The sequence below is a fragment of the Molossus molossus genome, unplaced genomic scaffold, assembly GCF_014108415.1.
Source record: "Molossus molossus isolate mMolMol1 unplaced genomic scaffold, mMolMol1.p scaffold_m16_p_2, whole genome shotgun sequence".
Lineage (NCBI taxonomy): Eukaryota > Metazoa > Chordata > Mammalia > Chiroptera > Molossidae > Molossus > Molossus molossus.
The window spans coordinates 89,508,913-89,580,081 of NW_023425355.1; the positions used below are offsets into that span (position 1 = coordinate 89,508,913).

The window sequence follows — 71,169 nt, forward strand, 5'->3', positions numbered from 1 at the left end:
ATACCTTCTAGCTCCATCCATGCTGTTGAAAATGGTAAGATTTCATTATTTTTTATGGCCGAGTACTATTTCGTTGCATGTGTGTACCCTAACCTTGCATTCACTCATTTACATGCCTATTGGCTTTGAATAGTCTCTTCCATAGAACCCCAGCATGAGAAAGTGAAGAAGACAGGACTACTCTGGAAGAAGAGAGGCTGGAATCTTTCCTGAAGCCCAGGTAGCCCCAATACACCTCCCTAAAACCAAGAAACACAATTTGAAACAGGATTTTAGTCCAATCTTCCATGTGAAGGTGGAGATCTGAGGCTTAGAGCAGAGGAAGTAACTTACCTAAGATGATGACCCTGTGTCAGATCTAGAAATCACTCTCAGGTGTACTGACCCTGGGCCTGGGTCCCTGCCAACTACTACAACTGCTTGCAAGGGAAGTGGGAAAAGGTAGCACACAGGCCATCAGACCTCAAGCTTCTTGATAATTTAAGTAGGGTACAAGGCTGGTTAAACAGCTGTAAGAGGCCAGTGGTGGGAAAGGCATTGGTGGAGGCAGGTAGTGGGGCAGGCAGAGAGACAAAAACAAGACAAGGGCAGACAGGCAGATAGGAAGGCAACACCTGCCTGTGTTGCACATGTGTTTTGTGAGGGGGATGGGTGTCCTCTAGATTTCAGCACAAACCTGAATGCAATTAACTGTGTTTGTTTGGTCCCCAGTGGACGCTCTGTGCTCACAATCACCTTTTGGGAAAATAATGATATGTTTTCTTTGGAGATGCTTAACTTGAAGGTAGGGAGAGCTTTTGCCCCTGTCCCTTTCTGTTAATAAAGCCACTCTTATTTTAATAAAGATTCAAGCCCTGCAGCAGACAGTTCACAGGAAAGGACGAGAGAAGATCAATACACATATAGAATATGGCTCAGGTTCATTCATAATTAGAGAAATATAAATTAAAGCAACAATGCAATAGCTATAATTTTTCACCCATCATAATGATGCTTTTTAGAAAATTTCATAATACAGTACCTTGATAAGGCTTTGAAGAACCCAGCACTTTTTTCTCTTTGGTGAGGTCCCATTTGGTGCAGCCTCTTCGGAGGGGACATTAATAATATCAATCAATATCGATCAAAATTATCAATACACATATCCTAGGATCTCACAATACCTTTTCTAGGCACCTGTTCTACAAAAACATGTACCCATGTGTGCAGAGGCATGGCCAGTAATGCTCACTGCAACATTGTTTGTAAAAGTGAAAAGCTGTAGACATCCAAAATGTCCATGAACAGGTCAATAAACAGGGGTGAAGCTGTGCAGTAAAATGCTGTGTTGTGTTTAAAAGATATGAGGTACATTTGTTCTGACATGGGAGATCTCCCAACGGACATAGTTCACTTAAACAAGTAAGTTGCAAAACAGCACGTATCTCAAATGTATGATCTCATTTGTGTAAAACACTGCAAACACACACACACACACACACACACACACACACACACACACACATCTAAACCAGATGTTCTCTAGATCCCACTCTCCCCTTCCCAGAAGCATCTGTCTAACATCTGAGGTGGGAAGAGCTTTGGGTATCCTAGCCCTCTCTGCTGGGAGCATTCCACTGGGGTCTAGGTCTCTGCAGCTCATCACTTACACTTGGCCATGGGTCATCCTCTTGGTCCCCATAAGTCTTGGCAAATCTCTCTGTACCCTGGATGCTGTAGCCCTTCAGGCCTCTGAGGCTGACATATTAGACAGTGGGGGATTTTCAGAGTGTTTGGAATGAGAGTTTTGGGCAATTTCAGAATAAATTATGATGAAAGGGAGTTTAGCATGCTACAGAAACATGTTAAGAGACAAATTCAAGCTTCTTCCTCTGTCTGCCCTTAAAGAAGCCACGTATCCTCTACACTAGTTCTCCTCTTATGACCATGCTCTTCTCCAACCCAAATCTCCCCCAGCAAAGAAGAGGCAAGAAAGAAAAAGCATGCAAAGTTTTTCTCTCACTGCCCAGCCATCCTTGGTGCCCAAGGTGAAATGTGGGGCGCATTGGGAGATTGGAAAGGAAGTCTCTCTACCCATTTTGCAATCAGAGGTGGGGAACGTCCTGCCCGCGGGCTATATAAGGCCCCCCAAATCAATACCAGATAACATCACATGTCTCGTCAAATTAGCCTGACCAAATTTAGCAGATTAATTTTTAAGTTTATAATTTTGTATGGCCTGCAAATGATGTTATAGATATCCAAACGGCCCTTGGCAGAAAAACCATTCCCCACCCTTGCTAGGCCGTGTGTTCCTTTGCCACCAGGGGGCAGTGCCTCTGCATGCACCTGGCCTAGTGCCCCAGTGCCCAGGAAGCCCCAACTGGTCAAGGCCAGTTGGCAGTCAGGGTAATCTGATCTGAGGTTAATAATGCAAAGTCCTGCCTGTGCTTGTCCTCACTATTTCAACTCTGCTGACTTGAGTGCTCTTCCAATTCAGCCACCCTATAGGGAGAGGATTGTTAACTTCATCATCCATTGGAGATACTGAGGCCCCAAGAAAGGAAAGACTTGCTGAAGCTCAAATATTGAGATCATGGTGAGAATGGGAAGAGCATAGGGTTGTCAGATAAAACACGGATACTCAGTTAAATGTGAATGTCAGATAAACCATGAATAATTTTAGTGTAAGTATGTCCCAAATGTTGCCTGGAGCATTTTACACTAAACAATTATATTTGTTTATTTGAGATTTAAAATCAGTTGACATCCTGTATTTTTATTTCCACAGTCTGGCAAGCCTGGTCCAGGAGAAACCCATGGTTACTGCTTCCCAAGCTCCTGAGTCCCACTGAGTACACTTCTCTGCCCCTAAAGTGCCTTCCAGAAAGCTCAGATTTCATGGCAGTTGCTCTGCTGGAGCTGAAAAGGGCTTCTTCAGGGGCCTCAGGAATGCAGGCAGGGCCTTTGTCAGCTCTGCTCCAGGACTTGTTTAGATAGGGTGGTGAGATCTTGGCTGCCTGTCCCCGTCCCTGGCCCCACCTGTCCAGCTCTGGGTCCAATCTCTCTGGAGTACAGATGAGAGGGGTGGGAGGGGGGATGGGAAGAGATTAATTAAATAATTTTTATGCATATATGCATAGCCCATGGACACAGACAATAGTGGGGTGAGGTGGGGGCTGGGTGGTGGGAGGAAGTGGGGGGAAATGGGGAACATCTGTAATACTGACAACAGTAAAACAAACAGATAGCCTCCTTTCCCCCAGGGGCTCTGGGGCTGTTCCTAAGAACTGAAAGATCCCAAGGGCTGACTCATACAATGTTTGGTGGTCTTATCAGCCAGGGTTCCTCAGAGAGAAGGAACCAATAAGATGGATGAATATATATGCATATATGTATGTGTATGTATATAGAGATTTATTTTAACAAATTGGCTCTTACCATTGTGGGGCTAAGCAAATCCAAAATTTGCATGGCAGGCTGGAATCTTGAGCAGGGGTTGCTGCTACAGTCTTGAGACAGGATTTCTTCTCTAGGTAACCTAAGTGTTTGCTCTTAAGGCCTTCCAACTGATTGGATAAGGCCCACTCACATTATCTAGGGTTAGTAGTCTTCTTTACTTAAAGTCCACTGATTGTAAATATTAACCACAGCTACAAAATACCTTCACAGCAACACCCAGATTAGTGTTTAATGGAATAACTGGGAACTGTAAGCTAGCCAAGTGGCCACATAAACTTCACAGTGGTCTAATCAGTAAGGAAGCTAAGGAAGAATTTGGATTTAGATCAGAGGGTGCAAGTCCTGGGAACCCTGGAGGCTCCAGTGTTGACAGGCAGGTCCCTCCTCTGCTGCCCTTCCCTCCTTTGGTTCTCACTCTTCCTGCACAGGTTGACTCAGGGCATCCAAAGACCATCTCCCCTGCCTAGGAACTCCAGAATGGGGGAGGCAGGATGTACTCTGCAAAGGATGCCTTCAGAGGATGCTTCTAACCACAGTTGGGCTTGCAGAAGCCATGACAGGCCTGGGGTCTAACCCTCCTTTGACCACTGACTGACTCTGGGATCTGGTACCAGTTCTTGCCTCTGTCTAGAAATTATGGAGGGTAGACCCTACCTGTACCCCAACAGGGTTAAATTAGGTGACCAGACAGCCAGGGAAGTTCTCACAGGCAAAAGTTCTGAGCCTTATCTCTTCTCCTATGTTGCTTACAGAGTAGCAGGGGAGAAGGCCACAAACCCAGCCAATAAGATACAGCAGGAACAGAAGGTGCTGGTCCAAGGTTTGAGTTAAAATGAGAGGCTGGCTCCACCCCCATGTCAGGATATATTTTCCATGAGTTTTGACCCCTCAAAGTGCTGATTTTCTGAGTGCTTCCTCTCTGCTTTGCTCCCTGTGCATCCTTGGCCATAGTTTACAAGTGAAAAACTAATTGTGATGGCAGGAGGTCCCCCTAGCATAAAGGAGGAGATAGAAATGTCCATGGCTGAAGACCTGGTTCCTGGAAACCATGGGAAAAGTCAAGAACACCTGGTGATAGCAGGTGAGGATCCTCTAAAATGTCCCAACCCTTGGGTGTCTGCATCTGTGCATATGTGATGGAAAAAGTGTGTGTGTGGCTGGGCAGACATTCTTATATGTGTGTATTTGCATTTGAGTGCATGTGTGGGTATGTGTGACTGTCTGTACCTTGGTGTGAATGTATTTATGGCTTAAGTGACAGAGAGCTGAGGTAAAGGAACTGATGTGAACATTTTGCAGTCCATGAGGGAGGAAGGTAGTATCAACATGTATGGTCCCTTTGCCTTTCCTTTGTCCAAACCACCACTGTGTCTATTGCAAAATATTCATAAGGCTTAATTTTATAAGATTAATCAGTCAGTTCTCTCTCTTAACCCTCTAATGCCTTCTCCTGCCCCTTAGAGTAAAATCTAAACTCTTTATTATGATCTAAACTTACCAAGATCTGATCAAGGTCACCTCCTTAACATATTTCATGCTGTGGCATGATGACCCACTTTACACTGAATTTATGCTTGTTTTTATAATGCCCTAAGACTGGTTCTTCCTCAAAGCCCGTGTGCTAGCTGTTTCCTCTGCCAGGAATGCTGCTCTCCTAGATTTTCCATGACTGCTTTTTTTCTTATTCAGGTCTCTGCCTCAATGTTGTTTTTGACTTTTCTAGAAGTATTCCCTTTCTTCTGTTATGTTGCCCTATTTTATCATTTTGGAAACTTATCTCTTGATTTGAATCTACAATGATAGCTTGTTTTCTGTTTTGCCCCTCTTACTCCCCTTGTATAAACACAGATAGCCAGTTTCTTGATTGCTATAATCTTGTCTCTTGATCATTGCTCTCTCCCCAGTAACTTAACATAGAGCATAGCCTTCAGTAAATACATGTTAATCTTTTGAACAGATGAACAAACTGAGATTAGCCAATGGATATCACTGAATGGGTTTTGAATGATTCCTAAGAAGTTTGGGGACCTAACCTCTTTCTGGTGTGTCCTATGCCCAGGAAGCCTTGATAAAGCCTTTATGGGTATTCCTGGGGCCTTTGTTCTTCTCCCCAGAAATAATAGAGCATGGACCCTGGTCCCTGGGTATCTCTCAGCGGCGACAGAAGTTGGATTCAAAGGCTGCTGGCTCTGCTGCAGGCCAACAAGTTTGGAATATGACTGCCACCCGGCCCAAGAAAGTGGTACTCTATGGGGCCCTTGGCACATGGTGGCTGGGTTGCAGTTGGTAGTACTGGCTATAGGAGTTCCAGCCTATGGTAGTTTGAGCAGGGCAAAATGTTGACTTAGGGGGAGGAGGAAGCAGGCAGAGGACAGGGACATCCAGCAAGAGGTCAGAGCCATCTTTTTGTTGGTTGGTAGTTCAACCTTGAGAGTCCAGAATGCCTGAAGCACATATTGCTTGGGGAATACATATATACTTCATTCTGCAAAACTGTAGTGTGTGTGAAATGACACTTTCTTTTATTAAAAATAAATAAGTATATATTGTTCTCTATATTCTAAATATATCTATATTCCTATATTATATATTATATATAGGTATATAAATATAAATATTTTACATACAAATGTATTTAAATAAAATATTATATGTCAGGGCTAGGACAATGGTAAGGCAAGTGAAGTGCCTATGCCTCCTGGCTGTTAGGAAATCCAGTCAGTGAAATCTGACCATTTTGTAGCCAATCCTTTAAGCTACATTCACCTTGGGTGAGGGAATATTGTAGAAAAAATAGTGTTCATATTGTTGAAAAGGATACTGGACAAAGGCAGCTTTTTTGAAGAGGAGAAGGACCTGTTTGTTCTAGGGAATCACTTGAGTCCAGTATTTCTGTAGTCAATTCTAACTACATTCACTGTGGGTGAGGACAAGTTTTAAAAAAATGGTTGTTACACTGTTGCAAAAGTTACTGGGGAAAGGCAACAAGGTTGGAGAGCAGGAAGACCTGACTTTTCTAGGGAATGGATTAAGATAAATGCTGAAATGATTCCATCCCCAATGAATAGAAAAAAAGCTCCCAGGTCAGAGACATCTGGGAATGAAAATAAGTCAGACATATTGAATTGGCATCCTGTGTCGAAAGGTCAAATCAATCTGCTCCAACAGGTCAGGCTCCATCCAGCAAACCAGTGATGCTCTTAAAATTGAGGGAGTGGTGGTAATAATATAAAGTCTGGATTAATGAAAATTACCTGTTAGGACCTGAGAGGTACACTTTAAAAAAATAGAGTCATTATATGGACCTTAGAAATAAATTTAGACATTTAAAATTAAGAAATTTATCAATAATATTTATTTATCCATTATTCTGGAGTTAAAAATATAACGGAACTGTTACTGCCTCTGACAGAAAGAACCACAACATGAAGTGACAAACAAAACAAAACAATAAAACTAATAATACTGTTCTGCTGATTTTTTGGGGAAAGTAATGTGCCTTTAAAAGTACATGAAAATAAAACTAACACTTTTAAAAGTAATTAACAGATGGAGGCTGGGACTTGCTGCAGTTCATAGATTTTCCTGCTCCCCGACAAATTTATATAAAGCTCTTATGTTTTACAATGTATATAATTCTAAATAGAAGGTTTCTAAAATTAAAATCCAAAAAGAATCAAGACAATTGTTTTTGAAGTTAGACCAATCTTATGATGGGTGATGAGAGTAAGTTCTCATTCAATTGCAGCTGTTGTTAAATTACTTATTACATTAATGGGCTAAAACAAACTATCTTACCATAAACAAACAAACAAGCAAACAAACAAACTGCAGCCACCAGTCACTCAGTTTGCCTTCAAATCTCTCAAAAACCTTTCTGTTCTTCTGATGTCAATCTTTAGGAAAATCAAGGAAGGGGATGGTGTGGAAATTGTTCTAGGAGACACTGTCAATCAATTTCCCCTTTATAGTCCTGGGGTATTCTTGACATCTGCTATCCTTTTAATTCTATTTCTTAACAAGAAGAGAAAAATAAAATAACGTGACTGTTAGGTACTGTTCACAAAAAATAGTCACACCAGTATCGGTGTACACTTTTGAGAAAGGCAAAGCTTGCATTATTGCAACAAATAGAGCATGGTGTCAGTTCCTATATAAAATCATTTATAAAGAAATTGTTCTGCCTTGCAGTTTAATGCTGTTCTTAAGAACAGAGGAGGCCTGCAGGTCTTTCTCATGTGACAGGCAAACCTGGGCTATTTTGGGTTTTTAAGAATGAGGCAAATAGAAGAGCCACCCCAGGACTCTGAATCAGGGTGAGGCCTGTCAGATGACAGGCTCTCCGTTAACAGGATGGGCAGGAGAGGAATTGGCTGTTATACTGGAGTATCCTCAAATGCCAGAATGAAGAGGTTTCTCCTTTGTGGCACTACCACCCTCGCTTTCCCATTGATTTAGTTGAGATTTGGGATTGGAGATAAATTCCTGACTGCCAGCCAGGTTGGGTAGGAGGGGCAGATAACTGTTCCATGTGTATACCTTCAGTTAATGCCCTGTTTTCTACCCTGGTCCTCTGGACAACTCCAGTGTCCCTGCAGCCTACAAGTTCGGGTCCTCTCTGGGCGCTGCCAGGTGGGGTTCCTCCTCAGCTGCTTCAGAGCTACACTGAGGCTTGCTTCACTCACCTTCGCCATCCTTATTAGTACTTTCTGAATTCTACAATATTGTTGAACTCTCATTCTCTGTTGCCTCTCTAATTATTCTCTTTCTTATGGGCTTATGCCATTTTACTCTTTTCTCCATCACTTTAACAGTGCCCTAAAGGGAACAATGTCAAGTATGAGAGGTATCACAGTGTAATGGTTAAGAGCACAACTTCTGGAACAAAATGTCTCAAGTTCAAATTATTGCTCTGCTACTTACCAGTTATGTGATGTGGGAAAGTTATTTGACCTCTCTGTGCCTCAGTTTTTCCATCTTTCAAAATGGGTGATAGTATTAAGTGTCTGAAAGGGTCATGATGAGAATCTAATGGCTTCATATTGGTAAGGGCTTAGAGGATGACATGGTCCCTGGCATGTCAAGTGTGTGTTAAACAAGGATCTTGTGAGATATTTCATCTTGCACTGGAAACCCATAGCCGAGGTTTGTACCTGGGTGGGTCATGTCATGTTCTGCTCCTTTAGCTCACACTAGTTCTTTAAGGCATGAGATACCTCTGGCCCCAGAGCTCTGGGCCAGAGACATCCACTCCAGAGAATCATTAGGAGATGGATAGAAATTAAAGACATGGGGATGGCTGGGCTCACCCAGAGAAAGAGAAGTAGGCTATGGTTTCCCAGTAACCAGGCTTCTATACTGAGTTCTGACACTTACCATGTGTCCATGGGAAGTGCAGTCAACTTTCCAGGAATCAATTTCCTTGGCTCTAAAATCGAGGTTTTTCTGTTCTTCTTCAGTGGTTGCTGATACTCAGCTGATGTCTACATGTGACAGTGCTGGTAGAGAACAGGGATCCTTATCACTGATTTTCCTTTGCTGCAGCCTAGATGGCCAGGAGATACTGAGGATCATGGCGTGGATAGGGTGGTGGCAGGCAGCCAATTTGTGAGGTTTCCAGACTCCCCAAATGGTCTGAAGCTTCAAGGCCCTGATTCTGGAAGCTCAGACACAATGTGACTCTTGGCGGGTATTCCCAGGCAAAGTGTGGGGCAAAGTATGGGACACCCACATTTCTCATCTGAGGCTGAGAAGGCTACTTTGACTGACCATTCCTTTACTTAGGGTACTCAGCTGCCGATATCTAGAATGTCAAGAGAACCAGGCCAAGGGGATATTCATACCCAGGAGTATTCTGGCAGCTTCCAAGGCATGAGATTCCATTATGAGAGGTAAGATGGATCCCAGAAACCCTGCAAGAGGAAAGGAGGAGCTTTTTGGGCAGGGACCAGGGTGGGCCAGAGGGTCTGGCAAGCAGACTGGCCGGGAAGGACTTGTGAACAGCTGGCCATGATTGTTGGAGACCTGTTGCCTCCTCACCACAGCCCCTGAGCCTCCTGGCTTTTTGCCCATTTGAGTCCTCTGAGTGCTCTGCAGCTGGGCTGGGCTGGGTCCAGCCCTCAGGTCCCAAGACATGCTTACCAAGAAAGGGAAGGACTAGAGGCTGACAGAATGACTGTTTAGAGAAGCCCCTGACCTTACCCGCTTGCCCTCATGGTCTTCCTGTGCTTTCTGCCAGGCATGGCCTGGGACAACCAGCAGCTCTGACCTACTGTTTTTTCTTATTTTCCAGCAACTCAGAGGCAGATATGATTGCAGAGATTGGCCTGGAAGAGCTAAATGGACTGGAGATGGAAGTCATGAGAAACCAGGTGAGTGTCTTCTGTGCTAAGGACTCACTTGCAGGGTGGAGGCAGAATCATGGTGGTTTGGGGGCAAGCGAGCCTCAACAGTGATAAATTCATCCCTCTTGATGTTGTATAGACCTTCCATTCATCTTACCCTCTAGCAACCAAAGTGAGGTCAGGCTCTCCTCTCCTCCCTCACAATCCCCATGGCTCCTGAATTCCATCTTGCTGCCAGCCTTAAGTCTACCTTAAGGGGAAGAGAAAAGGACAACAAAAGGGGAAACGTAAGAGGATGGTGGCATCTATGCAGAAATAGTGGCTGTGAGGTCTGAGATAGGGGTCTTCTTGGGTGGGTAGAGACTGCAGCAGCCACAGGCATGGATGTGAGCATGGAGGACTATTGGCCTAATGGCCCTCTCTGGCTCTTGAGTGTCACCCCATCTTGGATTCCTCACTCCAGTGCTGCTGTTTCCCCCATACCTGCCTTCTCCAGGATTAAAATGCTCTTCCCTCCTCACCCTGCACAGCTGGGAAAAACTGGCTTTATCCAGACAATTTGATGCATTCACAGGAGGGTGGAAAACAGCTGAGCCTACCAACACTGGCAGCCCAACCCACCCAGGCCCCTGGTCTCAGCTGCTTCTTACCCAGAGGCAGTTTGGCCTCCCAAAAGGCAGCAAAGCCCCTTCCAGTTCTAACTTCAACTAGTGGGCCTTGGGCTTCCCTAGAATAACCTTGCTTACCAGCTTGCTCTTGGTCTCTCTGTAGCTACGTGTGATCAATGATCGTCTGTGTACCCTGGAGGACCAGGAAGCCACCAGATGCCAGAGGGAAGTTATGTTCTTCACCATGCTGCTGTCGGTCTGCATTGCCAACCTGTGGCTGTGGGTGCGCCAGTGATGCGTCACCTACCATCCTACTGACAGAGCTCTCTCCTCCTTCCCCTTATTCCCTTCTTTCCCTGGGCCACACTTGCTCTACTTCCTTCTGTATCCCAGCAGCTCCCCATAGCAGCAGGGTCACTTTCCAAGTATGGTTGGATGTCCTGCTGAAGGAGGCCTTAGCTGCTGGGAGGTGCAGGAAGATCTAAATGAGCTGAGAAGTAGCCCTTTGGAGAGTGAAGAGAGGGGCATATGGTTCACACAGTAACATCAGTGGCAGGTGCTTCCTGCCTGTCCATCAGGACTCTACGGTGACCATCTTGTGCCTTCTGTTCCATCCTATGTGGCAGGGGCTTGGCTGTGTTTTTATGTTTTCTTCCATGTTGTGCACAGGGCTCTGCACAGAGAAAATGATCAATAAAAGTTCAGTGATAGTGGCAAACCCTGGAGGCTCAGTTTCTTGAATCCAGGACTCATGTGGGGCTCTAATTCCCCCTCCCTTCCCCCTGCCTCTGTTTTCAGACCAGGAAGGGGCCCCCTCAGGGGCAGGACTTGCAGGTCCTTCCTGTTGGGCTCAGGCCAGCAAATGCCTGTGGTGAAGTGCTTCTGCAGCAGCTTGTCCGGAACAAGTGTTGCAGAGACTCAATCAGAGCAAGTCTCCTGGAAGGGACCAGAAACCTTTTCATTTGCCCAGGAGAAAATTGAGTACCAGAGAGGGGAACATGGCCCCAGGATTGTTCAAAAAGACGAGGACAAGGCTGGGTTTAGGATGTGTTCTCCTGAGTCCCATCTACAAACTTGCTGGGATGAGTCCCAAAACATCTCTGGAGGATGGATGAGAGGCCACATGGAGGGGCTTTAAACTTCATTCATCCTTGGACTCAGCCCTGTTAAGCTCCCCTCATCCAGGGTGAATTGCTGAGTAGGTTAGTGGGACTAAGCCTGAGCAGGCAAGAGTGTCACTGCTTGGGGCTCAACCACAGGGCAGGTGTGCTGGGTTGTACAAGGCCTTTGGAAAAGCTGATATCCCTTTTCCTGGGACAAAGAAATACATATATGTCTCTTGGGGGCAGGAATCCAGAACATTCTCATTGTCTTTAGTGGCTAACCAGACCATCCCCAACTTACCAAATTTGTTATGAGTTTTCCATTATAAAGAAGAGAATGTGTTAGTCATGAGATGTAAAATAAACATGACTTTGTGAGAGAGAGAGAGAGAGAGAGAGAGAAAAGAGAGAGCACAGAAGAGAGAGAGGAGGTGTGAGGGAGGGAGAGAGAGGGAGAAGGAGAGACTTGAGTCTTCAAGTTTGCTCTATCCCTACCCCACCCTTCTCTGGTCTTCTGTAGCCCCCATAAAATGAGGGGGTTCCTCTACTCTTGACCCTGGGGGGCTTGCAATACTTCTAAGAACCAAGAGGTCTGGGTAGAACCTGGATCCTCCCTGCCCCATCTTAATGGGCCCTGGAGACCTTGAAATCACTGGAGAACTAAGAGGAAGACTGGGGTTCCTCCTTGCAGCCCATACCTCCACTCCCCACAGCCTCAGGACAGACCCGAGGTGTGGGGACTAATTAAAAAGAGCAGCCCACTGCTCAGGTTTAGTGAAGAGCAGCATACAGAGCTTCCTGCCACCAGCCCCAAATCCCCACTGCCTTTGTTGACATGGAAGGTAAGCGAAGCAGAGTGGAGTTGACTGGAGCTAGGGATGCCAGGAGGTCTGCCCTTGAGTGGCCCTTCTCAAGCTTCCCCATTCTTCTGTTTCAGCTGGGTCATGCAGGAAAGCTAAGAGGAAGAGAAGGTTATTGTGGGGTCGAGCATGGCCTGCCTTTGGGACACGGGTGTGCGTTTTTGTGTACATGAACATGTTTGCAGAAAAGTCTGGTTGAAAATATGTTGTGAAACAAAGATTCACTCTTGGGAGCAATTTAGCTGAGATGCAAACAAACAGTGTGATGGTCCCTTGGAGAAATGCCTCCTGGGCTGGGAGATCTAAGGTGGAGCCTTTGCCTGAGCCCTGGGTATTCCTTACTCACCATGATGTGTGACTGGCTGTTCCTAACCCTGCCTGTCTGCACCTTTTCCAGGGTCCTCCAGAAGGAAACCAGAACCAGAGTTGCTCCATGCTGGCCTTCACCACAGCTTGGAACACAGGCACTAGACCCCTCTACAAGGTTCTGTGAGGGGTCCTATTGTGGGGGTTGGCACCTCCTGCCAGACTCTATGGATATTATCTGTCTGTACTATCTGTCCCCTTGATGTTATTTCCCTGCCAAGCTCCCTTGACCTTGCCCAAGCTCTCTAGCATAAGGCCAACCCTCTCACAACAAGCCTAGAACTTTCCCATGAACAAGTAGAGGGGAGGCTGGGACTCATTTATAGTTGGGGAGTGTGGGAAGGGGTTCTTCTGCAGCATGTTTTTTATTGCTCCTCCGTAAAAATCCCCATGGGTTGCCCAGGCTTGGTATTAGAGGGGTATATAGTTAGCTCCCCACCCCCAATGGATCAGGAGTTGCTTAAAGGCAGGGCTACCTTCTATTGCTTTCTAAATCCATGGCACCCAGCAGAAGTAAATGGCTGATCAGAAGGACTCTGACCAGGGTCCCCAGAGAGCAGTTCTGGCCTGATTGTCTCCTGAATGGAGGGCTGGCTTTGCCTAGGTCATACAAGTCTGGCCTTTTGGGCATACCCTCTATAAAAAAGCCTTCTTCATAAAAGTCAATCAATTCTGACCACTTCTTCCTCTGGCATGTACTATGTGCCAGCATATTGCATTAAAAAATTAGATCATACAAATCCTACTTGATGATATCCTCTTGAAAAATGCAAACATTATAGGTGTAGCTAAAAACGCACTTTGCCCTCCAATGCCAAGCCATTCCAGAGCTAACTCCTGTGGCTGGCTTGATGTGCATCCTTGCAAACTCTTCCTGTCACATGCAGATATGTGCACCTGTATGTTCCCTGGACTTTGTGCACAGGATCTCATGTAAGTGCCTCACACAGTCCTCTGGGAGAGGGGACAGTCCCCTAAGTCATGTGTGCAGGTGGGAAAAGCTGTAAGCCTGTGGTTGTGCTACCCTGCCTGGCAGGCCCCAGATCCCTGCTAGCCCCAGTAGAAGCTGAAATTCAATATTCCAGGTTTTCTGTTTCAGGTTAGAAGAAGGTGGGCATGTGGGTGGGGTAGAGGAAGGTGCATAGAGGGGGGCTGTGTTGTACCTGGGAGCAGCCTAAGATCCTGGCTTCTTTAAAAGAAGCAAATGACTCACCATCCAAGGACTCTTGCCTACTTTCCTTTCCCCAGCCCAGCCCTTCTTGGAGGCCAAGCCCAGGGAGCCCTGGAGGGGAAGAAGTGGATTTCCCCTCAGCCTTGTCCCACTCCAGGTATCTCTTCCCTTTCTCAGCTTTCTCACTGGCTTGTCCTGGGCCAAGTAGGCTGGTCAGGACTGTTACTAAGCTGGAAGGCAGGTGCATGAGGGTAGTGAGCTGGTGGTTTTGAATTCCCAGATGCAAAGCCCTGAGTGATGCATGCTTCATGTAAGAGAGAGCTCCTCAGGGAGCTTGGGAGGGGCTGGCTTCTGGGTCTGGGCAGACAAGCAGCTTCTACAGCTGGGCAGCCCAGCATCCAGCACTCATCTGCTGACAGCCTAGGGTGTGAAGGCCCCACAGTGAGAGGGTCAGCCATCCAGCCAGCAGGCAGGACAGTTTCTCCAGTGGGCCGGTGTCACCCTAGGCCAGGGCATTCAGCTTGCCTCAGCCGTGGGCATGAACTCCTCTGGGCCACTGCCAGCCTCCGCTGCTGGCATTGGGCAAGGAGGGGCAGCTCTCTGACCAGGAGGCTGCCAGCTGCATGGGAGTTCAAAGAACCTGCTGGCTTAGGGACAGGAGTGCCAGGTGGTCTCTGCTGGATTCAGGTGCTAATGAGTCCCCAAGGGCTCATCTCTGATTGGAGGCTTCACAGACAGACCAACAGATGCTGACTGTAGCCAGGGATATCCTGCCTCTGAAGCCGTCTGATTGGTGAGGAAAGGGGCTGGCATTGGGCTGAGACAGGTACTAATCAAGGCTGACACCTCTTGGCCACAGGCCAATGGCGTCCATGGGTTTGGGGCTGGAGCTCATAAAAATGTGCAGGTTCTAGCACCAGGCCACGGACCCTCGCATGTCTGGTCTGCATAGATTGCTGAGGGAAAGTAGCTGTGTGGAGAACCTTTGTCCCCTGTCAAAGAAGCCAAATGAAATCCTGGGGGATCTAGGAGTATGGAAGCACTGAGTGTTATGCTAGGCTTGTCCCAAGGCAGCTGAGTCTTTGTTTACTCCTAAGAGGGCAGCAGAGAGGGTGGCTGGGGAAGGCTTGGAGTGGAGGGGTCGCCTGGCTAGGCAAGGTTTGGTGGGAAAGAAAAAAAACCCCGTGGGCTTCAACACTTGTGCCAGCCTCAATTGCCTGCCTGCCTAGGACATTTTCAGGCATCCCAGCCTCAGAGCATGGTGAGTGTTCCACTTGGAGTTCCATGACTCTCTGCATATGAGGAGTAATGGAGGTAGAGGTGAGGGGTTATGTGTGCTTCTCCCAGAATGCCTGCTTGAATTGTGGCCTTTATTTTCAGTCCTTTGAGCTGCACCCTGGCCTCCTAAAAGAGCCTTCAGGAAAAGAACCCACTCTGGGCCTCTTAGGCTTTGGGGGCTTGTCCCCTCTGCAATTAGCTTCTGGCTGAAAGAAGATTCCAGCACCAGGCAGCAAGTCTGGGACAGGGACAGGCTCTAAATTTTGGCTCTGCAGCTGAGCTTGCCCTTCATCTCCACTTGAGCCCAGACCATCAAGTATTGACTCTATCCATGTCCGTCAGAGGCCATAGGAGGCAGTCAGTGCTGGGGTAGCCTGTTTTCTAGGCCTCCTGCCAATGTCTGGGTCCTGCTCTTGGAAGATCATGGGCAAAACCCTTAGCATCATTTGTCAAATGGAGGCTTCCAGGGTGGTGGCTGCCTTCCCCAGAAGGAGAGACACTGAGTGCTTGGATTGGGCACATGTACTTCGAGTTGAGCCTCAACTGTGGCTGACAAGATGTGTACCTGATTGACCCTCAGGTTCCCCGGTGGCTGAACTTCTTGAATCCAGGAGTCATGTGGGGCTCTGATTCCCCCTCATACCCCCTCTTCCAGGACCAGCCCTGGCCACACCCCACTAGGCTCCAACACAAGATGGCCCCATAGGAGATGAGACTGCAAAGATGAGTCTAGGGAGATCTAGAAGGGGTCTGAATGCCTAAGTGGGAGTTTGGAATTTATCATGTAGATGACACCTCCATCTATTCAACAAGTACCTGACAGTATCCTCAGTCTTGGGACCCAGCAGGGAATAAGTCACACCTGGTCTCTGGATGTTACCATCTTGTGGGGGACAGACCATATGCAAGTAAATAATTGTCAGGACATAATAACTCTGTGATACAAATAAAGTAGGGAGAAGTGGACATGAAACAAGGTATGGATTTGGGAAATTACAAAGCAAGTTTAGGGAATGTACTCCTTCATTCACTTTCCAAATATGTACTGCTTGACACTGGGCTAGGCTCTGGGGATTAATGACTAAAGAAAACAGAAAAGTCTCTGCCTTGAGAAATTTTATTTCTAGGATGAGGGCATCTGTCCATTGGTATTCAAAGCAGGAGTGACAGACACACCCAGGTGTGGACTTACTGAACTCACCCTGGTAGTGTGGAAGGTAGAGAAGAGGAAGGGCTGGGGATCTGAAGGATAAGAGTCAATGAGTCAGCAGAAGAACCAACAAAATTTGAGGCTTGGGTGGAGGTATCAAGGATGACTCCTATGTTTCTAGATTGAGTACATGTGGGGAGAGATGTGTTTTTCTCAAGATAAGCCACTGGGAAAAAAGAAGCTGGGGCTGGGGTGAGAAGGTCATGTTAGTTTGAGACATTTTGAGTCCAGGGACCCAGTGACTGCCCCCAGAAAACAGAGATGGCCTCTGGGAACCTGTGGATGTGGAACATAGGAGTTTCTCAGTGAAGACACCAGGGGCTGGGATCCAGCCTGTCACCATAGGAGAAGCCTCCCTTGGGGTATGAACTGAATATGGCTGATGTCAGATATACTGCCCTGACCCTATCTTTGTAAAGAAATGAAGCCTCCCTTGGCAAAAACAGCCCAGCTATGACAAGTTTCTGATGTAATGGTGTCTGCACTGGAGGCTTCAGCCTTTGTCAAAGTAGTGACCAACCATGCTGGCCTGCCAGGCCTCTTAGGCAAAACCCTGCCTTCTCTGTGTCCCACTGGAGATTTAATTCACTCAACAAATAGTTTTCAAGCATCTATTTAATGAAGGTGCTAAGCTAGAGCTTGACATCAGGGTGGCTGATTACAGCCAAAGGTGAATTAACATCAAGGACCCACTGTCTGTCTAGTGAGTGCCAAGCACTCTCTTCCTCTCCAGCTTGGGGCTGCCTACCCCCAGTCCCTGAAACTCTCCTTAGCCATGGTTGGGTCCCCTCCAACTGTCTCCACAGGCTTGGGGCACAAGGGGGTCATTGCAGCTTCAGCTCCACACTCAAAAGTTAGTCCCAAGAGCGTGCTGAACTTGATGTAGTTCTGACCTAACTCTCTTTTTGTTATTGTCCAAGTCCCCGGGTCTGTTCATCTTCCAGGCTGGCCCTGTAGTTGAGTGTGCTTTTGAAGCTAGATTGCATGTGAATCTCTGTGATGGGGATAGCAATAGTATCAGCCTTGTCAGGTTGTGAGGATTAAATGAGTTAATTTAGCACATTATAGCTGCTCAGTGAATAAGAAATTTCCCCTCACCCCTAAGATCTAGCTTCTTCTTGGCTCTCCTAGCTGCTATCTGCCTACTTGCCTACATTCCTGATTTCTTGACTGCCTTCCCTACACCCTGCCACCCATGATGTGCATGACCCTTCCCTCGGCAGCATTCTCTGTCTGCTGCCCAGGACTTTTTCCATTACAATGGCCAGAATTGAATATCTGGGGAACTAGTTTCTGGATGAGACTTGGAGCCTGCCTCTTTAGGCTTAGTTATGGAAGAGTTCCCTTCCTAATTACAGTGGAAAAAGTTTGACTGATATTAACTTGAATCTGAGGCCAGGATGGCCTGGAGTACAAAAGAAGCTGAGCCACCTGGCCACCTGGAGCATTTCATGTTCCCTCTTGGAAGACCTCCTAGCAGCTCTGTATTCTGAGATTCCTCATAACTTCACTAAGATCTAACCTTTATGTATTCTTCTTTTCCTCCCTTTCTCCCTTCTTCCTACCCTCCCTCCTTTCCTTATTTTTTATTTATTTATTTTTTATCAATTTATTTTTGTTACAGTTGTTTCTCCTTTTCTTCCCCATTGACGCCCTCCTCCCCACCCCATCCCCAGCTTTGTTGTCCATGTCCATTGGTTATGCGTACATGCATATAAGTTCTGTGGTTTACCTCTCCCTCCCCACTCCCTTTTCTGAGGGTTGTCAGTCTGTACCCTACTTCCATGTCTCTGGGTCTACCCTGTTCCTCAAATTGTTATGTTCATTATATTCCACAAATAAGTGAGATTGTGTGATAGTTGTATTTCTGTGCTTGGCTTTTTTCGCTTAGGATAATACTCTCCAGGTTCCTCCATGTCGTCTTCTTTCTTCTTTCCACCAATATGTATAGAGTGATTTCCAGGAGCCAGCCTCAGTACTATATGAGGATGCATTATATAACAATGCAGATGCTTGCCCTCAAGCAGTGCATACTCTAGTGCAAGAGGTTTCTGGCAAGAAGGGTGGCATAATCTGGACTGAGGTTTTGCCCCAGGACTTTGTGAAAATTGGCAGGAAGCTGTGCATAGGCAGAATGAACATGGACATACTCTTCAGGGAAAAGTTTGAGTGCCAAGCCATCCTGAAGGCCAGAAGCCAAAGGCTTGAAGCCTCAGTCTGTCACAAATGTCTGTCTAAGGGCCAATGGTGATGATGACTTCAGTGTGATTGGGGATAAGGTGAGTTGTGCCTGTCCAAGGGCAGCTGGAATGTAATGTTCATTTGGAAGTTGTAAGAAAGGCCTGAAGCTCATCAGAAAGGTACCATTCTCATCCTCACCTTTGTTACTGGACATTTGATGCCGTCTTTACTTTTGTGACTGTATATAATGTGTTTTATTTCTCTGGCTACTTCTAAAAACATATTTTTTCTTCATTGATTTTAGAGAGAGAGGAAGGGAAGGGGAGAGAGAGAGATAGAAACATTGATGAGAGAGAACATTGATTGGCTGCCTCCTGCATGCCCCCAACTTGGGATTGGGCCCACAACCTGGGTATGTGCCCTGACCGGGGATTGAACTGGTGATCTCTTGGTAGTTGGGTTGATACTCAACCACTGAGCCACACCAGCAGGGCTCTCTGGCTACTTTTAAGATTTTCCTAGTATTGATGAATTTGTTAAACTTGATTATAATGTACCTTGGTGTAGTTTTCTTCACGTTTTTTTTGTGCTTGGGTATCATTGAGCTTCTTATATCTGTGAGTTTATAGTTGTACCAGATTTGGAAATTTGATAAAACTATAATTTTGGTCATTATTTATTTTCTTATTTTTTGTTTTAACCATCACCTGAGGGTATGCCTATTGATTTTAGAGACAGAGGGAGAAAGAGAAAGAGAGACAGGGAGGGAGTGAGAGAGAAACGTCTATCAGTGTCTTCCATACACACCCCAACTGTGGATCAAACCCACAACCTAGGTATGGGCCCTGAATGGAAATCAAACCCACAAAATTTTTACTTCAACCAACTGGTCTACCTGGACTAAGCATTGGCTATTATTTCTTCAAATATATCTTCTCTGCTCCCTCCTTTGGGGACTTCAACTATACCTATATTAAACCACTTGAAGTTACATCACAATTTGCTGATGTTTGCCCTTTCTCTTAAAAAAATTTTTTTTTCTTTATTGATTTTAGAGAGAGAGAAAGTAAGAGAGAGATAGAAACATTGATGAGAGAGAAAATCGATTGGCTGCCTCCTGCATGGCCCCCACTGGAGATTGGGCCCACAACCTGGGCATGTGCCCTGAGTGGTAATGGAACCTGTGACCTCCTGGTTCATGGGTTGATGCTCAACTACTGAGCCACACTGGCCGGGCTGCTCTTTCTTTTTTCTGAACCGCTTTTCTCTCTGTGCCCAATTTTGGGTAGTTTTATTGTGTTGTCTTGAAGTTCACTAATCTCATCCTCTGTAATATCTAATCTGCAATTAATTTCATGTAATGTATTGTCCATCTCAAAATACTTAGTTTTCATCTTTAGAAGATTGATTTGGTTTTTTTCATATATTCCATAATCTTTTTTTTTATATTCTATAATCTTACTTAATTTTTTGAATACATAGAATACAGTTATATTAAGTAATTTTATATTTATGTCAGTTCTGAGTTTATTTTAATTGATAGATTGTTTCTTCTTCATTATGAAGAAACTATGTATATATTTGGTAGTTTTTTGTTTGTTTGCTTTTGTTTTGGTTAATCTACACCTGAGGATATTTCTCCACTGATTTTTTAAAGAGAGTGGGAGGGAGGAAGAGAGAGAGAAACATCAATGCAAGAAAGACACATAGATCAGTTACCTCTTGTACGACGTGGACAGGAGCCAGGGATTGAACCTACAACCAAGCTATGTGCCTTTGACTAGGAATAGAACCTGTGACCCTTCGGTCCACTGGCTGTCGCCCTAACAGTTAAGCCAAACAGGCCCAGGGAGGCAAACTGGAGTTTGGAGGAGAGGCTGGGCTGGTGTTATACATTTTCAAGTCACCAGCATACAGATGTGTTTGAAGCCACACGACTGGATGATAAGATGAAGACATAAAAGATAAGGATTACATCCAAAGACTGAGTTCAGGACAAATAAAAATTTACAATTAGAAAAGAGGAAGGCCCTGGCCTGTTTGGTTCAGCAGTTAGAGCATCGGCCTGTGGTCCACAGAGATCTGGGTTCAATTCCCTCTAAGGGCATGTACCTCGGTTGCAGTTTGTACCTGGCCCTGGTTGGGTTGTACGGGTGGCAACCACTTGATGTGTCCCTTTCATGTCGATGTTTTTCTCTCTCTTTCTTTCCCTCTCTCCCTCCCACTCTATCTGAACAAAAAAATATGTCTTTGGGTGAGGATAAAAAAAAAAAACAAAAAGAAAAGAGGAGGGGGGCTCTTCAGAGGACACTGTGAAGAAGCTGCCAGAGAGGCAGGAGGAAAACCAGGAGAGGGAACCCATTGTTTCAAGAAGGAAAGAGTGGATAAACTTTGTCAAATGCTACTAAAAAAAAACAAAAAACAAAATAGAGGTGGACAAACAAGTGACTCTGAGGATGAATTGTGTTCCTGGTTGTTTTCTCTTTTATTTTGGGAGCAACACTGAGATCAGAGATTTCCAGATTAATCTCCCTAACCTCAGCACCCAGCACTGACCTGGTGTACAACAGATGCCTTGAGAATATGCATGGAATATGTATGGACTACATGAGTGAACAAAAGAGCACTGGGCAGCAGTGAACATTTGAAAGAGCCATAAACTGGAAGTTAGTAGCTCTTGTTTCTATTCTTGATTATATGACTAACTTTTCTTTTTTGTCCCTGACCTTAACATCTTTAAAGGAATTGTCCTCAGAATGTTCTCAAATAGGGCCCATGTCACTCCTTGCCTATAAAAACAATAGAAACAGAGAACGTTTTGCAACATCATATGCTCCAGTTTCCATCTTATCTCTCTCTTTTCTCACTCAGTCAGGACTCTAGAAAGACTTAGATATATTCTCTATCACTTGTTCTTTACCTCCTACTACTTTTTCTGAAACCCTGAAAAATATGCCTTCTTTTTCCAACACCCCTAAGGCTGCTCTGGATAAGGTCACCAGTGAGGCCTTTGTTGGTGAATGTAGGACTCCTCCAGCTCTCATCTCAGGGATAAAAAGGCAGCCCTGCTCTTCTTGACATGGGGGTCGAGTGTTGGCCCTGCAGATTCCTCCTTTCCTGAGACTCTCTTCCCTAAGGCCTGTCATCCTCAGTCTCCTCCACTTGGCCAGTTTTTTAAGCCATCTGTCACCTTTGTAGCTCCTCAGAACTCTCCCCTCAGCCTCCTCTTCTGTTCTTAGGCTATGGGGAGGTGGTGGTGGTGGTGGCTCATCTCCCTCTAAGAGTTTTAACTCCCAGAAAACCCTAATGGTGTTCATGTCTCCCCTCTAGTCTAGACCCCAGTGAGTGGTGGGTCTGTCAGAGTCTGCTGCAGCAGGCCTGGAGTGACAGTGAATGCTTGAGACCAGAACAGGGCCTTAGGCACAGAAGGCAGTAGTTGAACATATCTTTGACACTTTGAAGGGACAATTGACTAAGGACATAGACTGCTTGGATGTGATGATTGAAGAAAACAGGAAGTATGTTTGACATCCAGGTTTCTGGTTTGGTGACTGGATAGAGGGCAGGCCCCTATAGGAGATGGATAAATTGGAGGAGAAACCAATTTTTAGTTAAGGGTGTCAAGTTCAGTTTTAACTATGTTGGATTTGATATGCCTCAAATAAGAAACAGCTGGAGATATGGGTGGGCAGCTTGGGAGAGACGCCTCATTTGAAATATGATGGTAACTGAAGACTTGGGACTAGATGAGGTTTCTTGGAGACAGTGTGAGAACCACTGCCCTGTTTCCTGGCAAGTGATCTGAGGGAGCAGTTCTGATGCGTGGGGAGTATGTGCGGCAAAGTAGCTGCCTCTGGGCAGTCAGACTCAGGGAAGGGCTTGTTCCTGGCAGAGAAGGGTCAGGGCTCATGGGAGAGGAAACTGTCTTGGTGCCAGAACTTTAGAAAAAGCAAAACTGGTGTCATGGCCCATTAGCTACCTTCTGTGGGCTCAGGATCATTGCTATTGGGGATTATCAGTAAGGAGGGGAGGAATCCATGTGCTGGCAGGCAGGGCCTGTAATGCTCTCTGTCAGTGAGAGGCTATCCCAAGTTCTCTGCCAGGTGTTTGCAGCCTCTCTGGGCTGCCCTTGGCCTCCTTTGCCTTATTCCTGTAAGCACAGCTCACACTCCATCCCAGATCCAGCCTCCCCACATCAGTGTCCCCTCCATCCCTGCAATAGACTTGCCTTTCGCTGCCCCTCCTCTACTGCTGCCCTTCATTCACTGTGATATAGCCCTTCTTAATCTTCAGGATTCCAGGAAGCCAACCCTGAAATCCTGATGAGTATGAGTGGCCCCAGCTTGGTTTGTGTTGCTTAGAATTTTCTGTCTACATCATCTGCTGTCTCTAGGGTCCAAGCAGGTTCCTCTCCCTCAGGTGCACTTATTAGCATCCCAGTGCTGTAGTCCCACAGAGAGCACCAGGTGGGAATCTTTGAGGTTGTTTGTTATTACCACTCACTATAGAGGTTGACATGCCTGCTATTGTTACCATGACATGCCATGGTAACAACTCCAGAAGCTGGAACAAGCTGGGGGGAGGTGCTCCAGCAGTAGGGGCCACATGCAATCTGGCAGGTGAGCTGACCATTTCTGACCAAATCTTGTGGGGTATATCAATCAGCCTTAGCAGGGAAGAGCTGCTGCTCCTTGTTTCTTTTGCTGTAGCCTCCCTGACCCCATGGCAAACAATTTGGAACACAATCTTCTGTCTCTCTTCTGGATTTTTTCCCTCTCAAGCTGCTCCTTCTTAGTCTGTTTTGTAAACACCTCTGCCCTAGATAGACCCTTACTCTGTATTCTCTTCCTGCATGATCCCATCCAGTTGCTCTCCATTGCTCCCCACACTCAATCCTCTGAGTCCTGTTCATTCTCCTTCCTAAATAGTTCTTCACTCTGCTGTCTCAGGCTTCAGTGGCACCATCTTCTCCAGCTTTCTCTCTACCACCTCGTTTCCACTCTTGCTCCCTCTATAATCCAGTCTCCACCTAGCAGCCACAAGGATCATATTAGAATATAATGCTGTCTTTATCATGTTCCTGATCAGCCATTCCAAGACTCCCCATAGCCCAAAGTCCTGTCTTGGACAACTGCCTGTGGAGACTCTTAGAGCTCTCCCTTCCCTCTTCCTCACTCCCTTCCCCACCCATGAGGCTCCTCTCTGTTTCTTAGCTTGAGCAACATTGTTTGAGGATGCTGGAGTGAATGTGGTTTGAGCTGAAAGGAAGGAACCTTAGTTGAAAAAGTCAATGAGAGGTGGGACTCCTACCTGAAGAGCATGAGCTCTGAGTTGGTCTTGGATTAGGAGACCAGAGAGCTGGGGGTTGGGTAGCAGCTGCTTTGGGACAAGGACATATATTTCCTCCCATGGAACAGGAGTTTGGGGACAGTGGCTGCTTTGGAGGTGCTCAGCAGCCTAAACATGTGCCACACATCTGTAAAGCAGGGCACCAGAAGATGGCTTAAACAGTATTTTTTTGTTTTGTTTTGTATTCAATCTGATAGTTCACATGTCAAAGGTTTCACTGGAGTAAAAGAAAAAGAAACACTTTTTCCCCCATTTTAAAACTGGTTGCCTTTTAAATTACTTGTCAGAATGGGGAGAACAGTATCATCCTTTTGGTGCTTGGAGCCTGGCACTTACGCAATGCTGGGTGTTACATGCCCTGCACTGCAAAATAGTACCCAGAGGTGCTGGTGTTTGCCAGGTGGGCCCTGGTTCTCTTCTCACTCCTCACCTTCAGCTTTCCTGACTTATATGGGTGTCAGGGTCCTCTTTGACCTTCCTCTTTGCCCTGTCCCTGGCAGGTGGGGGTTTCAGTTCTACATGGAGGATGACAGAAAAATCTAATGGTGTGAAGAGCTCCCCAGCCAATAACCACAACAATCATGCACCTCCTGCCATTAAGGCCAATGGCAAAGATGACCTCAGGACAAGTAACAGGTGAGTCTGCTGATGCTGAGTCATTTCAGAGATGGCCCGGAGGCTGCTACTTCTTCCAAACTTTGCCTCATTGTCACCGAGCAAACAATCTTTGACTCAAGAACATCCTCGGAACCATAGGAGGAGACAGTGCTGATAGGAGACATGGTATGATCAGAGAACCCTTGGTCAACTGCTTCTTCTTCTGCAGGCCACAGTCTGCAGCTGAAGATGACACCTGCTCAGAACTGCAGAGGCTGGCAGAGATGGATGACCTCCAGCATGGGAGGGTTGGTTTCCGCAGGTGGGTTCCACCATGGCTCTGTTGCTACTTCCCCCTGCCCACAGGGACTGTCAGAGTGGATACCATGGCCTTCCTCCTTTTAGTCCCACTGGGCCTTTCCACCAAGATATCTGAGAAACACTGTCAGTACTATCCTAATTCAACTCTTTGCTCCTGAGGTGGCTCCTTTGAACAAGCTTGAAGTGGCCAGAGGAGGCTTCTCTTAAACATGCCTGTCTCAGGGTCAGAGTGGAGAGATCCTTTCTAGCAGAGGGGCTTACATAGAGTGCACTGAGGTCTTCAGGCTTGAGGTATAGGTTTCATAGGAAAATCAGGAAGCTTGGGACAACTTTCCTCCTGGCCTGTTCTCTCTCAGCACAACCTTCATCTTGTCTTGGAGACCTCCTCTTTGTTGTTCCCAATCAACTGATATGACACCTCCTACAGGAAGCCTTCCCTTTCCCCTCCAGCTGCATTCTGAATCATAACTGAGCCCCGGCTCCCTACCCTCAGCATTGAACTTGATCCCAGTTCTTAGCACTGGGAAATAATGACCTGGCCCATTTCCCATCTCCCTTATTAGACACTGAGTTCCTGGGCTCACAGTTTCCTCTGGCTCATGATCCCTCTCTCACCTCTAGGATTGCCCGCCTGGTGGGGGTCATTAGAGAGTGGGCCAACAAGAATTTTCGTGAGGAGGAACATAGACCTGACTCGTTCCTTGAGCGTTTTCGTGGTCCTGAGCTCCAGACCGTGACAACACAGCAAGGGGATGGCAATGACGACAAGGACGGCGAGAACAAGGGCACCAAGTATAGCTGTCCAGCCTGTGGGACTGGAAGGGCTCCCAAGCATGCTACCAGAGGGATTGGTGGGGTTTCTTATGCCACCACCATAGGAATACTGGGTTCTACACCAAGCCCTGTCATGGTAGGGAAAGGGGTGGGCAGAGGAGACCTGATATGGTTTTAACTCTAGAATATTTTCATTGTCCCAGCCAACAGCTTCTACAGCAGCAAGTAGCCCACTTGTCATAGGAGTCCCTAGTGGCTTTTCTCACCTAAGTTGCCCCGTGCCATCTGCCCATTTGAGTTTCATCAGATACACAGTACCAGGTTCTGGCTCCCTGAAAAATAGGGCCCTAAGTCAACCTACCCCTCACCCCGCACATCCTCATAGGAATTACTGTTTTGGCACTCCTGGCCTCTGGAAGTGGGGGTGTTGCCACATTGGAGGCCTGGTACCCAAACCTAGCCTCTGTCTGTCTACTCAGGAAGAAATTTGAACTATTTGTCTTGGACCCAGCTGGGGACTGGTACTACCGCTGGCTGTTTGTCATTGCCATGCCTGTTCTGTACAACTGGTGCCTGCTGGTGGCCAGGTGAGTAGGGAGAGTCTGGGAATGGGTGGCCATAGCAGTCCAGTCCACAGGCCCTGGGATTGGCAGCATACCAGTCCCAGTTGTGGACATAGAGCTTACCCCCAAGCCTCCTTCTGCCCTATTAAAACCCCCCTCTCAATTTAATATGCTACAAAAGTTTCATGTCTATCCCTTTATTCTTTTTCCTGGTGTCTGTAATCTGTTCCTACTTCTCTATCCCCATCAATACTGCCCTAGGTGAGGCTACCCTCCTCTCCCTGGCACAACTAAAACAGTCCCACACCCATTCTTTGCAGGCACTTTTGCCCCCTCCAACTCATCCTCCACACTTGCAACTAGTGTGCTTGGTAGAAACTGGGATTTGATTGCCATTCCCTCCTCACAAACTCTTCAATGGCCCTCTTTGACCACAGATTGAAGTTCAACCCTTAGCATGGCCTTCAAGGCCCTCTGGACCTGGACGTCTCTCTGGCTCTACCTTCTGGACATACCCACCCCTAGCACTCACTATTTTTAGATCACAACGTGGTGTTTCCTCAGAAGAAAATTTCCTTTCTCCATTTTTAACCTATGGAGATTCTTCTATTAGTCTCAGTTTCAAAGCCAATCTCTAGATTAGCTTTCCCAGACAACATGTCCACCCCACCAATCTCTTACCCCAGTCATTAATTCAGCAAGGATTTGACTGAACACCAGGCTGACTGACTCATCAGTTCCCCTGGTGGTCATCCCATGACCTGCACACATCGGGCACTCAATTTGGGGCCTCTAGGGGACTTTGGCTGGAATTGAGGGTAAAGCCCAGCCCTGTTTTCCTGTAGAGCCTGCTTCAGTGATCTACAGAAAAGCTACTACCTAGTGTGGCTGGTGCTGGACTACTTCTCAGATGTGGTCTATATCACAGACCTCTTCATCCGACTGCGCACAGGTAAGTGAGCAACTGAGATGTACAAGCAAGAGCATGACCCGTATGTCCAAAGGCCTGAGTTCAAAATTTCAAAAAGCCCTCTCAACACAGTGTTAGACCTAACTGCCTGGCTGGGACTTGGGTTGGTGCCTGCCCCTTCTTGAACCTCATGGTCCTCACATGCTTACTGAGATATAGACAAGGGGGTGCTCTCTTAGTGTTTTTCTGGCAATCCCTGCTACATGAATTTTCTATACTCTTCTTTGGGAAGGAGGGTTGAGTGAGCAGTTTTTCCCTTGAGTGTTAGCCCATCAGGAGGGAGAGGGCTGAAGGCAGAGGTAATATATTGACTCGCATCTCTACTAGGTTTCCTAGAGCAGGGGCTGCTGGTCAAAGATACCAAGAAGTTGCGGGACAACTATATCCACACTCTTCAGTTCAAGTTTGATATGGCTTCTATCATCCCCACGGATCTGGTCTATTTTGCTGTGGGCATACACAACCCTGAGCTGCGCTTCAATCGCTTGCTACATTTTGCCCGCATGTTTGAATTCTTTGACCGCACTGAGACACGCACCAGTTACCCCAACATCTTCCGCATCAGCAACCTGATTCTCTACATCTTGGTCATCATCCACTGGAATGCCTGCATCTACTATGCCATCTCCAAATCCATTGGCTTTGGAGTTGACACCTGGGTTTATCCCAACATCACTGACCCTGAGTATGGCTACCTGGCTAGGGAATATATCTATTGCCTTTACTGGTCTACACTGACCCTCACCACCATTGGGGAGACACCACCCCCTGTAAAGGATGAGGAGTACCTATTTGTCATCTTTGACTTTCTGATTGGTGTCCTCATCTTTGCCACCATCGTGGGAAATGTGGGCTCCATGATATCCAACATGAATGCCACTCGGGCTGAGTTCCAAGCCAAGATCGATGCAGTCAAACATTACATGCAGTTTCGCAAGGTCAGCAAGGAAATGGAAGCCAAGGTTATTAAGTGGTTTGACTACCTGTGGACCAATAAGAAAACTGTAGATGAGCGGGAAGTTCTCAAAAACTTGCCAGCCAAGCTGAGGGCTGAGATAGCCATCAATGTCCACCTGTCCACACTCAAGAAAGTGCGCATCTTCCAGGACTGTGAAGCTGGCTTGTTGGTGGAGCTGGTATTGAAGCTTCGTCCTCAGGTCTTCAGCCCTGGGGATTACATTTGCCGCAAGGGGGACATTGGCAAAGAGATGTACATAATCAAAGAGGGTAAATTGGCAGTGGTGGCTGATGATGGTGTCACTCAGTATGCCCTGCTCTCGTCTGGTAGTTGCTTTGGAGAGATCAGTATCCTTAACATTAAGGGTAGCAAAATGGGTAATCGACGCACAGCTAATATCCGCAGCCTAGGATACTCAGATCTCTTCTGCTTGTCCAAGGATGACCTTATGGAAGCTGTGACTGAGTACCCTGATGCCAAAAAGGTCTTGGAGGAGAGAGGCCGAGAGATCCTGATGAAGGAGGGGCTGCTAGATGAGAATGAGGTGGCAGCCAGCATGGATGTGGATGTGCAGGAGAAGCTAGAACAGCTGGAGACCAACATGGAAACCTTATACACTCGCTTTGGGCGCCTGTTGGCTGAGTACACAGAGGCCCAGCAGAAACTCAAGCAGCGCATCACGGTTCTGGAAACCAAGATGAAGCAGAACAATGAGGATGATTACCTTTTTGATGGAATGAACAGTCCTGAGCCAGATGTTGCTGAAAAGCCATAAGGGCTTGGGCCTAACTCCCTCTCCAACCTTGGTCTTGACTCCAGGAGCTAGAAGACGCATGTAGATCTTCAAATTTGAATTCATTACTCCCAATGTCACCTTGAATTCTCCCCAAAGCATCTTTGTCATCAGGTTTGTGGCTCAATCACCCAGGAGTCCTTCTCTAAGTCCAGATATCAGCCAAGCTTTTGCACAGTGCAGTCCACGTTGGCTTGCCTTCCAGGAGCTTCAGCCTATCCCAGTCTGAGGAAGAAAGAGGGGAGCAGCTGAACTGTTTTCAAGGGGTCTCTCCTGGGACTGGGAGCCTAGGAAATAATCTCTGAAGAAGCCCATCCACAGACAGAATAGTGTGCACTCTGATATTGTACTCCCCTATCTCTGGGCACTTTGCACTCAGCCACTTTCCACTTGGTTCTGCTCCTTGCTTTTTCTGATATGTTCTGAATATCCCCATTTACATGCACATGTATGTAATTCATATACTGGTTTCAGACATTTAACACAAGTACCCACTGTCTGTCTTCCAAGACAGGCACAGAATGTGGAGCGGGGCAGGGAGGAGGGTACTCACTCAGGGATGCCTCTCTCTGCCAGGCACTCCAACTCCTGCTCTGTTGATCTGTCTGTCTGCTGGCCAGAATTGTGATCTCTAGATTCTTCTCTGGACCAGAGAGATAATGATTCTTCTAGCTTCTGGTCCATTCCAGAGCAGAGGCAGAGGAGCAGTGTAACTGGCAGTCAGGCAGAATGCAATGCCACTGGGAGAAGTAGGTGGTCAGGAGCCCTGGCCATCATCGCTCTGTGCAGAACATTTCTGAAGAGACCCTGAAAGCTGGTGGTGGGTGAGAGATTCTTCAAGTTAATATCTTCAGTAGAGGCACTTATAAGTTAATACATTCCTTTGACTCATTTGTGGTTATTTCTCAGCTCTGCTATTCACATACTTTCCCTTCCTCTCTCAGTCCCTCTCTTTTCCCCATATTTATATTTCCCCCTTATCAAGGACTCACTCATCTGGAATGTCTTCTGCTGTCTTCCTCTGCCTGCCTAAGCCCTCCTGGTCCTTCAGGACTCAGTTTAGGAAGCATTTTCTCAGAGAAGGACCCCTTAACTGCACTTGCTCCCATTCTATGCAGTCAATCACCCCCTCTCTAGGCATTCACAGTGCCCACTGGCTCATATCACACTATGTGGCTGGTTTTGAAGGATCTGGTTTCCTCTGCAGACTGTGGACTCTGAGGGCAGGGCCAAGACATTTTCCCTCACTACTCTGTCTGCAATCTTGTCATAGAGGAGAAGATTTATTCATTGTGGCAGTAATCAAACACACCAAAGCTCCTGTTCTTCCATTTGCCAGCAGCCATGCCTTAGAAATACTGGCTATGTCTGGGAGGTTGGGGAGGATCTCCTGGAGGAGCAGATATTTGAGTGGATGATTAGGAACCTAAAGAAACCTAAAGGACAAGTGCAAATTACGGCAAGATCTAGGTGCAGTCTCAGATGCCTTTGTGCATACCAGTTCTCCCTTCCCAACCTTAATTGTGGTGAAATACACGTGACATTTACCATCTGGAATATTTTTAAGTGTGTAGTTTGGCAGTGTAAAGTACATTCACATTTATGTGAAATACCTTTCCAGAAATTTTTTTATCTTCCCAAACTAAAATTCTGTCCCCATTAAGTAACTCTCCCCCCTCCTCCCAGTCCCTGGCACCCATAATTATACTTTCTGTCTTTATGAATTTGACTAATTTAGATGCCTCATAAAAGTGGTATCATAAACTATTTATCCTTTTGTGGCTGGCTTATTTTACTTAGTGTAACCTTCTCAAAGTCCATCCATGTTGTAGTATGTGTCAGAATTTCCTTCCTTTTAAGGCTAAATAATATTCCACTGTATTAAACCATATTTTGTGTAGCCATTCATCCATCAATGGACATTTGGGTTATTTACATCTTTTGGCTACTGTGAATAATGCTGCTATGCACATAAGTGTACAAACATCTGTTTAGGTTTATGCTTTCAGTTATTTTGAGACTATACTCAGAAATGAAATTGCTGCATCATACACTAATTCTATTTTTAGTTTTTTGAGGAATCACCATATTACTTTTTCTAGCAACTGATCCATTTTACATTCACATCAACAAGTGTGCAGGTTTCCAGTTTCTTCACATCCTCGCCAACATGATTAGCGATGTTAAGCTTCTCTTCATATGCTTGTTCAGGTCATTTTTCTTTGGAAAGTGTCTATTTAATCTTTTGCTAATCTTTCAATTGGGTTGTTTGTGGTTTGTTTTTTTTTTAATTATTGTTGTTGTTAAGTTGTAGGTGTTCTGGATATTAACCCATATCAGTTATATGATTTACAATTTCCCCCCATTCCACAGATTGCCTCTTCAGTCTGTTAATTTTATCTTTTGATGCACAGTTTTACATTTTGATGTAGTTCAGTTGATCAATTTCACTTTTGTAGCCTGGGTTTTGGTGTCACAATTTATTTTTATAAGAATTCACTTTTCATCCAGTTGGTGTGGCTCAGTGGTTGAGCATTGACCCATGCATCAAGAGGTCGCTGGTTCTATTCCCGGCCAGAACACATGCCCAGATTGTGGGCTCAACCCCCAATGGGGGGGCATGCGGGAGGCGGCCAATCCATGTTCTCTCTCATCAGTGTTTCTATCTCTCTCTCCCCATCCCTTCCTATCTCTAAAATCAATCAAGGAATAAAAAACTTTTTAATTCATTTTTCTACCCATCTTTTATTTTATTTATTTATTTATTCATTTTCTGGCTTCTCCACTTGAAATTTCAGCAATTTGTTTATTTATTTTTAAAATTTAAAAAGATTTCTAAAAAAATTTTCATTCATTAATTTGTGTTTGGTACAGCTGTTTCTCATTTTTCCCCCATTGACACCATTCTCCCCTTCCCCTCAACCCCATCCCCACCTTTGTTGTCTATGTTCATTGGTCATGCATACATGCATGTAAGTTCTGTGATTTATCTCTTCTGTCACAACCGCCCCCCCCCCCCGAGGCTTGAGAGCCTATACCCACCTCCATGTCTCTGGGTTAATTTTGCAGTTTGTTTAGTTCATTATATTCCACATATAAATGAGATCATGTGATACTTGTCTTTCTCTGCATGGCTTGTTTTCCTTAGCATAATACTCTCCTGGTCCTTCCATGCCATCTCAAAGGATAAGAGATCTTTCCTTCTTACAGCTGCATAGTATTCCATTGTGCACATGAACCACAGCTTTTTTATTATTATTAATTAATTTCTTTAATTTGTTACAGATGTTTCTCCTTTTTCTCCCACTGATTACCCCTCCACCTCCCTCCCCACCCTGTCCCCAGCTTTGTTGTCCATGTCCATTGTTCATACATACATGCATATAAGTTCTGTGGTTTATCTCTCCCCCATCACCCCTTCTTCTGGGGATTGTCAGTCTGTACACCATTTTCACATCCCTAAGGCTACCCCATTTCTCAGACTGTTATGTTCATTATAGTCCACAAATAAGTGACATCATATGATATTGTCTTTCTCTGTGTGGCTTGTTTCCAGGTCCCTACAGGTTGTCTTAAAGGATAAGAGAGCTTTCTTTCTTAGAGCTGCATAGTACTCCATTGTGTTTATGTACCACAGCTTCTTTATCCATTCGTCTACTGATGGACACTTGGGCTGTTTCCATATCTTAGCTATTGTAAATAGTGCTGCTATGAACATGGGGGTACATATATTCTTCCAGATTGGTGTTTCAGGCTTCTTAGGGTATATTCCTAGCAGCGGGATCACTGGGTCAAATGGAAGTTCAATTTTTAATTTTTTGAGATAACACCATATTGTTTTCCATAGTGGCTGGCCCAGTCTGCATTCCCACCAGCAGTGTACTAGAGCCGCTTTTCTCCACACCCTTGCCAACACTTGTTGTTTGATGATTTGTTGATGGTGACCATTCTGACAGGTGTGAGGTGATACATCATTGTTGTTTTACTTTGCATCTCTCTGATGATTAGTGCTGTTGAACATTTCTTCATATGTCTCTTAGCCGTTTGTATAACCTGTTTGGTGAGGTGTCTCTTTGGTTCCTCTGTCCAATTTTTTTTAAATTAATTAATTTTTGTTACAGATGTTTCTCCTTTTCCCCCCACTGATTCTCCCCTCCTCCTCCCTCCCTGCCCTTTCCCCAGTTTGTTGTCCATGTCCATTGTTCATGCATATAAGTTCTGTGGTTTATCTCTCCCCCACCACCCCCCTATTTAGGGGATTGTCAGTCTGTATCCCACTTCCGCGTCTCTGGGACTACCCCCTTCCTCAGACTGTTAACGTCTGTCCAATTTTTAATTAGGTTCCTTGTCTTCCTTTCATTGAGTTGTATGAGCAGTCTATATATATTGGAAATTAACCCCTTATCTGATATATCATTGGCAATTATGCTCTCCCATACAGTGGGTAGCCTTTCCATTTTGAGGATTGTATATTTTGCTGTACAGAAGCTTTTGAGTTTGATGTAGTCCCATGTGTACATTTTCTCCTTTGTTTCTGTTACCTGAGGTGATGTATCAGTGAAAATTCTGCTGCATATGATGTCTGAAATTTTGTTGCCTACATTTTCTTCTAGGAATATATGGATTCATGAGTCACATTTAACTCTTTTATCCATTTTGAGTTTCTTCTTGTGTATGGTGTAAGATGATGGTCGAGTTTCATTTGTTTGCATGTAGCTGTCCAATTTTACCAACACCATTTATTAAAGAGGCTGTCTTTACTCCACTGTATATTCTTGCCCCCTTTGTCATATATTAATTGAGCATATTGCCTTGGGTCCATTTCTGGGTTCTCTGTTATGTTCCACACGTCTATATGCCTGTTCTTATACCAGTACCAGGCTGTTTTGATTACAGTGGCTTTGTAGTATAACCTGAAATCTGGTAATGTGATCCCTCCAACTTTGTTCTTCTTTTTCAAGATTGCTGTGGCTATTCAAGGTCATTTTTCATTCCATATAACTTTTGAAGTATTTGTTCTAGTTCTGTGAAGTATGTCGTTGGTATTTTGATGGGGATTGCAATGAATCTACAGCTTGCTTTGGGTAGTCTGGACATTTTAACGATGTTAATTCTTCTAATCCATGAACAGGGTATGTACTTCCACTTTTTTATATCTTCCTCTATTTCTTTATTCAGTGACCTGTAGTTTTCTGCGAATAGGTCCTTTATTTCTTTGGTTAAGTTTATTCCTAGGTATTTTAATTTTTTTGCCACAATGGTAAATGGAATTGTTTTCTTAGTTTCTCTTTCAGTGAGTTCATCATAGGTGTATAGAATGCCATTGATTTCTTGACGTTAATTTTGTATCCTGCTACTTTGCCAAATTCATTCATTAAGTCTAATAAATTTTTGATGGAGTCTTTAGGATTTTCTATGTATAGAATCATGTCATCTGTGAAAAACGACAGTTTCAATTCCTCCTTTCCCATTTGGATCCCTTTTATTTTTTCCTCCTGTCTGATTCCTGTGGCTAAGACTTCCAGTACTATGTTAAATAAGAGTGGTGAAAGTGGGCATCTTGGTCTTGTTCCTGTTCTTAAGGGAAATGCTTTTAATTTTTGTCCATTGAGTATGACGGTGGCTGTAGGTCATTCATATATGGCCTTTATTATGTCGATATGATCCCTCTCCTCCCAGATTGGTGAGCATTTTTGTCAGAAATGGGTGCTGTATTTTGTCAAATGCTTTTTCATCGTCTATTGATACAATCATATGATTTTTATCTTTCATTTTCTTTATGTGGTGTACCACATTTATTGATTTGCGAATATTGTACCAGCCTTGCATCCCTGGGATCAATCCCACTTGCACATGCGAATAATTTTTTTGATGCATTGCTGGATCTGATTTGCTAGTATTTTGTTCAGGATTTTGGCATCTATGTTCATCAGGGATATTGGCCTGTAGTTTTCTTTCTTTGTAATGTCTTTTTCTGGTTTTGCAATTAGAATTATGCTGGCCTCATAGAACAAGTTTGGAAGTTTTCCTTCTTCTTCAATTTTCTGAAATGGTTTAAGGAGAATAGGTATTAGTTCTTCTTTGAATATCCAGTAAAATTCCCCCGTGAAGTCATCAAGGCCTGGCCTTTTGTTTGCTGGGAGAGTCTTGATTATATCTTCAATTTCCTTTGTTGCTATTCATCTGTTCAAGTTTTCTATCTCTTCCCAGTTCAGTTTTGGGAGACTATGTTTCTAGGAATTTGGCCATTTGGCTTAGATTGTTGAATTTGTTGCAATGTAATTGTTTATAGTAGCTGTTAACAATTCTTTGTATTTCTGTGGCATCAGATATTTTTTCTCTTCTTTCATTGCTGATTTTTTATTTGGTTCTCTCTCTTTGTTTCTTGGTGAGTCTACCTAAGGGTCCATCAATCTTGTTTATCATTTCAAAGAACTAGCTTTTTGTTTCATTGATCCTTTGAATTGTTTTTTGGTCTCCATGTCATTTACTTCTGCCCCTACCTTTACTATTTCCTTCTTTCTCCTTGCTCTGGGGTTTGTTTGTTTTTTGTTTGCTCTCTAGTTCTTTAAGTTGTGTGGTTAAATAGTCTATTAGAAATTTTTCTTGTTTCTTGAGGTAGGCCTGTAGTGCTATCAACTTTCCTCTCAGAACTGCTTTCGCTGCATCACATAGATTTTGTGTTGTTGTGTGTTCATGTTCATTGGTTTCCAGGAAGTTTTTAATTTCTTCCTCGATCTCCATGGTAACCCATTCATTGGTTAATAACATGCTATTTAGCTTCCATGTGTTCAAATGTCTTTGCATGTTCTTGTTGCAATTGAACTCTAGTTGCATGCCAGTGTGATATGAAAAGATGCTTGATATGATTTCCATCTTCTTAATATTGGAGAGACTTAGTTTGTGTCCTAACATGTGGTCTATCTTTGTGAATGTACCACGTGCACTTGAGAAGAATGTGAACTCTGCAGTTTTGGGGTGTAATTATCTGTAGATGTCTATTAAATCCATTTGATCAAGCGCTTCATTTAGAGTCTGCATTTCTTTGTTAATTTCTTGTCTAGAAGATCTATCCAGTGATGTCAGCGGGGTAGTGAAATATCCTGCTATGATTGTATTGCTGTTGATTTCTCCCTTGAAGTCCTCCATAAAATTTTTAATATATGTTGGTGCTCCTAAATTGGGTGCATATATGTTCACCAAGGTTACATCTTCCTGTTGGATAGATCCTTTCAATATTATGTCGTGGCCTTCTTTGTCTCTAGTTAGGGCCTTCGTTTTGAAATCTACTTTATCAGATATGAGTATTGCTACCCTAGCTTTTTTTTTGCTTTCTGTTTGATTGAAAGATTTTTTTCATCCCTTCACTTTCAACTTATGTGAGTCTTTTGTTGTGAGGTGGGTCTCTTGTAAACAACATATATGTGACTGATGCTTTCTTATCCAGTCACCTACTCTGTGTTTTTTTATCAGAGCATTCAAACCATTCACATTTTAGGTGATAATTAATATGTATTTATTTATTCTCATTTTTGTTTAGTGTGGTTCTATTTTTCTTCCTGTTTCTTCTACTAATTACAGCAGTCCTATAACATTTCTTGCAGTGCTGGTTTGGTGCTAATGTATTCCCTTATCCTTTCTTTGTCTGGAAAGCTCTTTATTTGACCTTCTATTTTGAATGATAGCCTTGCTGGATAGAGTAGTCTTGGATTGAGATCCTTGTTTTTCATGACCTTGATTACTTCACATTACTCCCTTCTGGCCTGTAATGTTTCTATTGAGAAGTCAGCTGGAAGCCTTATGGTGTTTCCTTTGTAGGTAACCTGTTGCTTATCTCTTGCTGCTGTTAGGATTCTCTCTTCGTCTTTAATTTTTGGCATTTTATTTACTATGTGTCTTGGTGTGGGCCTGTTTGGGTTCTTCTGACTTGGGCCTCTCTGTGCTTCTTGAACTTGAATGCCTTCTTCCTTCATCAGTTAAGAAAGTTTTCTGTCACTATTTCTTCAAATATATTCTCTAACCCTTGCCCATTTTCCTTTTCTTCTGGTACACCTTTAATGCACATGTTATTACGTTTTTATTTGTCCCACAGTTCTCTTAAGCTGTCTTATCAATTTTTTTTTTCTATTTGTTTTCTGATTGATTTTTTTACCCTGTCTTCTAATTCACTGATCCAGTACTCAGCTTCCTCTACTTCGCTGGTTAGTCCTTCGAATGTGTTCGTAATTTCTGCTATGTCATTCTTCATTTCCACTTGGTTGATTTTCAATATTTTTATATCATTACTCATGGTGCTGATGCCCTTACTCATGCTGTTGAGCTTCCTCAAGATCATGGCTCTGAATGCTACCTCTAATAATTTGCTTAACTGCATGCTCTTCCCACCATTTTCAAATATTAATTGACCATATTATTTTGGATCTGTTTCTGATTTCTCTATTCTGGTTCATTGATCTATCTGCCTGTTCTTGTGCCAGTACAAGGCTGTTTTTATTATAGTGGCTTTGTAGTATAACCTAAAATCTGGTAATGTAACCCCTCTTATTTTGTTCTTCTTTTTCAAGATTGCTGTGGCTATTTGAGGTCTTTTTTGGTTCCATATACACTTGGCGTGTTTGGTCTATTTCTGTGAAGTATGTCGTTGGTATTTTGATAGGGATTGCATTGAATCTATAGATTCCTTTGGATAGTATGGGCATTTTAATGATGTTAATTCTTCCAATCCATGAACAAGGTATATGCTTCCACTTTTTTATATCTTCCTCTATTTTTTTTTTAAATGACCTGTAGTTTTCTGTGAAGAGGTCCTTTACTTCTTTGCTTAAGTTTATTCCTAGGTATCTTATTATTATTATTATTTTTTTGTCTGTGATGGTAAATAAAATTGTCTTTTTAGTTACTTTTTCTGTGATTTCATCATTAATGTATAAGAATGCTGTTGATTTCTTGACATTAATTTTGTATCTTGCTACTTTACCAAATTCATTTATTAAGTGTAGTAGATTTCTGATAGAGTCTTTAGGGTTTTCTACATACAATATCATGTCATCTGCAAATAATGACAGTTTCCCTCCCCCCTTTCCAATTTGGATCCCCTCTATTTTTTCTTCATGTCTAATTGCTGTGGCTAAGGCCTCCAATACTATGTTAAATAAGAGTGGCGAACATGGGCATCACTGTCTTTTTCCTGTTCTTAAGGGGAATCCTTTTAGTTTTTGCCAATTGATTATGATGTTGCTGTAGGTTTTTCATATATGGCCTTTATTATGTTGATATATGATCCATCTATTCCCACATTGCTGAGCGTTTTTACAAAAAATGGGTGCTGAATTTTTTCAAATGCCTTTTCTGCATCTGTTGATATGATCATATGGTTTTTATCTTTCCTTTCTTTTATGTGGTGTATTACATTTATTGACTTGCAATTATTTTACCATCCTTGCATACCTGGGATGAAACCCACTTGGTCATGATGAATAATTTTTTTTTGATGTATTGCTGCATCTGATTTACTAATATTTTGTTAAGGATTTTGGCTTTTGTGTTCATCAGGGATATTGGCCCATAGTTTTTTTTTCTTTGTAGTGTCTTCTTCTGGTTTTGGATTTAGGATTATGCTGACCTAATAAAATTAGTTTGGAAGTGTTCCATCTTCTTGGATTCTTTGGAATAGTTTGACAAGAATAGATATTAGATCTTTGAATATTTGGTAAAACTCCCCCATGAAGCCATCTGGGCCTGGGCTTTTGTTAGCAGGGAGTTCCTTGATTACATCTTCAATTGCCTTTGTTGTTATTGGTCTGTTCAAGTTTTCTATCTCTTCCTGGTTCAATTTTGGGAGGCTGTGTGTTTCTAGAAATTTGTCCATTTCTCATAGATTGTCCAATTTGTTGGCATATTAGTGTTCATAGTATGTTTTGATGATCCTTTGTATTTCTGTGGTGTCAGTTGTTACTTCTCTTTCATTTCTGATTTTGTTTTATTTGGTGTCTCTATTTTTGTTTCTAAGTGAGTCTGGTTAAAGGTCCATTGATCTTTTTTATCTTTTCAAAGAAGCAACTTTTTGTTTCATTGATCTTTTACATTGTTTTTGTTTGTTTGTTTGTTTGTTTTAGTCTCTATGTAGTTTATTTCTGCTCTGACCTTTACTATTTCCTTCCTCCTACTAGGTCTGGGTTTTTTCTTTTGTTTACTTCATAGTTCTTTAAAATGTAGGGTTAGAAAGTCAAGTGGAAATTTTTCTTGTTTTTTGAGGTAGGCCTGTAGTGCTATGAACTTCCCTCTCAGGGCTGCTTTTACTGTGTCCCATAGTTTTTGTATTGTTTTGTGTTCATTTTCATTGGTTTCCAGGAAGTTTTTAATTTCTTCCTTGATCTCATTAGTAACCCATTTGTTGTTTAATAACATGCTATTTAGCCTCCAAGTGTTTGAATGTTTTTGTGTGTTTTTATTGTAATTGTGGTCTAGTTTCATGCCACTGTAATCTGAGAAGATGTTTGATATGATTTCAATTTTTTTTGAATTGGTAGAGACTAGTTTTGTGTCCTAACATGTGGTCTGTCTTTGAGAATGACCCATGTGTATTTGAGAAGAATGTATATTCTGCAGCGTTGGGGTGAAATGTTCTGTAAATATCAATGAAGTCCAACTGATCTAGTTTGTCTTGTAAGGACTCTATATCCTTGTTAATTTTTGTTTACAAGATCTATCCAGTGGTGTCAGTGGTGTATTAAAGTCACCCACTATGATTGTGTTGCTAGTGATCTCTTTCTTGAAGTTCTCCAGAAGTTTTAAAACATATTTTGGTGCTCCCGTAAATGGTGTGTATATGTTTACTAGGGTTATATCCTCTTGTTAGATTGCTCCTTTTAATATCATGTAGTGACCTTCTCTGTCTCTTATTATGGCCTTTGTTTTGAAGTCTGTCTTATCAGATATGAGTATAGCTACACCAGCTTCTTTTTCATTTCCATTTGCTTGGAAAAATTTTTTCCATCCCTTCACTTTTATCCTGTGTGAGTCTTTTGTTCTGAGGTGGGTCACTTGTAGACAGCATATATGGGTCGTGTTTTCTTATCCAATCAGCTACCTTATGTCTTCTAATTGAAGCATTTAAGTCATTTACATTTACGGTAATTATTGGTAGATAGTCATTAGTTGCCATTTGAATTTTATACGTGTGCTCCTCTCTCTCTCTCTCTCTCTCTCTCTCTCTCTCTCTCTCTCTCTCTCTCTGTTTCTTTTTCTTCTTACAATAGTCCCTTTGGCATTTCTTGCAGTGCTGGTTTGGTGGTGGTAAATTCCTTTACTTTTTTTTTTTTTTTTTTTTATCTGTGAAGCTCTTTATTTCTCCTTCAATTTTGAATGATAGCCTTGCTGGATAGTGTAGTCTTGGATTCAGACACTTGCCTTGCATTAATTTGTACACTTTATGCCATTCCCTTCTGGCCCACATCGTTTCTATTGAGAAATCAACTGACAGTCTAATGGGAGCACCCTTGCAGGTAACTTTCTGTCTCTCTCTTGCTTCCTTTAAGATTCTTTCTTTGTCTTTAATGTTTGCCATTTTTATTATGATGTGTCTAGCTGTGGGTTTTCTGGGGTTCGTCTTGCTTTGGACTTTCTGTGTTTGGATTTGTGTGACTTTCTCCTTCACCAATTTAGGAAGTTTTCTGTCATTATTTCTTCAAACAGATTGTCTATTCCTTTCTCTAATTCTTCTCCTTCCGGTATCCCTATAATGTGAATGTTGTTACGTTTTGTATTGTCACACAGCTCCCTTAAACTTTCCTCTTGCTTTTTAAAATTGTTTTCCATTTGCTGCTCTATTTGAGTGTTTTTCTCTTGTCTTCTAAGTCGTTGATTCAGTCTTCAGCTTCTTCTAATCTACTATTAAATCCTTCTAAGTTATTTTTTATAACAGCTATGTCATTCTTTATTTCCTGTTGATTTTTATGCATAGTTTCTACCTCTTTATGCGTAGCTTCTACCTCTTTTTTTTAAGCTGAAGTAGTTCCCAGTGAGCTCTTCATAATTTTTATTAAGTTTCTTGTTGTTCTCACCAAATTGTTTGAGCACCCTTAAAATCATTGTTTTGAATTCTTTATCTGACAAGTTGCTGTCTTCCATTTCCCATAGTTCCTTTTCTAGTGATGCTTCTTTTTCTTTCCTTTGGGTGTTGTTTCCTTGTCTCCCCATTTTAGCTGTCTGGTAGCTCTATACCCGCTGAGTAATGTTTGGATGTTTATGCAGCTCACTGTATATCAAATAAGGCTACTGTGCCTCCCAGACTGTTTTGTTGCATGTCACCTCGTACCTGCTGTTGATCCTGGATGATTGACTACTGGAGGCTTGTATTGGTGTGTCCTGATAGGTGCTGCTGCTGGATCATGTGGGCCCCTCTGGGGCTGTGTTCCCAGCTGGTAGCTGGTGCCACCTATAGCTGTATATCCCAGGCCCTGTTGGAGCCCCACTTCCTGCCCGTACTGTGGGCAGCTGGATCACACAGTCCCTTTGGAGACCAGGCTTTACACCTATCTTGTGGGTATCTGGGTAGCACAGGCTTCTCTGCTGCCTCAGCACCCCACAAGTCCTTTGGGTAACTGGATTGCACAGTCCCTTTGGAGACCTGGCTTTACACCTATCTTGTGGGCTGCTGGGTCTCACAGGCTTCTCTGGTGCCCCTGCACCCTGCAGGTCCCACGGGCAGGCAGCTGGATCACACCAGTCCCTGTAAGGCTCTGGCTTCCCACTGCTCTTGTGGGCTGCTGGGTCACACAGGCCTCTGTGGAGCCCTAGTTCCCACCGCTGGTGGCTGGGTAATGCTGTTGCTCCATGTGGCTCAGCTCTTGCTCAGCCTTTGCTGTAGTTTTCGGGGATGGGTCTCAGCTGCTGGTCTGTGCTTCTGTTGCCTGGGGATGGATGTCTGCTCCACAGCCTCTGTTGCTGGGGGTTTGTCTAGTCTCTGATTGGGCTGCTACTGTGGAGGATGGTGCTGGGCTCCCAGCCATCTGCGGCTTCCACAACTGATTTCTAGCCTTCTTTTAGATTTTATGTAATTTCTTGTCCTTTCCCCTATCTTAAAGTAATAAATCTTAACCCAAGGTGGACTCACTTGAAGGGATCTGTAACATTATCCATGCTTAGACCCTGGTTCTTGAGAATGGTAGAGGTAAGAAGGAAGAATTCATGATAGAACAGCGTTCTGGGCATGCTCTCCCTTTGGGTATTGGGTTGGAAGAAAAGGCTCTAAGCCTCTTTACTGCAAGATAGGCTGAGCCAAAAGGAGGTGGAGTTCTTGTAGACCCAGTCAACTGCTTGCCCTGATGCTCATTGGTAAAGTTACTCTAAGGAGCTCAGTTTTCACCATGTGCTGGAACCTGAAGTAGACTTTAGTTTTGCAGCCCTAGGATGGCACTGCACCCAGAAACAGAGGGATAACTGTATTGAATAATGTTACCTTGGTTTCAACAAGAAATCTGAAGTGTTTCTCCTCAGAGCCTGGATCACCCTCAGTCCAGCCCCAAGGGATGCTTGATTTCCAGCCCACTGAAACTGTAGGAACATTGTACTTTGAATCCTGTTTTCCCCAGGTCAAAGCAGGTGGCTCATGTGGGTAACATGGGAAGTCCAATGGTTTGGAACACAGACTTCAGTCTCAGCTCTCACCCTCCCCCAGCTTCTTTTTCCCCAGCCATCCTTGGGTCCAATCACCTATGACTTTCTGCGGTGCCTTGAATGTCTATGTTTTCTTAATCTTCCAGGACTTTTCTCATGCTGTTTGCACTGCCTGGATCACCCTTTTCTGTATTTTCTTCCTCTGAGACTTCCTCTGGATAGTTTACAGGCCCTTCCTGTGAGCCTCACTACAGCCTTCTATGTGAGACCTCTTGTACACTGGACTTCAAGTGTCTGTTTAGCAGCCGTTCTCTTCTCATCTAAATACATTTTGTTCATGGAGAAAAGGAAGAAGATGTGACAGAAAGACTATCCTTGGGGTGTGTGAGTGTGTGTGTGTATGAGAGAGAGAGAGAGAGAGAGAGAGAGAGACAGAGAGACAGAGAGACAGAGAGACTGTGCGTGTGTGAGCGCATGCCTGTTTGGACAACTGTATGTGGATGTGGTGTGGATCCTGGTCTGAGCACCTGGATGTCAGCCTAGACAGACAGTGTCTATCTCTGCTGCTCTCCTCCCAGCCCCCTTCCTGGTTGCTCTCTCTTCAAGATCCTGACTCTCTCCTGCCTGTTATCAGCTGCCACCCACGCTTCTCTCCCATAACTGGCTGTAATATAAGAACTGAAGTACATTTTCCATTATGTGCTGTATTTATTCAGCACAGTTTGATGTTCCCTGCTCTTAATTTAAACATGTTTAAATTGGATTTTTTATTTCCCTTTGAAAGTACCCACCTAAGGTAAATTTCCCTATTTGTATTTGGTCATCAATTTCCTTTTCTCTGCATTGGTAAGCTTCTATAGAAAACAAAAGCCCATGCTACCACCCATCACTCTCCCTCCCTTTTACATATTACCCTTGGTGGTCCATGCTTGTCTTGCACACTGCTGCTCCTACCTCAGCCCAGCCTGAGTCTCAGCTTCAGGAGCATCTATCTGTCCTGCAGTCTAGATCTTAAAACTAGTCTGACCTCTTGTCCTCTACCTTAAGGGGAGGTCAAGGCAGAGGGTCCTCCTCTTCTTTGTAACTTGGAAATGAGCTCAGAAGCCTCCAGACCACAGAGACAGGAAACTCAGCCACCAGAGGTCACATGAACTTAAGGAAAGGGCATGGCCTTTGCTCTGTGAACACCCCTCTCCCTCCACCATGAAGCGGAGGGCTGAGTATGGCCCATTGAGGCAGTTAGATAACTGCTCTAAGGCCTCACTGAGCTGTAGGACCAGGACTCTCCCTGAATGTCCAACAATTATCCCTTTGAATGCCCTCAGAGGTTGTTGGGTGTCAAAGCCAATGGCCCAGTTCAAATTTATGTATGCTAGGTGCCCAGACTTTGCTGGAGATTGAGGATGGAGGAAACATCAAGATTGAACTGCCAGGAAACCTGGGAACTATAGTTGTTATTATTTATGTTAATGTGTATTCAGAAAAAATACTAGCAGTCCACAAAACCATTGATGCTATGGATATTATTGCTTAGCATGGAGCTAAAGAAAAAAGTGATCTGATTTAAAGAAAATAATTATGTAAATAATTGTTTCAATGGCACATGAAAGAAGTGTACAAGTAATGGTGAATATCCAAATGCTTACCACCATGGTATTTCAAGTTTAACACTGTCACAACTCACCTCTTAATGCTTTTCTCCCAAACCAGCTCCCTCTCATCTTTCTCATGTCAGTAATGGCATGTCTACCTTTCCTGTTGCTCAGGCCCAAACTTGGAAAGTCACTCTGGACTCCTCTCTTTCTTTCAACAACTATATTCAATCAGCCAAGGAATACTCTCTGCTTAATTTTCAAAGTAAAATCAGAATCCATGCACCTCTCCTACCTCCATTGATTCCACCCTGGTCCAGGCCATGACCAGCTCTCTTCTGGATGGCTGCAATCACCTCCACATTGGTGTCCTTGCTTTCACCTTGCCTCTCTGCAATCTTCTACACCCAGTCATCGGGGTCTTTAAAAAAATGAAAATCCTGTCATTGCACTCCCCTGCTTAAAATCTCTCAGTGGTTTCCTATGATTTTTATAATAAAGTCCAAATACATGACCTTGGTCTCCAGGTTTTGTCTGTTATGGCCACTGTCTGCATCTCTGACCCCGCCCTCTTCTTTCTCTCTTCCTGTTTCTCTGTACCGCAGGTCCTTCAGTCTCCATTTATTTCCTTGCACGTGCCCACTAAGCTTTTTCCTGTCTTGGTGGCCTGGTACTTGCTGTCTCTCTGCCTTGATCCTTCTTCCTCTGGACCTTGCCATGGCTGGCTTCATATCTTCAGGGTTCTGAGGAGACCCTCACAGAGATCCACATTAAAAATAACTCCTTTCTTCTCTATCACCCTTATTTCATCACCCTGTTTGACCTTTGTTTAATGTTTGCCTGTCTTTCTTTTTCCTTTTTTTTAATTTAATTTTTATTGTTGACAGTATTACAGGTGTCCACATTTTCCCCGGCCTTTGCCCTCCTCCACCCAGCCCCTGTCCCACTCCAGGCCTTCACCACACTACTGTCTGTGTCCATGGGCTATATATATACTGTATGTTCTTTGGTTAATCTCTTCCCATCCCTCCACTCCCTCCCCTCTGAGGTCTGTCAGTCTGTTCCATATTTCCATGCCCCTGTTTCTTGTTTGTCAGTTTATTTTGTACATTAGATTCCACATATAAGTGAGATCATGTGATATTTGTCTTTTTTTATAGTATTACTCTCTGCAGTCATCTTGTTTGTTTCCCTGCTTATTGTATGTTGAGGCAGATATTATTGCTGGTTGCCCATTGTATTGCCAGCATGTAGAGCAGCCACTGGCATGTCACATTTCTCTTTGTTTTCTTTTGATTTTTATTTAAAAAAAAATTAAATGCCAAATGCCAAGAACTCCTTGAGTGACTCTCAACCTCAGCCTCTCTCTAATGGATTAGATCACGCGTCTTCAGCCTCATCTCTCTCTGCCCAACCTCATATGCCCTGGTAGTGTTGTGGCCTTATAAGACTCTTTAGCATTCCATAACCCACCTGGAACTGTCCCATAAGGAACTCAGCTCATATATACCTCTTCCCTCAAATTTCTGTTTACAGCATCCTTCTCACCCTTCAAAGTCAGCTCTAATGCTACCTTCTCCCTGAAGCTGTCTTTGATTCCTTACAAGCAAGTTTATTGTCCTTGTCTCCACTGCTCATTTGTATTTATGTCTTTTTTTTTTTTTTTTTTTTTTTTTGCTCCTTGGGGAGAGGTCTGTGTGAGAGTCATACTGCCTTTTCCATAACCAAGGCTACTTGGGGCTGGGGACATGAGTGGGGATTTGGCCCCTAGAGGCCCCTGCTGAAACTGAGCTCCATTAGTTCAACAGGGAACTGGGATAGACAGGCATGAGGTGCCATCTGATCCTAGCAGTAGGAATGGCTTGCCATACTGGCTGTGGGTTCAGTTGCAGGTTACCTTCACCCTGGCATGGACTGACATATCACATATTAACAGATTTTAATTCTCTTCAAGGCATACATTTCCTTGGAAGGGAAATCGAGCCCTGATTTAGGGCCCAACAACAATCTAGCTACAGTTAGCCCAAGTTGTGAGGGTGATGAAATGCATTTCTAGCTAAAAAGGTTTGCTAAGCACAGGACCAAAGGGGCTCAGTGCTGTGGCTGGGACCAGGGCCATGCCAGTGAAGGTCCTGACAGGGACACTGGCCTGGGATATTAAGAACATAAACTGAGTTTTGTTTTTATTTGCTGGGGACTTGGAAATTTCTGCCCTTGGAAACCTGGGGCATAGTACAGTATGGGAGTTGGAGAAAAAGGCATTTAATTTATTTCCAATCAAACCATCCTTTCTTGGCTCCTCCAGGCATGGTGAGGCCCTGATCTTTTCCAGCACTTTCCACCTAGTTGTACTCACATGACTAAAACTGGGCAATTCTCTAAAGGGGCCGAAACAAGTTGCTGCTTTGCCCTCCATGGATAGGTTTGTCCTTGAGAACCTGATGTTTGTCCAAGGTCTTGAAGGATTCAGGGAAGGTGTCTGGGTAATCAAGGTGGTATACCAGGTCCAAGGAGTCAATTGGGAAAGGACGTTGAAAAACAAGGCAAGGGCCCCAGTCTGTGGCTGGAACGGAGCATGAACCAAATACTCTCCTGGGCTCCACAGATGCCAGAATTCACTTGGCCTCACTGGCTGAACTTAGACAAGTTTATTTTCTTTAGATTCAGTTTCCCACTTAGTTTAAAGAAAAAGTTTCCTAGGGCCCGTTGCAGCTCTCCTGCAGAATGGGTTTATCTTATTTCAACTCATACCTTGGTGTCATTCAAGTGTGTCGAGCCACTAACTTCCAGGCAGACTTTCAGATTTGCCAGTTTCTATGGGTCAATGTATTTAATTAGATGAGTTTTCTTGTTTCTCTTTTATTGGATCTAGTAAGCAAATTAAATTGGGCAATATGTTGTTAGGTCATTTAAATGCTAACTTGGTTTCATAATCTGGGCTAGCACCACATGCAAGTCCTTTCAGGTTCTTCCCAGAGTGGTAGAATCAGAGCCTGGTTGTAGGAGTGGTTATCCCTGGGACATGTAGGTTGATCCTCTGGCTCTTGAGGGTCTAAGTCCTGGGGCATAACTGGATTCCTTTTGCAGGTTTAAGAGGGCAAGGTGGGTGGTTAGAGGAACTTCAGGACTAGTGTTGGATAGGAACAGTGGTGAGATGATAATAATCAGAAGTTCCCAGAGTTACCCATGAACAAAGTCTGCCTTGAATTTTCAGCCTCTGTTTTCATGTCTGTATAGTAGGTAAGGTCTTTGGAGATCCTTCCACTCTGGCTTTTGGGGACACAGGTCTTGCAAGCTGAGCGAGGTGAGGTGGGCAGGTAGCTGGGGTGGGGGTGAGCAGCAACCAGATAAGGGGTCTGGGAGACACCAGTTGACCAGGCTCTCTCTGGCTCAACCTCTCTCAGCTGCTGTTCCATTTCTGGCCACAGAATAGAGTGGTGGGCGCTCTCACGCCTCCAGTAGTGCGCCAGGCTGCGCTTTCCAATCCCTTGCCCACCCTCCACATAGCAGAAGACCTTTTGCGGGACCTGTTCTCCAGGGATAGAGGGCACTCCAAGAGCATGGGAGAGGAGGTTTGAGCTCTGTTGGAAGTGCAGCCGCGGACACAGGGCGTGGCAGAAGGAAGCTACCCGAGTGGCTGCTCCTGGTTTCCCCATCCCCTCCCCTCCCCTCCAGGGAGCCAGGAACCTTTGCCTCCTCCTCTTACTGCCCAGGACTTAACCATATCCACCAGCGGCACAGTGCCACGAGGCACAGTCATTGTTTACTTTCCTTTCTTGCCTGAGGAAAGGCGAGAGGGGTGTAGTTATGGATCATATCCCTCTGGAACCTGCTCTGAGAGAAAGTGGGGCTGGGGCCACTAGGCCACCTTCTTGGTTCTTAACAATAGTGAGCAGGCAAATCTGTAGTCAGGCTGTTTAGACCTTTTGAATTCAGAAAGATAGTGACAGGATGTGAGAGATGTATAGGAACAATGGCTGGAGGGCAATAGCAGGGGCTAAGGACAGGTATTCTGGGCATGGGGCTTGGTAAATAACATTAATAAGGTGACAACCTGAGGAGACAAATTAAGAATGCAGACAGGGCCCCATGACTGAGCTGACTGTCTGCCTGTGAGTCACCTCTGCAGATCAATTTCATTCCTGAGCTCTAGAATATGCAATGTGTTTAGAAAGAGAGGCTGGGTTGAAGCCCTTCCTCAAAACAATGGAGCAATTTGGGGTGCCAGAAAGTGCACCAGGAGCATTGTATCATTATGCCAGACCCAGAGCCATGGCCTTTGTCTCCTCCTCTCTTTGGCCTCTCTTTTGCAAGGGCTAGGATCAGTTCCCCAAGTTTCAAGTTGAAATTGATTTTCTCCAAAGCCACCCTGATTTGAGGGTCTCCAAAGATCTCCTCAGCCCCATTTGATCAAGTCACCTTTTGTGGCTCAATCTCTTTGTCCCTGTTCACTGCCTGGCACAGAGTAGATGCCAATAAATAGTTGTTGAAAGAATAAGGAAATCAGTGTATTTCTCTAATATTTAAACATGTTCAGATTTGTCTGTGTACTATACTTATGAAATAGAAGTATAGCCCTTTAGGAAACAAGCCTGTGTCCAGTGTGTCCACAGCTCAGCAGGGTTCCAGGAAATAAACCAGTTCTGTGTGGGTACAAGCCAAGGGGTAGGTGCGGAAATAGTCTGCGAAGGAAGAAATCTGCCTGGAAAGAGTCCCAAGAATGCAGCTCATTATGCAGGCATGGTCTTGCTCTTTATTTTCTGTTCTGACCGCGTGGAACAGAAAGCAGTTTTCCTTGGCCCCCCAAAAAAGGTAGGAAAGGCACTAACTGTGTGAATGTGCTGAAATCTAATTGTGTGTGCTATGGGACAGCTTTAGATACATTCTGCAGAAAACTCCATTGAGTGGGTGGTTCAAAGCACTGGCTGTCATGGGGTGTGACACAGAAGCTGCTCCTGAGCCCCAAGGTGACAGCAGCCCCCAACTGAGCCACTGTGGGTCCAAACCTCAGGTCTCTGGTGGGTTGTTTACCCAAATGCAGAGATAGCATCACAGCCAGCTGAAGTAAGCACTGATTAGTGACATTTGAGAATTTTGAGTTGGAGCCAGCTGGAACTTAATATTTGTCATTTTTTTGCATTAAAATATTATTTTTATTTTTACATTCTTATTGAATTGATTGGGGTGACTTTGGTTAATAAAATTATTAAGTCATTTTTGAATGGCACAAAAATCCTTTTCACTATCTGATTCATATTTGCCTGTTATTTTAAGAGCATAATTTTTCATAGCCAGTGACCATAACTAATTCTGTCATGTCCCTCTTATTTTTGGGAGACCTAATACGTTGGTCTTAGTGACTTGCAAAACCACACACTTTGAACTAGAGGCAGCTTGCCCCTTGCTACACAAAAGATCAGAGTACATAGCGAGTGGCCAGCTGCGAGGTGGTGCTGCACACACACCTGGGTTCTGCCTGGCTTCCATTGTAGGGCTTCAACCTGGACCTGGGCCTGCATCCGGACCTCCACCTACCTCAGTGCGGTATCAAGGGCCTTGGAGGACAAGTGAGGCTGAGGCCAGCTCTGAGTGGAAAACTAAAGAAGGAAAGGAGGGAGGAGAGAGAGAAGGAATAAAGGGAGAAAAGAAGAAATGGAGGAAGGAAGGAGGGAGGGAGGGAGAGAGGTGGAAGGAAAAAGAGAGGGAGGAAGGGAAGGAGGAGGAGAGAGAGAGAGGGAAGCAGGCAGGGAGACTTCTGGGCCCCTTTCCTGATGACCTGTGGCCACAGAGTGATGGAAGGTAGAAAAGCTTAGTTGCCTCTCAAGCCAGGCCAGGATCCAATAGCCAATACCCAGCACTTAGTGCTCAGCTCTGTAGGGTGGCAGGGTTCACCCAGAAAAGGCTGGCACAAGTGTCATTCATGGAGTGGAAACAATCATGGCAAGTTCCAGCTTTATTCTGTCAGGGATATTTGGCACAGTCTCCTGAGAGTCTGGCCAGCAGGTCATTGTCATGTCCCCTCTGAAATAGATCCTCACAGGCTTGGCTGGTCATCACTTACCCCAGGTAACAGGTGCCATATGAAGTTGTCCTCCCTGCTTTTTGGTTTCCTTTCTCTGAATCTTTTTTTTCTTTGCTGTTCTCTTCTCTCACTCCCTCCTTCCTTCGTCTGTTTTCTTCTCTTCTTCCCCTGGGCTTCCTCCTCACTCCCACATGCTCTCTATCTCCTACTTCCTCTCTCTCCCTCAGTAGTTCTGTAACCTGTCTGCACTCCTCTGGCCCTTTATTTGCCTTTCTTCTGCTCCTTTTCTTTTCCTTCCTTTTCCTCTTCCCCCTTTGCCTCCCCTTTTCCTCCCCCTCCTTGTCTTCTCCCAAGGCTGCCCCACCCTGTTACTATTTTTTTCTTTGTTTCTTTTTCTCTCCTCACCATGTTCTCTTTCCTCCCCCCTCCCTCCTCCATTGCAGAATATTTTCCCTCATTTGTGGTCCTTTGGTCAGTCGTTCAAGATGTCTTTGCCCTCCTTTTCCATTCTCCTCCCTCTGCTCTTCTCTGTTCTTATCTCCCTCTTCTGCACAGCTCTGTCTTCTCTAGCCAGCCTTTGTCCCTGCTTCTGAGTGTTTCTCTTTCTCTCCTTCCCTCCCACTCAGTGTCTTACTTCCACCATCAAGCTCTCTTCATTTTCCTTCTCTCCCTCAAACTTCACCTCCATCCCCTTCTCCTTCCCCTTTCCTTCTCAGTTTCTTCCCATTTCTCAGACTCCCTAGCCTGCCCTTTTTTTTTTCACCTTTCTTAGCATCCCAAGCAGAAGAATCCTGGGACCAGCCTCTGGAGCTAGTGAGGATCTTGCCTTGGAGTTTTCACTGAACCCAAGGGCCTGGGACTTCATCCCCCAGACCTAGACTTATTTCCCCAACTATCCTAAGCCCTACCCCAGGAAGCAAAGATTCAGGAGAGTCAGGGAGAAGGGCAAGTCCTGGGAGTCAGGCATGCTGGGATTGAGTCCTAGCTCTGAATTAACATACCTGATGGGGCTTCTGATGCCCAACTGGACAATGATGAAGGGGAATTGTGAAGTCTCCAAGCCATCAGTATGCTTCTAGTCAGTGTGCCATCAATGGCAGTTGCTTCTGATGGGCACCCCTAGCGATGAGCCATCTGTGAGGGAATAAGGTCATGAGCTGAGCTCCAGGCAGATCTCATGTAGGATGACCCTTTTGTCTTCCTCTTGGGACCTCCCTTGGCTGGATGCTCCTCCATCCAGTTTCTTCCCATAGGGCATGGTCATCCTCTTGCATCAACCTCTTCCTTAACTGCTATTTCCCTGGCTTGTGTCTCTCAGCCCCAAGGCTCATGTCCTGGCCCTTCATTTCCAGGTTGCCTTGTTGTCTTCCCCTGCCTAATTCGTACCCTGTTTCTCTGCTCCCAGCCAGCTGTGGGGCAGCAAGGGAAGCCTCCTTGGGAAGCCAGTGGGGTTTACCCATCATAAAGAAGGCAATGGAGTTGGCCAGAGGTAATTGCTGAAGATAGTGGGGACATCAGCACAATCCAATCAGGAGCTCTGCATCAGAGCTCCAGTTACTTTCCAAATGAAGACTCTTTCCTTTACAAAGATAGCCCATCAGGCCTTGGGTAGCTCCTGGAAATGCAGCACACAGATCACATATTGGGTGCATTTCTGTCATCACACCAGGGCCTGCCAGAGGTCAGTGGCAACATTATTCTGGGGACTTGCAGAGTACCCAAGGAAGCCAGGGATGGGAATGGATACACAAGCATGGTCTCAAGCTTCTTGTACAGGGGGCACTGAGGGCCAGTTAGGGCCCTACATTCAGGCAGTCTAAGAACTGGGGCCAGAAGAATATCTAGGGTGACATTGGCAAACCAGGGCTTCAAGGTCCCCATATTAAACAGAGGACTGGACTAATTGGCCTTTCAGTTGTAGTGGTATTGGTTTATCAAGGGCCATGTTGCTCTAAGCACTGTTCATATGTAGTTTCCTTTAATCCTCACATTAACTTGACAACTTGGGGCTCCCCATTTTGCATATGCAATAATCAAGGCACAGGAAGTTTAAGAGGTTAACTGCAAATGCACAGTGAGAAAGTGGAAGAGCTGGAGCTGAAACATGGGTCAGTTGGCTCCACACCTCCTTGGCTTGCTGTATTAAGGTACTTCCTGATAGAGTTGGTCCAGAGTCCTGGCACTCTGAGCCCTTACCCAGCAGCAGCAAGTTGACAAGTGGAAAGGCCGATCTGATTGGGACAAACCTCAAAGCTGCTCAAGGGAGGTGGTTGCCTTCAGTCTGCTGTCTCTCTTCTGTCCCTGCTATAAGTTGGGAAGTAGGGCACCTTTCACAAGGCTGCGGGTATTTAATAATTATTTCAATGATGGTAGAGGTTCTTAATGTTTGCTTAATTACTTGCTTTTTCCACTGCCTGCATCCTCTGTGCCCCAATCTTTACATTAATGACTCCTTCATGACATACAGTACTCAGCTTAAATGTCACCATGCTTGGACACCCACTCTAAAGTGGCCTGAACCACTTTCTGTCTTATCACTCCATCTTAATTTTCTGGCCAGCACTCATATTGTCCTTCTTTATCACTTTCTTTGTTCAGTCTCTCTCTCTCTCTCTCTCTCTCTCTCTCTCTCTCTCTCTCTCTCTCTCCCACACACACACACACACAGACTGCCAAACCTGTAAGTGTAAGACCATTTCTCTTTTGTATGCCTAAGGCCTGACATTGTGCTTCACAACCAGCAGGGGCTTAATGAATATTTGCTGTAAAGCCCAGGGGAAGCAGTGACCAACCGTGTCTGGGAGCTTTACGGAAGGTATGGAAGGATGAGTAGGAGTTTTCCAGGCAGATAAACAAGACAGGACATTTTCTTTTTATTTTATTTATTTTTTATCCTCACCCGAGGACACTTTTCCATTTTTTGTTCAGATAGAGTGGGAGGAAGAGAGAGAGAGAGAGAGAGAGAGAGAGACATCGATGTGAAAGGGACACATCAAGTAGCTGCCACCCGCACTACCAACCAGGGCCGGGGACAAACTGCAACCGAGGTATGTGCCCTTAGCAGGAACCGAACCCGGGTCTCTCTGGACCGCAGGCCGGTGCTCTAACTGCTGAGCCAAACCGGCCAAGGCTAGACAGAACATTTTTAATAGGGAAATATATGCATGAAATCTAAGGTAAGAGAAGACCTGATATGTTTGGAAGAATGGGGAAATGCTTTAGCTGAAGGGCTAGGTGTGGAAGAAGACAATAGATAAAGCAGGAAAGACAGGCAGGAGCCTGATCATGGAGACTCCTGAAAGCTATGCAGAGGAATTTGCAGTTTGTTAGGTTGTCTACAACATTTGGAAGCGGGGGAGACATACATTCAGATATTTGTTTTAATGCTGCATCTCTGCTGCTCAGCAACATAGACAGAGAGAAGGTGAGATGGTGAGCAGTGTAACTACTGAAAGAGGAGTTCATGCCAAAGGTTTCATCAGACAGGAAGGTACACATGGGCTGTTTGCAGTGGCCCAACTTGTAAAGGAACAAAAGACACATGTGTTGTAATGTTAACATTACCAGTCCCAGCCTTGACATTCCCTGGTGCTGGGCTTGAACACCAAGAACTTGAGGAGGGATGCCTTCCCAAGCATCATGAGACCTAGTGGCACCAATGAGGTAACTACAGGGGTTCCAAACAAAGAAAAAACTGCCAGGAACAACTCTAAAGAAAGGAAATGTCCTGATGTGTCCTACCAGCTTGTCCTGCAGCCTGAAATTGTATTACCCCTGACAGAGCTGGGTCTTCTGAGGACAACTCCATGCAGGGTGATGATTAAGGCCCTTGGGCGCACAGTGTGATGCATCGACCCAAACCTATGCATGTGCGTGTTTTCTCTCTCTCTCTCTAGTCATGGGGCTCTGAGCTCTGGTCCCCCACCCATGCCCCTGCACTGCACACCTCTCAGTTATTTTAATTTTACATCAGGAGGGATGACCAAGTATTTGACAAGTCCTAGAACAGAGGGGAAGAATTGCAATATTGCCTTCTTAAAGTGCCAAGTCAATGAAATGGAAATAGGTTGCCATGTCAGGAAAAAATACATGAGAGAAAATTGCCTTACAAGAAATTCAACTTAGTCATACATATCCCCGATAATCATTCACACAGGTGAGATGCTTTGTCAGGCACTGAGCTCTTTCCCATACATCAACCCACTGGCTCTTCCCAATGGGCCTGTGAGGTAAACAGAACCAGGACTAGCCACCCTACGAGGCATGGACAAAGCCTCCATCCCAGGGTACTGCTGGCTATGCCATTTTTGCACCAGTTCAGGATCAGGCCAAGGCCCAAGAAGTCCTTGTGCTGCAGTGGGGAACCTGGTCTCGAGTCAGCAGGCAGGAGAAAACGCTGTGATGAGGAGAGGTGAGGGAAGCAGACTGCATTCTGAGAATCCCTGAGTGGCCAGCTCCTCTTTCCTTCTCTCTCTCTCTCTTTTTTTTTTTTTTTGTTTCTTTGTATTGAGGTAAAATTCATGTAACATAAATTAAACTGTACAATTCAATAGCACTTAGTACATTCACAATGTTGTAGAATCATCACATCTATTTAGTTCCAAAACATTTTTATCAACCCAAAAGGAAACCTCATACCTATTAAGCAGTCAATCTCTATTTGCCTCTCCCTCTTTTTGCCTTTAAAAAACTTAAACCTTGCCCTGGACAGTATTGCTAAGTGGTTAGAGTGTCAGCCTGAGGACCAGAGAGACCTGGGTTCCATTCCCGCTAAGGACGCATGTCGCAGTTTCAGTTTGTCCCTGGTCCTGGTTGGGCTGTGTGGGTGGCAACCAGTCTATGTGTCTCCCTCACATCGATGTTTCTCTCTCTCTCTTCCTCCCTCTCTCCCTTCTGCTCTATGTGAAGATAAATGCAAAGGTGTCCTCAGGTGAGGATAAAAAACAAAACAAAACTTAGAACTTATTTGTGAACTTCAGGTGAAGAGAGTGGAATTAAATCCACCCCTCATTTCAGAGTTGGCTATAGCATTACCTCTGGAGTATGCAAGGCACCATTCTAGTTTTATGTTTTCCCTTTGTTCCAGATCCCCACATCCTTTCCCCCTCTATAAACACCTACTCTAATGCATTAGAGATGAGTCTCTGAATATGTATACATTCTTGTAAATATAGTGTTGTTTTGCTTATGTGATTTTAATTTGCATAAATGTTATTGTGCTATAAATCTTGTTCTGTTTCTTACTTTTAAAAAAATCAGTACTATAACTATGAGATCATTCATGTTACACATACATCTAGTTACTTCAAACTGCTTAGTTTTTTTTATTTTGACTGTCCATTCTGCTGGGTATTGAAAATTGGCCTAGTTTCATGCAGTGCCACAGTGGCCCTCCTTGGACATGTCTCTATAGTACCTGCATTTGAATAGGCCCCCAGATGTGGCTTCAGTGGATCAGAGAGTACACTTGCACTTCATTTTACTAAGCCTGGTTGGTTTGCTCTCCAAACAGTAGGGCACTTTACACTCCCAACAAGGAGGCCATGGAGGCTCCAGTGTCACCATATCCTTGCTGATACTTGGCATTTTCTAACCTTCTAATACCAAACTGAGAGGGGCCAAGTGAATCTTATTTTTCTTTTAATCTGCATATCTTTGATTACTAGTAAGCTTGGGCATTTTTTCACATGTTTCTTGACAATTATGTAAATTACCTATTCAAACTATTTTTTTAAAAAAATTTGGAATCTTTTATTTTTATTAATTAATTTTTGTTACAGATGTTTCTCCTTTTCCCCCCACTGATTCCTCCTCCCCTCCCTCCCTGCCCTTTTCCCAGTTTGTTGTCCATGTCCACTGTTCATGCATACATGCATATAAGTTCTGTGGTTTATCTCTCCCCCACCACCCCCCTATTTAGGGGATTGTCAGTCTGTATCCCACTTCCGCGTCTCTGGGGCTACCCCCTTCCTCAGAATGTTATGTTCATTATATTCCACATATAAGTGAGATCATATGAAACTTGTCTTTCTCTGCTTGGCTTGTTTCACTTAGGATGATACTTTCTAGGTCCCTCCATGTAGTCTCAAAGGATAAGAGATCTTTCTTTCTTACAGCTGCGTAGTACTCCATTGTGTATATGTACCGCAGCATTTTTATCCTTTTGTCTACTGATGGACACTTGGCCTGTTTGCAGATCTTAGCTATTGTAAATAGTGCTGCTACAAATATTCTTTCTGATTGGTGTTTCAGGATTCTTAGGGTATATTCCTAGAAGTGGGATCACTGGGTCAAATGGAAGTTCAATTTTTAATTTTTTGAGGTGATACCGTATTGTTTTCCATAGTGGCTGCACCAGTCTGCATTCCCACCAGCAGTGCACTAGCGTCCCCTTTCCTCCCCACCCTCGCCAACACTTGTTGTTTGATGATTTGTTGATGGCGACCATTCTGACAGGTGTGAGGTGATACCTCATTGTTGTTTCAATTTGCAGCTCTCTGATGATTAGTGATGATGAGCATTTCTTCATATGTTGCTTAGCCATTTGTATGTCCTGTTTGGAGAGGTGTCTATTTAGTTCCTCTGCCCATTTTTTAATTGGATTCTTTGTCTTCCTTTTGTGGAGTTGTATGAGCACACTATATGTATTGGAAAGTAACCCCTCATCTGATAAGTCATCGGCAATTATGCTCTCCCATACAGTGGGTAGCCTTTCCGTTTTGATGATTGTATCTTTCGCTGTGCAGAAGCTTTTGAGTTTGATGTAGTCCCATGTGTTCATTTTCTCCTTCATTTCTATTGCCTTAGGTGATGTGTCAGTAAAAATTCTGCTGCGTATGATATCTGAAATTTTGTTGCCTACAGTCTCTTCTAGGATTTTTATGGATTCATGAGTCACATTTAAGTCTTTTATCCATTTTGAGTTTATTCTCGTGTAGGATATAAGTTGATGGTCTAGTTTCATTTTTCTGCAATTAGCTGTCCAATTTTCCCAGCACCATTTATGAAAGAGGCTGTCTTTACTCCACTGTATGCTCTTGGCACCTTTGTCAAATATTAATTGAACATATTGCCTTGGGTCCATTTCTGGGTTCTCTGTTCTGTTCCACTGGTCTATATGCCTGTTCTTGTGCCAGTACCAGGCTGTTTTGATTACAGTGGCTTTGTAGTATAACCTGAAATCTGGTATTGTGATTCCTCCAACTTTCGTCTTCCTTATCAAGATTGCTGTGGCTATTTGAGGCCTTTTTTGTTTCCATATAAACTTTTGAAATAATTGTTCTAATTCTGTGAAGTATGCCGTTGGTATTTTGATGGAAATTTCGTTGAATCTATAGATTGCTTTGGGCAATATGGACATTTTAATGATGTTAATTCTCCCAATCCATGAACAGGGTATGTGCTTCCACTTTTTTATATCTTCTTCTATTTCTTTTTTCAATGACCTGTAGTATTCTCCGAATAGGTCCCCTATTTCTTTGGTTAAGTTTATTCCTAGGTATCTTAATTTTTTTGCCTCAATAGTAAATGGGATTGGTTTCTTAGTTTCTCTTTCTGTGAGTTCAGCATTGGTGTATAAGAATGCCATCAATTTCTTGACGTTAATTTTGTATCCTGCTACTTTGTCAAATTTATTTCTTAAGTTTAGTAAACTTTTGATGGAGTCTTTGGGGTTTTCTATGTATAGTATCATGTCATCTGCAAATAATGACAGTTTTACTTCCTCCTTTCCCATTTGGATCCCTTTTATTTTTTCTTCCTGTCTGATTGCTGTGGCTAAGACTTTCAGTACTATGATAAATAAGAGTGGCGAAAGTGGGCATCCTTGCTTTGTTCCTGTTCTTAAGGGAAATGTTTTTTGTTTTTGCCCATTGAGTATGATGTTGGTTGAAGGTCTGTCATATATGGCCTTTATTATGTCTAGATATGATCCCTCTATTCCCACACTGCTGAGCGTTTTTATCAGAAATGGATGCTGGATTTTGTCGATGGCTTTTTTGGCAACTATTGATATGATCATGTGGTTTTTATTTTTCATTTTATTTATGTGGTGTATCACATTTGTTGATTTGTGAATATTGTACCAGCCTTGCATCCCTGGGATGAATCCCACTTGGTCATGGTGGATAATTTTTTTGGTGTATTGCTGGATCCGATTTGCTAGTATTTTGTTCAGGATTTTGGCATCTATGTTCATCAGGGATATTGGCCTTTAGTTTTCTTTCTTTGTTGTGTCTTTTTCTGGTTTTGGAATTAGAATTATGCTGGCTTCATAAAACGAGTTTGGAAGTGTTCCTTGTTCTTGAATTTTTTGAAATAGTTTGACTAGAATGGGTGCTAGTTCTTTGAATGTTCAGTAAAACTCCCCCGTGAAGCCATCCGGGCCGGGCTTTTGTCTCCTGGGAGAGTCCTGATTACATCTTCAATTTCTTCTGTTGTTATTGGTCTGTTCAAGTTTTCTATCTCTTCCTGATCCAGTTTTTGGAGACTATGTGTTTCTAGATATTTGTCTATTTCGCTTAGATTGTCCAATTTGTTGCCATATAATTGATCATACTAGTTGTTAACGATCTTATATATTTCTGTTGTGTCAGTTGTTACTTCTCCTCTTTCATTTCTGATTTTGTGTATTTGGGTTCTCTCTCTTTGTTTCTTGGTGAGTCTAGCTAAGGGTCCATAAATCTTGTTTATCTTTTCGAAAAACCAGCTCTTTGTTTTATTGATCCTTTGAATTGTTTTTTGGTCTCTATGTCGTTTATTTCTGCTCTGATCTTTACTATTTCCTTCATTCTACTTGCTTTGGGGTTTTCTTTTTGTTTGCTCTCCAGTTCTTTAAGTTGTGAGGTTAGATAGTCTATTAGAGATTTTTCTTGCTTCTTGAGGTAGGTCTGTAGTGCTATGAACTTCCCTCTCAGAACTGCTTTTGCTGCATCCCATAGATTTTGTGTTGTTTTGTGTTCATTTCCATTAGTTTCCAGGAATTTTTCAATTTCTTCCTGATCTCCATGGTAACCCATTCATTGTTCAATAACATGCTATTTATCCTCCATGTTTTCAAATGTCTTTGCATGTTCTTTTTGCAGTTGATTTCTAGTTTCATGCTATTGTGATCTGAGAAAATGCTTGATATGATTTGAGTTTTCTTGAACTTGTAGAGATTTAGTCTGTGTCCTAACATGTGGTCTATCTTTGAGAATGTTTCATGTGCACATGAGAAGAATGTGAATTCTCCAGGTTTGGTGTGTAATTCTCTGTAGATATCTATAAATCCATTTGATCTAGCACTTCATTTAGAGTCTGTGTTACGTTGTTAATTTTTTGTCTACAAGATCTATCCAGTGATATCAACAGGGTGTTGAAGTCCCCTACTATGATTGTATTGCAGTTGATTTCTCCTTTGAAGTCCTCCAAAAGATTTTTAATATATTTTGGTACTCCTATATTGGGTACATGTATGTTTACCAAGGTGATATCTTTCTTTTGTACAGATTCTTTTAGTATTATGTAGTGGCCTTCTTTGTCTCTATTTCTGGCCTTCATTTTGAAATCTATTTTATCAGATATGAGTATTGCTATCACAGCTTTCTTTGCTTTCCCTTTGCTTGAAAGTTTTTTTCCATCCCTTCTCTTTCTTCCTATGTGAGTCTTGATAGGTAGGTTTCTTGTAAATAATATATATGTGAGTCATGCTTTCTTATCCAGTCAATTACTTTGTGTCTTTTTATTGGAGCATTCAAACCATTCACATTGAAGGTAATAATTGATTTGTACTTATTTATTGTCATTTTTGTTTAGTGTGGTTCTATATTTTTTTGTATTTCTTGTCCTAATTACAGCTGTAGTTTTAGCATATCTTGCAGTGCTGGTTAGGTGTTAATATATTCCCTTGTCCTTTTTGTTTTTTGTTTTTTGTCTGGAAAGAACTTTATTTGACCTTCTATTTTGAAAGATAGCCTTGCTGCATAGAGTAGTCTTGGATTTAGACCCTTGTTTCTCATGACCTTGATTACTTCATGTTACTCCCTCTGGCCTGTAGTGTTTCTGTTGAAAAGTAAGCTGTGATTCTTATGGGGTTTCCTTTGTAGTTAACTTGTTGCTTATCTCTTGCTGATTTTAAATTCTCTCTTTGTCTTTAATATTTGGCATTTTAATTACTATGTGTCTTGGTGGGGGCCTATTTGGGTTCTTCTTACTTAGGGCTCTCTGTGCTTCTTGAACTTAAATGTCTTCTTCCTTCACCAAGTTAGGAAAGTTTTCTGACTATTTCCTCGAATATATTCTCTAACCCTGCCCATTTTCTTCCTCTTTGCGGACTCCTATGATGCGAATGTTCTTACATTTCCAGTTGTCCCACAGTTCTCTTAAGCTATCTTCCTGTTTTTGTTTTTGTTTTTTATTATGTTTACCTTTTGGTTTTCTGAATAGTTGATTTTTTCTACCCGGTCTCTAATTCACTTATCCAGTCCTCAGCTTCCTCCACTCTGCTAATTAGTTCTTCCAATATGTTTTTAATTTCTGCTATGTCATTCTTCATTTTCACTTGGTTGGTTTTCAATGTTTCTATATCTCTACTCATGTTGCTGATGTCCTTACTCATGCTGTTGAGCTTCCTCAAGATCATGGCTCTGAACTCTCCCTCTGATAATTTGCTTAGCTGCATTTCATTGATCTCATCTTCAATAGAGTTCTCTTGTTTTTCTCATTTGGGATTTGTTTCTTTGTTTCAACATTTTGGCCATCTCAGTGGGTTGTGGAGCCTGCCAAATTTTCCCTGTGGTTGTTGATGTTCTGCTGTTTGTGGCTTTCTCTGCTGGTTTTGGGTGAGCCTGGGTGGGCCCATGTCCAGTCTTTTATTCATGGGAAGATTTGCAAGCCCAGGAAATGTTCAGTTATTCTCTAGCTTTTTCCTGGTGGCTAGTAGTCTCAGTTACTCAGTGCCTTGTTGTGTAGCTCTGGTGTTCTGCATAAGAGGATTTCCATATGGCAGGATAGATGCTGGTTGTTAATGAGCCTCAATTTTTATTTCTTTGCCTCACCTGAGAAAGGGTGAATCTCTGAGGGGAGGGTTCGGCTGTTTTTCTCCACAGCCTGGCAAAAGAGCACACTGGCCACCATCCTTTGTGGCCGCAACTCAACAAAAACTCTGAGTGCCCTTCAAATCCCTGGTGTCTGTACAGTGTTCCAGCCCAGTCATTCTTCCCTCTGTTGTAGCCCCAAGGTGAGTGGTTGTGAGTATTTTAGTGCTCTGTCCCAGCTCTCTGTGCTGTGGCGCAGTCTTGTTCTTTATTCCCCAGCTAAGACTGCTGCTGTCCATGTGCTCCCAGTCTGCCACCCTCTCACACTTCCACAGATCTTACCAGTGTCCCTGGTTATATCGTCCTGTCCTGCTGCTTTTCTGTTGCTTTTTTCCAAGGATATGCCTTTATTTTAGTTGTAATTCCCATTTGGTCCTGTCTGCATGGCTTCTATTTACTCTGCCACTTTTTTCACATCCTCCAATTCTATCTTGTGCACAGCTGGGTTGCACAGGCCTTTCTGGTGCCCCCGCACCCTGCAGGTCCCAAAGGTACCTGAATCACACATTTCCTCTGGTGACCCAGGTCTATGCCTATTTTATGGGCTGCTGGGTGGCACAGGATTCTCTGGTGCTTCAGCACCCCACAGGCCCCATGTGCAAATAGATCATGCAGTTCCTGCTGGGTCACACAGGCCTCTCTGGTGCTTCAGGTAACTGGATGGCACAATCCCTGCTGGGTCTCAGGGGCCTGTTTGGTGCTTCAGCACCCAGCAGGTCCCGCAGGTTATTGGATGGCACAATCCCTGTTGGGTCACAAAGGCCTTCCTGGTGCTTCAGCATCCCACAGGTCCTTTGTGTAATTGGATGGCACAGTCCCTGCTGAGTCGCAGGGGCCTCTCTGGTGCTTTAGCACCCAGCAGGTCCCACGGGTAACTGGATCACACAGTCCCTGCTGGGTCACACAGGCCTCTCTGGTGCCCCAGCACCCTGCAGTTCTTGTGGGCGGGCAGCTAGATACCACCAGTCTCTCTGAGGCTGGGGCTTCCCACTGCACTTGTGAGCTACTGGACTGCAAAGGCCTCTGTGGAGCCCCAGGTCCTGCAGCTAGTGGCTGGGGAGAGCTGCTGCCCCATGGGGCTCAACTCCTGCTCAGCTTTTGCTGTAGATTTTGGGGATGGGTTTTATCTGCTGGTCTGTGCTTCTGTTGCCTAGGGACAGACTTCTGCTCCCCAGCCTCTGTTGTTGGTTGTATATCTGGACTCTTATTGGGCTGCTACTATGGGGGATGGTGCTGGGCTCTGGGCTATCCGTGGCTTCTGCAGCAGGCACCTTGGGAGCTCCACCACTGTTCACTGGTCTGTGTTGACACATAGTGTCCACTGGTTTGATGGTGCCAGGTATACTGGCAGGCTCAGGTTGCTGGGCGCTAGCTGCTCCCACTACCTCCTCCCAGGGAAGACCTGGGATCTTTCAAAATGGTGGGACCTCCCCACAGTACAGGGAGAAGCTCCCTGAAGGGCAGCTTACCGAAGTAGCCGGCTGCTCAGTCAACAGCACAGGAACTTTCTGCTCTGTTGCTCTGTACTGCAGGAGTTTGGTCGTCCACCTACACAGTCACTCACACTCTCTCACACACTTGCTCACTTTCTCACACACTCACCTTTCCTCTGGTCCTGCCCGCCACCATCTTATTTTAAATACCAGGAGGCTTCCTTCTCGGGTCTCTGGGAAAAGGTGAAAAAATGACAGGAGTGTAAGGCTGAATGGATGCACAATACTAGAACAGCACTACTCAGAGTGTGGTCCATGGATCTGTGCCAGACTGCAATGAAGTAAGTACAGAAATTGAGAGTATTTCAAAACTTTTATAGTAATTTAATAATGCCCCTTAAACTTAATAATAAAGAATAAAAATAATTTATGTCTTAATTATCTCCCTCCTAATAATTCAGTTTTACTGCATTTACCAAGGTATTGTATTGCTCCATGCATTTTGGAAATGTAAAACAATAATTGAGGGGGAAAACTGAAACAACAGAAATAGGTGCTTCACACCAGATGGTTGCCAGCCTTGCCTTAGCACCCTGGCTTTAGCATAGTGGAAAAAGAACTGAGGTGGGATTTAAAAAATCAGGATTCTTATCTGCAGCAGTCCAACTGCAGCAGGATCCAGGGGGTTCCGAAGGTGGGTAAGGCGTCGGCGCTGGGAGACAGATGACTACACAATTCAGAGGAAGTGTGACACTGTTCTGATTTATTGCAAGTTTCTATGTGTTTATGTACTTTCTTTTTTGGCATGAGTTTAACATGTGAGGTTAAAGAAGCATAGAGTTTCATTCCATAGTACCAGGATGTTAGTTTCATTTTTAAAGAATTAATTTATAACCTTGTATATGTATAGATAGTATCAAAGAAGGGAGTAGAGTAACCTGTAAGGTGAGACCGAGTTTTCTATAGGCCCATTGTCTGAGATTAATAGCTGACCTTTATTTAAAATCTAGTTCTGGGTTTTTAGATCAGCTAGTTTTTTATTTACCTCCCTAGCTAACTCAGGACAACATTTCTTATAAAACTTATTCAATTGCAGTGATTGAGATATCTTTTGTTCCTTTGTGCGTAAGCACTAAGGGGGACGTTGGCTTGCCAATCGTTCCATGAAGTCAGCTTACATAAGGAACATGTAGTCCATCTTTGTTAACTATTCTTTTTCTATCCTCATTATATGCTCCTGTATAGGGCAATGGAGGGTCAGGAATCCTTTGTATACTTCTAGCCCCTCTAGGTGGGTACCATAGTTTTCATTTTATCCAATAAGCTATATAAGGAAACCCTTGAGCAGTGGGTAGGGGTCGATACAATTTTCTTTTATTCTCTTGAAATACTCTTTCTATCTGGGGAGGAGGTACGGAAGTATAGGGTGCCTCCATTAGTTCTACCTGTTGCAATTCATCCATGAATTGTTTATTAGGGACTTATTAAGACAGTCTGGACATGCAGTAGTGACTGTTTCAGGGGAAGCTGGAATTTCTCCAGAATTTAATTGAAGAGGCATGATTTCAGATATCTTGTTTGTTATTCCCAGGTTAGTCATATAGTAAAATAATAATTCCCAATATTATAATTCCCATAATACCGATTATTCCCACCCCCATGCTATGTTCCCTTACTAGAAGATGCATTCCTTGCAGTTTTCTTCTCCATATCCGGACTTTGTCAGGCAATATGGTTGGAAGAGGACACGGCATTCATCCTGGTTCCTTTCTTTACTTGGACAAGTTGTTTAACCTTGGAGCTCCACTATTCTCATTTGTAAATATCTCATCTGTAAATATGAGGACAACATAAAATCTTGAACAAAACGATGCTTTACAAATTTTAAGGTACAGGATTTTGGCATCTATGTTCTTCAAGGATATTGGCCTGTAGTTTTATTTTTTTGTAGTGTCTTTTTCTGGTTTTGGAATTAGAATTATGCTGGCCTCATAAAACCAGTTTGGAAGTCTTCCTTCTTGAATTTTTTGAAATAGTTTGAGGAGAATAGGTGTTATTTCCTCTTTGGATGTTTGGGAAATTCCCCAGTGAAGCCATCAAGGTCTGGGCTTTTGTTTGCTGGGAGAGTCTTGATTACATTTTCAATTTCTTTTATTGTTATTGGTCTGTACAAGTATTCTATCTCTTCCCAGTTCAGTTTTGGGAGACCATGTGTTTCTAGGAATTTGTCCATTTTGCTTAGATTGTTGAATTTGTTGCCGTATAATTGTTCATAATATCTGTTAACGATTCTTTGTATTTCTGTGGTGACAGTTATTATTTCTCTTCTTTCATTTCTGATTTTGTGTTTTTGGGTTCTCTCTCTTTGTTTCTTGGTGAGTCTAGCTAAGGCTCCATCAATCTTGTTTATTTTTTCAAAGAACCAGCACTTTGTTTCATTGATCCTTTGAATTGTTTTTTTTTTTTTTGGTCTCCATTTCATTTATTTCTGCTCTGATCTTTACTATTTCCTTCCTTCTCCTTGCTCTGGGTTTTTTTGTTTGTTTGTTTGCTTTCAAGTTATTTAAGTTTTGACATTAGATAGTCTATTAGAAATTTTCTTGTTTCTTGAGGTAGGCCTGTAATGCTATGAACTTCCCTCTCAGAACTGCTTTCGCTGCATCCCATAGATTTTGTGTTGTTGTGTGTTCATTTTCATTGGTTTCCAGAAAGTTTTTTATTTTTTCCTTGATCTCCATGGTAACCCTTTCATTGTTCAATAACATGCTATTTAGCCTCCATGTTTTCAAATATCTTTGCATGTTCTTGTTGCAATTGATTTCTAGTTTCATGCCATTGTGATCTGAGAAGATGCTTGATATGATTTCAATCTTCTTGAACTGTAGAGATTTAGTCTGTGCCCTAACATGTGGTCTATCTTTGAGACTGCCCCATATGCACATGAGAAGAATGTGAATTCTTCAGTTTTGGGGTGTAATTCTCTGTAGATATCTATTAAGTCCATTTGATCTAGCGCTTCATTTAGAGTCTGTGCTTCCTTGTTAATTATTTGTCTAGAAGGTCTATCCAGTGATGTCAGCGGGGTATTGAAGTCCCCTGCTATGATTGTATTGCTGTTGATTTCTCCTTTGAAGTCCTCCAAAAGATTTTTAATATATGTTGGTGCTCCTATATTTGGTGCATATATGTTTACCAAGGGGACCCTTGTACACTGCTGGTGGGAATGCAGACTGGTGCAGCCACTATGAAAAACAATAAGGTGTTACCTCAAAAACTTAAAATTGAACTTCCATTTGACCCAGTGATCCAACTTCTAGGACAATACCCTAAGATGCCTGAAACACCAATCAGAAAGAATATATGTATACCCATGTTTATAGCAGCACTATTTACAATAGCGAAGATCAGGAAAATGCCCAAATGTCCATCAGTAGACGAATGGATAAAAAAGCTGTGGTAGCCCTAGCCAGTTTGGCTCAGCAGTTAGAGCATTGGCCTGTGGTCCGGAGAGACCAGGGTTCAGTTCCCACTAAGGGCATGTACCTCAGTTGCAGTTTGTCCCTGGCCCTGGTTGGGTTGTGCGCTTGGCGGCCACTCAATGTGTCCCTTTCACGTCGATGTTTCTCTCTCTCTCTCTTCCTCTCTCTCCCTCCCACTCTATCTGAACATAAAATGGAAAAATGTCCTCTGGTGAGGATAAAAAAAAAAAAAGCTGTGATACATATACACAATGGAGTACTATGAAGCTGTAAGAATGAAAGATCTCTTATCCTTTGAGATGAGATGGAGGTACCTGGAAAGTATTATCCTAAGCAAAACAAGCCAAACAGAGACAGGCAAGTATCATATGATTTCACTTATTTGTGGAATATAATGAACATAACAGTCTGAGAAATGGGGTAGTCCCAGAGACGTGGAAGTGGGGTACAGACTGAAAATCCCCAGAGGAGAGGGTAGTGGGGGAGGGATAAACCACAGAACATATATGCATATATGCATGAGCATTGGACATGGACAACAAAGCTGGGGACAGGGCGGGGAGGGAGGGGAAGGGGCAAATCACTGGGGGAAAATGGAGAAACATCTGTAACAAAAATAAATAAATTAATTAAAAAATTAATTTGGTATATAATAATCCCCCCCAATTTTTTTTTTTTTTTTTAATCCTCACCCGAGGACATTTTTCCATTTTTTTTGTTCAGGTAGAGCGGGAGGGAGATAGAGGAACAGAGAGAGAGAGAGAAACATCGACGTGAAAGGGACACATCGAGTGGCTGCCACCCACACGACCAACCAGGGCCGGGGACAAACTGCAACCAAGGCACGCGCCCTTAGCGGGAACCGAACCCGGGTCTCTCAGGACCGCAGGCCGACGCCCTAACCGCTGAGCCAAACCAGCCAGGGCCCAATTTTTTAAATTTTAGTTCTTTTTAAATTAATTAATTTATATTTGTTACAGATGTTTCTCCTTTTTACCCCACTGAGTCCCCCCTCCCTCTCCCTTCCTGCCCTGTCCCCAGCTTTGTTGTCCATGTCCATTGTTCATACACACATGCATATAAGTTCTTTGGTTTATCTCTCCCCCACCCCCCTCCTCTGGGGTTTGTCAGTCTGTACCCCATTTACACATCTCTGGGACTACCCTATTCCTCAGACTGTTATGTTCATTATATTCCACAAATAAGTGAGATCATACGATACTTGTCTTTCTCTGTTTGGCTTAAAAAACAAATTTTAATGTACAGTGTTAAGTGAGAGATAAATCATGAGGATTCTATAATTTTTTAGCCACTTTATGTCCCTGCCACACAAGCAGTACTGGGTACTAGCACAGGCTGATGCCAGGTAAGTTTTATTTGGGCCCTATGGTCACAACTTACTATCTTCTGTGCATCTCCATTTTCTTAACAATAAAGAAATCCTCTTAATTTCAACCTGTAAGGTTGAGGAGAGGATTAAGTAGGGAGCACTTAGAATAATAATGTGCAGATTATGTTAGATAATAAGTGGTAGCTAGTAATGTGATCTGATTATATCTCTTATTCTTGTTACTCTACCATACTATCTTCAGATTTACCCATGTTCATAGTTCTGCCCCTTTAACTACTATATTTCCATCATTTACAGCTTCCGTATTTCATTTACCCAGTCCCATATTGGTGTCTTTATATTTTTGAATTGGTCACTGCAGTTTAGAAGATATTATTGGTATTGGAGTACTGATTTTTCATCTAGTAAACATTCTGGATTCTCTGTTTAGTTTTTAGTTTTTACCATCTCATTTCTTCTGTCTTTGTATTTAAATGTTCACATCATTTCCAAATATACTTATATTGTTTTTTCCTTAACAGTTCGTATACTATTGTTTCTTTCTGGAACTTTTGTATTAATTTGGGATGTGATAGCAGCAGCATCGTCTTGCTTCTTACATTAAAAGGAATGCTTCCAAAGATTCTCCTCTTTTAGGTATGGTATTTTTCATGGGTTTTTAATAAGTGTTCTTGATAGGGGTGAGTGGGGTCTCTTGACTAATAATTTTAATGTATTTTATCACAAATAGAAGTTAACTTTATAAAATGTGTTTATGCATCTATAAATGTATGTTTTCATTTTTTTTTTCTGAGTGTATTAATGTGATAAATGACATTGACAGATTTCCTGATGCTGAACCATTCTTGTACCCTGGGGATAAACTTTACTGGGCAATGATGCAATCCTTTGTTTGTTTTCTTGTTCTGTTTTGTTTTGATTTTAAAACACTATTAGATTTAGTTAGTTTTTGGTTTAGCAAATTTTTTTTCTTTTGTTGTCCCTATCTGGATTTGGCATGAAGATCATAGTAGTTTTCTAAATTAAGTGGGCACTTTTCCCACTTTTTCTGATCTCTGGAACAAAATGTAGACAAAAGAGAAGATCATTGCTTGGGAAGTTTGATAAAACAATAAACCTATAAAATTGTCTGGCACTGGTCCTTTGATAGAATGTTAGATTTTGATCACCATTACAACCTTACACGGTCATTGGTCTGTTTAGTTTTCCTGAGCCCAATTTTTAAAAAATCAAGACATAGATCTATTTTCCCTGGATTTAAACCTTTTATTTCCCTATAAGCTTTCTTATAATAATGCCACCCCTGAAATACCAAGAGCTAGGTTTGCAATTCCACTCCTAAGTCTGCCATTCTTTGGACAAATGAAACTGAGACCTGGAAAGTCTTCCTCATCTGTCAAAGAGAATGGGGCTACTAGATTCCCAATGGTACTTTTTTCTAGTGGTACTTTGATGCAAAGTTTAGTTGTAGATTCCTGTCTCTTAAGAGCGGCTGTTGAGCTGCCAAGTAATTGTTGCCTGCCAAGTCGTATACTTTTTATACTTTGGTAGATCAAACCTGGTAAGAAGCCCTTCAAAAAAAAAATCTTCCTGACCCTTCCACCATATTTAGGTAGAAAAGGAGCCCTAATTTCTCAATGAGGCAAAATTTCACCTCGTCACATAATGAAGCACTACCAAGATCACCCTTTTTCTCTTGAGATTCTCTTACTTAACCATTTCTTGTTTTTCATGAATTCATTCACATTACATCTGCGCCACCTTCTGTACTGGTTTTACTGGGTTTTGCTTGTCTGATGTAATTATATTCGAGGAAGAAGTGTGTGACTTGTCTCTTGGTATAATCATAGCTGTGAAAAGGGAACTGCAATTAGAACTGAACCAGGTTAGTTTGTTTAATGAGAACAGAGGCAGCTCTCCTGCCCTTTTACCCTAGACCTGAGGTGAAAGTTTCAGGGTTTTTCTCTCTCAATTACACAGATTGCCTCTCTAATTGTTCTTAGGAAAATTTATTTGTGTTCAATCCCAGAGCTTCTCTCCTCTTTATTTCCTTAGATTATTTGGAAATTGTTAGTGGCAGATGGCTGAGACTTTCCAGTGGCACTGTCTGAAAGGTTTTGTCCTGCCTTCCTGGTTGCCCCCCTGACTCCTGAGTCTGCCATATCTTTATTTGTTTGGTCTCAGTATTTGAGATCAACATTTCTTACATCATTCACTATCCAGATGAAAATGCAGTCTTCACATTAAATAAATAAATAAATAAATGACTAAATCATTGATCAGAACTCTAGTAGAAATACTCCAAAAAGAAAATGGTCCATGCCCAACTGACCCAGATGCTCATAGATAACCAGATGGATTGCCTACTGGTAATTACTCTAGGTGGACATTATGGTTTCTTTCAACATCAAGACCTGTCTGTCAACATTAGGTTGTTAGCCCATGGGCTACATCATTATTTAGAAACATTTTAGCTTAATGGAATTAAACTTACCTTCCAGAAGGACATGGAGGTAGTATATCTCTGTGGGGAATGGCAGGCAGATCAACATAGCCCCAAGTCTTGAGTCTCGAGAAGTTTCTTCCATCTTTGGAGTCTCATAGTGTCATTCTGCTTGAAGTACCATGTCCCAGTTGGCCCTTGTTACTTTTCAACTATGCTGAGAGACATTTCTCTCACCATCTTCCTGGGGGCTACCATGGACATTCAGTTTTCTATCTGAGAAATAAAGTCTTGTTGATGATGGTTGACAGTTGGAACTGCAACTCCTCTGGACATACCTGATACCTATACCCAGGGTACAGCCTTATATAGACCACTAGAGAAAAAGACCACAAAGGCAACAGGAGGGGGAAATTATTGTTTTCTTTATGTGCTTAAGATTACAAGAAACAATCTTTGTTTTATTTCATGGGTCTCAAAGTGGCCCTCAAGGAGAAATTCTAGACACGATTCTAGAAATTCAGTAGAGATATGCAGTAGACATAATTCTAAAGATGGTTCCATAGGACATCTGTTCCCAAGTTATTAAATTAAACACTAATGTAAATAGTGTTTTAAAGAAATTTTTCAGATGTCGTTAAAGTCCCAAGTCAGTTGACTTTAATAGATGGAGGTTATCAAGGCTGCTCTGATCTAATCACAAGTGCCTTTTGAAAGCAGAATTTTCTCTGGCTGGGGCAGAAGGGGAAAGTCAAAGAAATTCAAAGCATAAAAGAATTCAATGTACTCATGTTGGCTTAGAAGATGGAGTGGCCCATGTGCAAGGACAAAATAGTGACTTCTGGGAGCTGAGAACAGCCTTTTAGTGACACCCAGAAAAGAAATCGAACATCTGTCCTACTATTACATGGAACTGTACTGTGTCAGTGACATACATGAGCTTGGTAGCAAATTCTTCCCCAGAGACTCAAAAAAGAGCTCAGCTCAGCCCACACTTGAATTGTGAGACCCCAAGCAGAGAACTTAGTTAGTCTGTGCCAAGACTCCTGATCCCATGGAAACTATAAGAGAATACATGCATGTTATTTATAGCTTCCATGTTTGTAGTAATTTTCTATATAGCTATAGAAAACTAATATAGGACATTTAACCAGTTCCAAAAAGTGTCAAGCCTTCATCTCAGCCCTCTGCAAGATACCAAGGGGGACAGATAGAATATTTATACCTTATACAAGATCTCTGTTCCACTTTCCAGCCTTGATTTAAACTT

The 71,169-nt window shown here is 43.5% G+C and overlaps 2 protein-coding genes across 2 annotated transcripts; both read left to right on the forward strand.

The window, feature by feature from the left end:
• Window positions 1-4,416: 4,416 nt before the first annotated feature.
• FATE1 (fetal and adult testis expressed 1) lies at window positions 4,417-10,688 on the forward strand. The gene is made up of 5 exons (XM_036270736.1): window positions 4,417-4,522; window positions 5,556-5,683; window positions 9,226-9,332; window positions 9,734-9,812; window positions 10,557-10,688. Exons 1-5 carry the CDS (start codon window positions 4,417-4,419, stop codon window positions 10,686-10,688), a joined length of 552 nt encoding a protein of 183 aa, XP_036126629.1.
• A 13,742-nt stretch (window positions 10,689-24,430) lies between these two features.
• CNGA2 (cyclic nucleotide gated channel subunit alpha 2) lies at window positions 24,431-29,157 on the forward strand. The gene is made up of 6 exons (XM_036270734.1): window positions 24,431-24,547; window positions 24,738-24,830; window positions 25,451-25,621; window positions 26,083-26,190; window positions 27,012-27,118; window positions 27,464-29,157. The coding sequence occupies exons 1-6, from the start codon at window positions 24,438-24,440 to the stop codon at window positions 28,867-28,869; spliced, it is 1,995 nt and encodes a 664-aa protein (XP_036126627.1). The 5' UTR covers window positions 24,431-24,437; the 3' UTR covers window positions 28,870-29,157.
• Window positions 29,158-71,169: the final 42,012 nt, after the last annotated feature.

What these genes read in the sequence shown, in the direction of transcription:
- FATE1 (XM_036270736.1), top strand. Translation starts at nt 4,417, where the DNA reads ATGGCAGGAGGTCCCCCTAGCATAAAGGAGGAGATAGAAATGTCCATG. An exon ending in ATGAGATTCCATTATGAGAG is followed by an intron (nt 9,333 to 9,733) that starts GTAAGATGGATC and finishes CTTATTTTCCAG; the next exon opens with CAACTCAGAGGCAGATATGA. An exon ending in TGGAAGTCATGAGAAACCAG is followed by an intron (nt 9,813 to 10,556) that starts GTGAGTGTCTTC and finishes GTCTCTCTGTAG; the next exon opens with CTACGTGTGATCAATGATCG.
- CNGA2 (XM_036270734.1), top strand. Translation starts at nt 24,438, where the DNA reads ATGACAGAAAAATCTAATGGTGTGAAGAGCTCCCCAGCCAATAACCAC. An exon ending in GACCTCAGGACAAGTAACAG is followed by an intron (nt 24,548 to 24,737) that starts GTGAGTCTGCTG and finishes CTTCTTCTGCAG; the next exon opens with GCCACAGTCTGCAGCTGAAG. An exon ending in GGCGAGAACAAGGGCACCAA is followed by an intron (nt 25,622 to 26,082) that starts GTATAGCTGTCC and finishes CTGTCTACTCAG; the next exon opens with GAAGAAATTTGAACTATTTG.